This window comes from Podarcis erhardii (assembly GCF_964252035.2).
Source record: "Podarcis erhardii genome assembly, chromosome: 2".
NCBI classification, from domain to species: domain Eukaryota; kingdom Metazoa; phylum Chordata; class Lepidosauria; order Squamata; family Lacertidae; genus Podarcis; species Podarcis erhardii.
The window spans coordinates 15,869,810-15,941,611 of record NC_138498.1 but is presented as its reverse complement, the minus strand read 5'-3'; the positions used below and the strand labels follow the sequence as shown (position 1 = coordinate 15,941,611).

The window sequence follows — 71,802 nt, the reverse complement described above, 5'->3', positions numbered from 1 at the left end:
TGCAAGGCGCCGACCCATTAGTAGTTCAGCGGGGCTCCGGCCAGTCGTTGAGCTGGGGGTGCTGTGCTGTGCTAGAAGGAATGTGGCAAGGCGGTACTCCCAATCCCCTTGCGTCATGCGGCGAAGGGTGTCCTTGGTGGTCCGCACCATGCGTTCTGCTTGGCCATTGGTGGCAGGGTGGAATGGCGCCGAACGGATGTGGCGGATGGCGTTCTGCACTGTGAAGGTTTGAAATTCTCCTGATGTAAATGCAGTCCCGTTGTCTGAGACGAGAGTGTCAGGGAGCCCGTGGGTTGCAAACAGCCTGCGTAGTACCCGGATGGCTGCGGACGTAGAAGTGGACGGTACCAGTGCGACTTCCAGCCATTTGGTGTAGGAGTCCACCACTATGAAGAATGTTTTCCCCTGAAAGGGGCCAGCGAAGTCCACATGCAGGCGTGACCATGGTGCTCGGGCGGACTCCCAGGACTGGACTGGGGCCCTTGGGGGATCTGGGCGGGATTCCTGGCAGGCCTGGCAGTGTTTGACCCAGGCCTCTATCTCTCCGTCGATCCCCGGCCACCACACATAACTCCTGGCAAGGGCCTTCATTCTTACTACCCCTGGGTGTGTCTCGTGTAGGGCTGTGAGGACCCTTTTGCGGAGGGGCTGGGGAACAACGACCCTGCTTCCCCATAACAGGCACCCCTTGTGGGCTGACAGTTCATGTTTGCGGGTTGTGTAGCCGGCGAATTCTGGCCCGGGGCTGCGGCTGGGCCATCCCCTCCACACCCAGTCCAGGACCCGGGAGATGACCCTATCTTTCTTGGAATGGTGTGCAACTTCTTGTGCCTGAATGGGGCGGTCAGGAAGCAGCTCCAGGCTCATAACCTCTTGTGCAGGTGCTGGGTCGGGGCCTGTTTCCGGTAGTGGTAGCCTGCTGAGGGCGTCTGCATGGCCCATCGCCTTTCCAGGGCGGTGAATCAGTGCATACTGGTAGCTGGCAAGGAAAATTGACCACCTGAGGACGCGAGGAGACAGCACTTGGGGGGTCTGCTTTTCGGGGGCAAACAAGCCAAGCAACGGCTTGTGGTCAGTCACCACGGTGAAGGGCCGCCCGTACAAGAAATCATGGAATTTTTTTACTCCCTTCACGATTGCCAGACCCTCCTTGTCGATTTGCGAGTAGTTCCGCTCGGTTTCGTTGAGTGTCTGGGAAAAGTATGCTACCGGTACCTCTCTTCCATCCGGGAGTTGGTGTCCCAGGACAGCGCCGATGCCATAGGGCGAGGCGTCGCATGCTAGCACCACCGGCAGCCTCTCGTCGAAGTGTGCCAAGACCGAGTTTGAGACAAGCAAGTCCTTGACTGCCTGGAATGCGGCCTCCTGGCGCTGGCCCCACACCCAAGGGGCCCGCTTGTCCAGGAGTCTGTGTAGGGGCTCCGCTACCGCCGCCTTGTGGGGAAGGAAGGAATGGTAAAAGTTCAATAATCCCAAGAAGGCCTGAAGTTCAGTCTTGTTCTTGGGCGCTGGGGCATCACAAATGGCCCGTACCTTGTCCCCAGTCGGGTGAACCCCTTCTGCATCCACCATAAATCCCAGAAAGTCCACTTGAGGCACTCCTAGTAGACATTTTTCCCGCTTCACCTTGAGACCCGCCATCTGGAAACGGTGCAGAACAGTGCGGAGGCGGTCCTCAAACTCCTCTGGTGTGGGCCCGGCAATCAACACATCATCAAAGAAGGGGGTGACACCAGGAATCCCTTTAAGGAGAGAGTCCATTAGATTCTGGAATATGCCTGGTGCCACGCTGACCCCGAATTGCAGCCGCTTTACCCTGAACGCTCCTCTGTGCGTCACAATCGTCTGTGCCTCTGCTGTGGCCTCATCTACTGGCAGCTGTTGATATGCTTGGGCCAAGTCCAGCTTGCCAAAAATTTTCGACCCAGCCAGGGTGGCAAGGACATGGCTGACCACTGGCACTGGGTATGCATGGGCCATGAGGGCCTTGTTTATGGTACATTTGTAGTCTGCGCAGATGCGGACCGAACCATTAGGCTTGACGGGTGTGACGATTGGGGTTTCCCAGGGGGCATTAGGCACCGGCTCCAGCACTCCTTGCTCCACGAGTCGGTCCAATTCCTCGTCTATACGGGGTTTCAGGGCGAATGGGACCCGGCGGGCCTTGAGCCTGACTGGTCGTACTGCAGGGTCAAGCTGTAGAGCAATGGGGGGGCCCGTATACTGTCCCAATTTCCCATCGAAAACCCCCGGAAACTCCTTGCATATGGCGTCCACGTCCACTTGTAAGCTCATGTGGTTCACCCCGGTGATGGCTAGTCCCAGTGGTCCAAACCATGCCAACCCCAGTAAGCTAATGTAGGGGCCCTTGACCACAAGCAAGTCCAGTTGCCGCGTCCGCCCTCGGTATTGCACCCTGAAGGTCCCCACCCCCATTGTGGGGACCTTACGTTTCTGGAAGTCCCGGAGGGTGAATGGGGCCGGCCTGAGTTTGGGACCCCCAGTAGGACACAGTTTCCTTAAGGTCCTTGCCGAGATTATGGATAGAGTTGAACCCGTGTCAAGCTCCATGCGGCATGGGGCCCCCTCTATCTGTACCTCTACATAAATTTTCTCTACGTTGGGGTGGGGCAACTGGTATACCTGGAAGTCTGTGAGCTCCGTCGAGTTGCCTTGGTGCGTTGGGCCCCGGGACCTGGGGCTCTTGGATTGGTCATCTGATGCCTGGCTTCGGGTGGGCCGAGCCCGACACACCCAGGCGATGTGTCCCAATTTTCTGCACTGCCTGCACTCTGCGTTGCGGAAACGGCAGGTCCTCCTCTCGTGACTTTCTCCACAGCTTGCGCAGTTCCCTCCTTCTCGTCGAGGCAGCTGTGGTATGTGGGCTGCTTGAGTGCGCTGCTGTACTCGGTGCACCTCCTCCCTGTCGGATCCCGAGTCGTTGGTGAGGTCTTCGTGGTGGACCCTCGGTTGGGACGGCTGGCTCAGCCGTGCCTCTTGCGTCGACCTCTCAGCAGCTTCCGTTGCCAGGGCCTCCTCCAGAGCGACCTGGAACGTTAGGTTCTTCTTAGCGTAGAGGCGTCGTTGCAGCTTCTCATCCTTCAGGCCACCGACGAGGCGGTCACGAAGCATGTTCTCCAGCTCTGAGAAGTTGCAGAACCGGGCAGCTTGGCGGAGAGAGGTCACAAACCCAGTTATGGTTTCCCCAGGGGCTTGCCGCTTTGCGTAGAAGGCATTTCGACGAGCCACCACTGAGGGCTGTGGCGAAAAGTGCCCCTTCAGCTGTTCCATTATTGTTTTGTATGGAACAGTAGCGACGTCTTCAGGCGCAAGGAGAGCCCGGGCGATTTCAAATGTCTCCTCTCCGCAGACGCTGAAGAATATTGCCCTCTTCTTGGCGTCTTCTTCATCGGTGACCCCTTTGGCTTCTAGGAGGAAGGTGAAACGGGAGGCGTACGCTTCCCAGTCTCCAGATGCTGGGTTGAATGGCGAGAAGCTGCTGTCAGTTGCCATTCTGAGTTCCTTGTGTCCCGGAGCTGAAGCCTGGATACACGGTGCGAGGCAGCGGTGCGGCAGGTGGCGGTGCTGCGGTGCTGTGTGTGGCAGTCAGCTCAGCGGGATCCCACCTTCGTCGCCAGTGAAATATACTCAGAGTCGCAAAGTGATTTCATGCTCTTTATTCAGCTCATAGTGGTGAGGAGGAATGAATGAATGTCCCCTCAAAGTATCTGCTTTATATACATTATTTACACAATGGGCTGCACATGATTGGCTAATTCCAGGATTCAACTGTAGGCCAATCAGGTTGTGGATTCACTTCTATCTGGAGCATGATTGGGTGGTTCCTGCTAACCAATCATACTGCTGCATTGTTCTAGGACCAATCAGACTGCTGCCTTTTGGAGCCTATTGTTCTAGGACCAATCAGACTGCTGCAGTTTGGATCCTATTGTGGAGCATAGGAATTCATTCATTTCCCCCCCAAAAATATGGTCCGATCCCCGACAAGGTCTGAGGAACAGTGGAGCGGCCCCCGGCTGAAAAAGTTTGCTGACCCCTGAACTAGATGCTTCTGGGAGAAGCACACAAGCACATACCCTTCCTCATTTCTCCAATGAAAACAGGGGAATCCTATTCAATAACAACAATAACAACAACAATTTTATTATTTATACCCCACCCATCTGACTGGGTTGCCCCAGCCACTCGCTTCCAACATATATAAAAACATAATAAAACATTAAGCATTTAAAATCTTCCCTACACAGGGCTGCCTTCAGATATCCCCTAAAGGTTGTATAATTACTCCCAGTACATAGCTGTCAACCTTCCCTTTCTTTGCAAGAAATTCCCTTATTCCAGCGCCATTTCCCGCTGCTTCCTTCTGCTATCCCAGATTGTTAGATATCCCGTAGACTGTCCCTGGGACAGGTGAGGCTGCTGATCCCTTATTTTCGAGGCTGCTTGTCCCTTATTTTCAAATCTGAAAGTTGACAGCTATGCCAGTACGTTTCCGACCACAAGTGTTGGTGCTGTCCTTTAAAGCCCTAAATGGCCTCGGCCCAGTTTACCTGAAGGAGCGTCTCCACCCCCATCGTTCAGCCCAGACACTGAAGTCCAACTCTGAGGGCCTTCTGGCGGTTCCCTCACTGTGAAAAGTGAGGTTACAGGGAACCAAGCAAAGGGCCTTCTCAGTAGTGGCACCCGCCCCGTGGAACGCCCTCCCATCAGATGTCAAGGAAAGAAACAGCTATCTGACTTTTAGAAGACATCTGAAGGCAGCCCTGTTTAGGGAAGTTTTTAATGTTTGATGTTTTATCGTGTTTTTAATATTCTGTTGGGAGCCGCCCAGAGTAGCTGGGACAAGCCAGCCAGATGGGCAGGGTAGAAATAAATTATTATTATTATTATTATTATTATTATTATTATTATTATTATCATCATCATCATTATCATTATTATTATTACTTATTTCCTTGGCTTGGGGGGGGTTGCATAACTCCATACCCTCCAACATTTATCCGATGAAAATAGGGATGTCCTAAGGAAAAGCAGGACATTCCGGGATCAAATCAGAAACCGGGACAGCTTCTGTAAATCTGGGACCATCCCTGGAAAATAGGGACACTTGGAAGGTCTACAAGCAGGGCCTGAGCATCAGAGGACTCTTCCCTCTTGTGGTTTCCAGCAACCGGCGTTCAGAAGCATTGACTGCCTCTGACAGCATCATCCTTCCCTTTCTGCCAGAGTAACATCACCTTGCCAACAAAGGCCCAGATAGTCAAAGCTATGGTTTTCCCAGTAGTGATGTATGGAAGTGAGAGCTGGACCATAAAGAAGGCTGATCGCCGAAGAATGGATGCTTTTGAATTATGGTGCTGGAGGAGACTCTTGAGAGTCCCATGGACTGCAAGAAGATCAAACCTCTCCATTCTGAAGGAAATCAGCCCTGAGTGCTCACTGGAAGGACAGATCCTAAAGCTGAGGCCCCAATACTTTGGCCACCTCATGAGAAGAGAAGACTCCCTGGAAAAGACCCTGATGTTGGGAAAGATGGAGGGCACAAGGAGAAGGGGACGACAGAGGATGAGATGGTTGGACAGTGTTCTCGAAGCTACCAACATGAGTCTGACCAAACTGCAGGAGGCAGTGGAAGACAGGAGTGCCTGGCGTGCTCTGGTCCATGGGGTCACAAAGAGTCGGACATGACTAAACAACAACAACAACAACAACAACAACAACAATGGGATGCTTAAGTCATCTCCCCTAGCAGAAGACAGTCATGCCCAGACCTGTGGATGTTCTGATACGGAATCGCATCAGGTTCGTTCTTCGGAGCGCCCCATCTTGGTATACCCAACCTGGCTGCATCTTCATCTTCCTCGCCCCGTCCTGCCTTTGGTGCTCCCCCCCCCCACACCTCCCCTCCCTCTGCTTCACAGAGCCCTGTAGAAACTTGCCGGTTGTCGTCCCATGGCTGGTGTATTGGCTATGCAGAACTGCTTCGGGGAACGGGACTAATAAATTCAGCTTCATTTGTGTAAGGCTGAAGAAGAAAGGTTCAATTTTTTATTTTTTTTTGTCCTCGGGCAATTCTGTTAATGAGAGATTATTTATAAGTATGAAAGGGCAGAAGAACCGCAGGGAAGAAGGTCAGTGGGGAGGTTTTGGAAGCAGGTGACCTGTGCATTTCACCCTAGAGCTCTGCCAGAAGGTGAAAATAAATAAATACAAGTATTTTTTTAAAAACGTCTATTAGAATTTATCATATCAGTGCCCTCAGACTGCCAAAGCAGCATAGTACTTCATTTAGCATTTGTGCACAGGCTATCTATCGTTCATCTATCATCTATCTATCTATGTATGAATGAGACAGTCAAAAACCACTAGTGATTTCTTTTGCGGTTTCTCACAAAAATAAAAAAAAATGTTCACATTTTGTTTTAAGGCAGGATGCAATTGCATCTCAATTTTGTGAATATGAAAGCAATTTAAACACTATACATACACACACAAGCACACACATACGTACATGCACACACAACAATTTTTTTTTATTTTCTATTTTTATTATTTTTTTCTATTTTGCATTTTGGAGTATTCATTTAAACAACCTTAAATCAATAACTTCCCTTCTTCTCTTTCCGTGGTTCAGTTTGCATCCATAAATCCCTGCATATTTTACAAAAACTAAACCATTCAGTATTCCATTATTACATCCATCAAAGCTTATCTATACTGTTGAATTTATCTTAATGCTGCCAGCGTTTTTAAATGTACACAATTTTCACCCATACATTCAATAAACATTTTCCAATCTTCTTTAAATGTACGTTCTTCTTGTTCTCTTATTCTACGTATATGTTAAAGCTGCAAGCTGCACATATTCCATCAGCTTGAGTTGCCATTCTTCTTTAGTTGGAACCTCGCTCGTTTTCCTTTTTTGGGCTAACAAAACACAGGCCACAGCAGCGGAATACATAAATAGTCTTTTTTGACACCTGGGAATTTCCATATGAATTATCCGAAACAAAAAGGATTCTGTTTTTTGGGGGAAAGGTACTTTTAAACTCCACCCCCAATTCATTATAAATTATTTACAGGTGGTATCTAACTCCGAGTAGACTTGCTAAAATGTTTAAGTCTGAATCGGATAAGTGCTGGAGATGCAATGAGGCTGAGGGTACGTTCTATCCTATGTGGTGGACTTGTAAAAGAGTCATGGGCAATTTAAACACTTTTAAAGCAAACGTTGCAGAAATGAACTCTAAGCTCACAATTCTCCTGGAAGGAGGATTCTCTTCTTCTTTGGAGATCACTCGTAGCCGAGTAAGATTGTCTTCCATAAATACGGTTTTATTCATGAGTCCGTAAGTGACTGTGGAGGCCAATTCTGGATCCACACGTCCTTCCACAGTGGGGACATAGGTTTCCGGGTGGGAGTTGATCACGGTGTGGATTTGCCAAGTTAGCACGTTTCTCCCATTCGTCCTGAGTTTGAGTGTCTTCAAAGCCCATGACACCTTTGGTAAAGGCTGTTCTCCAATTGGAGCACTCGCAAGCAAGTGTTTCCCAATTGGTGTTTATACTACTTTTTTAGATTTGCCTTGAGACAGTCTTTAAACCTCTTTTGTTGACCATCAGCATTATGCTTTCCATTTTTAAGTTCAGAATAGAGTAGTTGCTTTGGAAGATGATAATCAGGCATCTGCACAACATGACCAGTCCAACGAAGTTGATGTTGAAGAATCATTACTTCGACACTAGTGATCTTTGCTTCTTCCAGTACACTGGCATTAGTTCACCTGTCTTCCCAAGTGATGTGTAAAAAATTTCGGATACACATTTGATGGAATCTTTCGAGGAGTTGGAGATGGCGTTTATAAGTGGTCCACGTTTCACAAGCATACAGTTAGGTTGGTAGTACAATAGCTTTGTAAACAAGCCTTTTGGTTTCCCTGCAAATGTCCTGGTCCTCAAACACTCTGCACTTCAACTGGGAGAAAGCTGCACTTCCAGAGCTCAGGCGATGCTGGATTTCGGCATCAATGTCGGCGCTTGTGGAAAGATAACTGCCCAGGTAGGAGTAGTGATGGACATTTTTCAGTGATTTGTGGTGCTGCAGAGAAGTTATTTTGTACTTGTTGGTGCAGCACTTTGGTTTTGCTTTGGGGTTTTTTGGATGTTGAGCGATACGCCGTAATGTGAAGCCTTCCATTTTGTGTTGCTGCTCATGGGGGGAAATGGTAGCACCATCATTCAGCTTTTTGAAAATACATAGAGCTTACTGGATAGTGATGTATGGAAGTGAGAGCTGGGCCATAAAGAAGGCTGATAGCCAAAGAATTGATGCTTTTGAATTCTGGTGCTGGAGGAGACTCTTGAGAGTCCCATGGACTGCAAGAAGATCAAACCTATCCATTCTGAAGGAAATCAGCCCTGAGTGCTCACTGGAAGGACAGATCCTGAAGCTGAGGCTCCAATACTTTGGCCACCTCATGAGAAGGAAGAGAAGAATCCCTGGAAAAGACCCTGATGTTGGGAAAGATGGAGGGCACAAGGAGAAGGGGACAACAGAGGATGAGATGGTTGGACAGTGTTCTCGAAGCTACAAACATGAGTCTGACCAAACTCCGGGAGGCAGTGGAAGACAGGAGTGCCTGGCATGCTCTGGTCCAGGGGGTCACGAAGAGTCGGACACAACTAAACGACTAAACGACAACAACAACAAGAGCTTACTGGATATCTTAACCTTCCCCCAATGATAGGACATGAAGTTTGGTACAGCACACCTGTTTCCTCAGAGAAACGGGTGAGAATGTATTTATCTTATTTTTTATCCCATTTGCCCTACGAGGAGCTCAGGGCAGCAAACATAGCTCTCCTCCCTCCCTCCATTTTATCCTCACAGCCCTGTGAGGTAGGCTAGAGGCTGAGATACAATGAGAGCACTTCACTGGAAAGTATGAATTTGATTATGTGGTGAGGTCCTCCCTTGGTCTGGTAGCTGTTTTATCATCATCAGTGCTTTTTTTCTTTAAAAAATGTTTAGGGGTACTCTCATTTTGACTCAAGAAAACCACCATTTTATAGTTCAAAAGTAAATACAGTAAATGGACAAAAGTACAAAGATTCACAAAATGTTTAGGGGTATGTGTGCCTTTTTTTCTTTAAAAAATGTTTAGGGGTACTCTCATTTTGACTCAAGAAAATCACCATTTTATAGTTCAAAAGTAAATACATTAAATGGACAAAAGTACAAAGATTCACAAAATGTTTAGGGGTATGTGTACCTCTACATACCCCCAGAAAAAAGCACTGGTGATGATGATGATGATGATGATGATATAATTAGGGTTTCCATATATCTGTAATTTCCCGGACATTGCCAGAATACTGTAGTCAGAAGGAGCAGTGTGCAAGAAAAACAACTTTGTCCAAAAAGCTCAAAAACTTTTGCGTCCGCATTTTCACTTTTTGAAATATGGCAACCCTATAGGACGTGCCTATTTTCGTCGGATAAATGTTGGAAGGGATGAAATCATCGTGACTCACGCCTGGGTTAGGCATGACACCATCTCTCCCCAAACTTTGTCTCTGGCATGACGAATATGCACAAATGCAGTTACGCATACATTTTTAAAATATTACATGCAATGCACTTTTTTTTTTAAAAAAAAAAAAGGCACATACAACAGACACCCTTATAAATAGCTTATTGAACGACATAAAGGATATTTGAACTTCAGTAGAAATTTGAAGAGGAAGAAATAAGACCTGTGGAATGGGAAGATGGAGCACACAGAGATCTGCTTCAAAAAAATTTTAAAAAATAGAGTGGGGCGAACCCAAAGTACAACCCACTTTATTGGAAACACATGGAATATTTCAAGGTGACATCAAAGCTGAGGAGGAGGTTTACACAGGCCAGATTAAGAGAAAGGCATCTGTTTTGTTGTGCTGCTCTCTCCCTCATTAGGTGAAAAGGATCCCAGCCACACTGCGCCCTCCCCCCCACCCCACTTTCATTACCCCTTTTCAAGAGAGAGAGGGAGAGCAAACAAAATATAACCACATGGCTGAGCCGTGCAAAATATGGCAGGAATGAGAGGGTCAAGTTACATGCTCCATCTCTCTGCAGGACTTTGATTTTAGACAGCCCTCTGTACCCCCCCCCCCACCCAGCCCCTTGTCACTCAGGCCCATCTAGAGGTGATCCATGGTGTGTGCTAAACATAAAAAAACCTACAGGTGATTGAAAGCATTATGTGTAGCCCTATTTTTAGCCCGTTCGCTTTACATACAGACCCTCCAAGTGTCCTTGTTTTCCAAGGACAGTCCCGGATTTACAGAAGCCGTCCCGGTTTCAGATTTGATCCCGGAATGTCCCGCTTTTCCTTAGGACGTCCCTACTTTCACTGGTAAAATGTTGGAGGGTATGGAGTTATGTGACCTCTGAGCCAAGGAGATAAGGAACTGTACAACCTTTAGAAGCCATCTGAAGCCACAGTGGAAGCTCGGGTTGCAAACATGATCCATGCGGGAGGCACGTTCGCAACCCGCAGCAACGCATCTGCGCACGTGCGGGTTGCGATCCGAGGCCTATGCGCATGCGCAAAGCGCAATTTAGTGCTGCGCATGCGTGAGCACTGAAACCCAGAAGTAACCCGTTCTGGTACTTCCGGGTTTGGCGCGGTGCGCAACCTGAAAACACGCAACCTGTAACCCAAGGTATGACTGTATAGGGAAGTTTTTTTAAGTTCAATATTTTATTATGTTTTGATATATGTTGGAAGCTGCCCAGAATTGCAAGGGCAACCCCGTCAGATGAGTGGGGTATAAATAATAAAATTGTTGCTGTTGCTGATGTCAGGTGTGGAGCAGGGAACAATCAGGAGCCTTAAAGGACACTCCTGATCATTTGCCAGCAAGTAGGGCTTGTACTCCTGGGACACGGGTGGCGCTGTGGGTTAAACCACAGAACCTAGGACTTGCTGATCAGAAGGTCGCCAATTTGAATCCCTGCGACGGGGTGAGCTCCCATTGTTCGGTCCCTGTTCCTGCCAACCTAGCAGTTCGAAAGCACGTCAAAGTGCAAATAGATCAATAGGTACCGCTCTGGCGGGAAGGTAAATGGCATTTCTGTGCGCTGCTCTGGTTCGCCAGAAGCGGCTTAGTCATGCTGGCCACATGATCCGGAAGCTGTACGCCGGCTCCCTCGGCCAATAAAGCGAGATGAGCGCCGCAACCCCAGAGTCGGTCATGACTGGACCTAATGGTCAGGCATCCCTTTACCTTTACCTAGGGCTTGTACTCAGCACATTTTAAATTTTGTGCCAAAAGCAGGCTCCACTGGGATTGCTTGAAATCAAACATTGAGGGCAAAGAAATATTTTCCCTCTGCAGACCAGCTTGAATTCAGTGGTTCACCACCTGAAGTCATGGGCATGTCAAGTGATTGATGGGCGGAAAAACCCGCCCACCTTAGCAAAGTGGCCCACAGGGATTGAGGAAGCTTCAGGATCCGACCCAGCCATGGCTGCTGAGTGTTATGAGTGCTTTCAGTGTATGATATGGGTGCTGTTCAACCCTGCCTTTTTGTGGCCCTGTTACCTGATACATTTCGGGCACGCTGCATTTCATTCCTTCGGCGGAACACTCCGGAAGAATTATTTATGCTGTGCATTTCAGTACCTAAACATGGGCGCAAGTTCCCGTTCCTCCTTCTATCTCTCATTCCCATCTGGGAAAAAGAAACGTCACAAATTCATGCTACCAGGGCAGCAGAGTTGTTTAAAAGAAAAGAGGTTGATGGGGAGAGAGCCGGACTGCTGGCCAACAAGACGTGGTGCCTATATTCAATATCTGCATCCCATCGCCATAAAATATTAAGCAACGCTGTATATGCGCGGTTACGGAGCGCAGATGTGATGCCTTCCCAGCCCAGCGTCCTTACAGTGTGTGCCTTGAGACAGGCTGGAGAAAGCTGAAAGGAGGATGACAGGGTTTGATGAAGGAGCAGCGCAAATGGGGAGGGGGGGGAGAAGGAGGGGGTTAATTGGTAGCCAGCAATGCAGAAAGGGGAGGGGGCGGCCGTGAGCATCCAGGAAAGGCATTACATAAGAGATGGGGATGAAGGAGAGATGAGGAGGAGGAGGAGGAAGAGGAGGAGGAGGAGGATAGAGAATTGGACAGACAAAGGGCAGGAGGCATCAGGAGCAAAACAACAAACAGAAGGCATGGAGAATTGGGAAGAAGCGACAAAGAGCGGGAGGCTGGTGCCAACCAGAAGATGCTCTAAATAAATAAATAAATAAATAAATAAATAGTACAGTGGTACCTCAGGGTGCAGACGCTTCAGGTTACAGACTCCACTGACCCAGAAATAGTACCTCAGGTTAAGAACTTTACCTCAGGAGGTCCCATTAGCTAAAGTGGTACCTCAGGTTAAGAACAGTTTCAGGTTAAGAACGGACCTCCAGAACGAATTAAGTTCTTACCCCAAGGTACCACTGTAATAGTAATAGTAATAGTAATAGTAATAGTAATAGTAATAGTAATAGTAATAGTAATATATTATTATTATTTATACCTGTCACTCTGTGTGGCTCCCAACAGAATATTAAAAACACGATAAATACATCAAACATTAAAATCTTCCCTAAACAGGGCTGCTTTCAAATGTCTTCTAAAAGTCAGATAATTCTTTATTTCCTTGACATCTGACGGGAGGGTGTTCCACAGGGCGGCTGCCACTACCGAGAAGGCCCTCTGCCTGGTTCCCTGTAACCTCAGTTCTCACAGTGAGGCAACTGCCAGGAAGCCCCTGGAGCTGGCCTTCTTTATGGTCCAGCTCTCACTTCCATACATCACTACTGGGAAAACCGTAGCTTTAACTATACAGACAGACCTTTGTCGGCAAGGTGATGTCTCTGCTTTTTCAGATGCCGTCTAGGTTTGTCATTGCTTTTCTCCCAAGAAGCAGGCGTCTTTTAATTTCATGACTGCTGTCAGCATCTGCAGTGATCATGGAGCCCAAGAAAGTAAAATCTCTCATTGCCTCCATTTCTCCCCCTTCTATTTGCCAGGAGGTGATGGGACCAGTGGCCATGATCTTTGTTTTTTTCATGTTGAGCTTCAGACCATATTTTGTGCTCTAATGCATACTGATTATATGGAATAAATAATAATTGGGTTCAGATTGTAAGTGCACTAAAAGTGTTATAACCAGAAGGAACTGCAGAAAGAGGGGGAAAGAAATCGAAACACGATATATATAGAATAATTTGTTCTATTTTTGTTTTTATTTGTTTTTCCAAAATGATATATCTATATCTATATCTATATCTATATCTATATCTATATCTATATCTATATCTATATCTATATCTATATCTATATCTATATCTATATCTATATCTATATCTATATCTATATCTATATCTATATCTATATCTGATCTCCATATGCACTCTCAGTCTCCCCCCTATACACTTGCATTGTTTTGAAGCCAGCAAAGTAATACACATTACCATTTAAATAGCTCCCCCCCCCCGCCCCGTAAGAACACGAAACCCAGAGTCTAAAATTCCCTCACAGCGCCGCTGTGCAAAATAAGTTGCAAAATATATCTCTTTCTAGCTGCATTACATCAACTAGCCAAAACTGCCTGTCGGCCCATTCCTGTGTAAAATATTTTCCTAGCTCCCATGTAAATAGTCCATTATTAGATTTGGCAAAATATCATGCCTTTGTTTGGAAGGTTAATTAACACAAGGCATTACAGCCTGGGAACCTGACACCACAAATTCATTAGCCACAGACCATGCACAGACTCTTGCCCAGCTAAAACAAAATCTTCAGTGGCATGATACAAGGATGACCTCCCGACCTGCAAAGGCCACCCTCTTCAAGGGTGAGTGGTAATTAATTTTTTAGTCTCCCAACGAGCTCTGGTCCCCAATTGGAAAACCCCCAAAGAGGTTGACCCAATATGCTTTATTGTTTTAGGTGCTGAACACGAATGAGGACTAGAGAATGGAATATGAGGGAGAGGGGACAAAAGGGGGAGATTTCACGAGGGACCATCTGATAATCGATCCAGGCCACAGAAACATCACATTAAACCCCACGGAAAACCCTGAACCTTAAATTAATGGAAAAGGAGTCTGCAGTTTCATGGAAAGGCCATGGAATGTATGAGAAACAGAAAATGAGGGGCAGGAACCAGCTCTGAAGATGAAATAACCCTAATCCTCGAATTAGGGCTACTGTGCTCAAGTAGGGTTGCCATATTTCAAAAAGTGAAAATCTGGACACGAAGGCCTTTTTTTGCAAAATCTCCAAATAAAGGAAGAAAGTGGGGGGGGTTAATGCTATTTTTAAAGGAAATTCGTAACACTTCTGATATGGGCTGTCATACGCTCAGGTTTTCCCAGACGTTTTTAGCAATTTTCGAAAATTCCACCTGGATGCCATTTTCGATGGATGAATCCCGGCTATGTCCAGGAATTGCAGACATATGGCAGCCCTACCTCAAGTGCTTAAGACACACTTTACACATAGATAAAAAGGTAAAGGACCCCTAGATGGTTAAGTCCAGTCAAAGGTGACTATGGGGTTGTAGCGCTCATCTCTCTTTCAGACTGAGGGAGCCGACATTTGTCCACAGACAGCTTTCCGAGTCATGTGACCAGCATGACTAAACCACTTCTGGCACAACGGGACACCATGACGGAAACCAGAGTGCACGGAAATGCCATTTACCTTCCTGCCTATTTATCTACTTGCACTGCCGTGTTTTCGAACTACTAGGTTGGCAGGCGCTGGGACAGAGCAACGGGAGCTCACCCTGTCGCAGGGATTCGAACCGCCGACCTTCTGATCGGCAAGCCCAAGAGGCTCAGTGGTTTAGACCACAGCACCACCCATGTGTGGCAGCCCTAATTCAATTGCCTCACACACACTTTACATATACAGCAGGAATGAGCTGGAAAAGTCGTGTGAGTTGGTACAGGAATGGACTTCACCCCTTTCTGTTGCAGGTGTACAATCACCTCCATGAATTCTTCCTTAATTTTATTTTTTAATGTTCTTGCATGCAACCAGAAGGCTAAACTAGGGGGCTTCCCCCCCCCCCCACACACACACCCTGCCATCCCTTGACGTGCTAGATTATTTTACTTGCAGGAAGGTCTGACAGGAAGGAACATTAAAACTTTTTAATGTAGACATTTCAAATTCACACTTCCTGAGCCAATATGCAAACCAAAACACAGCTCTCTTCTTCAAAATCTACACTTGACTGAATTAGTGATTACAACATATGAAATGCATTGTATTGCGGAGGGCGGGGATTACATATACTGGGAGATTGAAAGGCATATACCGTATTTTTCGCTCTATAACACGCACCCGACCATAACACGCACGTAGTTTTTAGAGGAGGAAAATCCGTAGGCATGCCACCCGTAGGCATTTCCTCCATAACATGCACAGACATTTCCCCTTACTTTCTAGGAGGAAAAAAGTGAGTGTTATGGTGCAAAAAAATACGGTAAATTGTCAAGCAAATGTCTTGGGGTTTTTTCGGGGGTTTTTTAATTGCAAACATCTGCAGAAACAGGTTGAACCGGACTTCAGATTGGGGGGAAATAAGAAAGTGAGAGAAACACAAATTGACAAATCTCTCCATCGCTATCTATATCCATTTCACCCACGTTTTACCAATTTGATAAAAGCCAGGAGACAGATGACACTTCTGAAGTGCCGCCACTGATTTCTTGTTTTCATTACCTAACGACAAGGCACACTGAACAGAGAATAGCTCGTATCTACGGCCAGTTGTTTTGATTTGGTCCTGTTCCCCAAAAAGCAGGGAGGGAACCCGGCAGTGACAGAATCTCACAAAGAATGGTGTACCTTAAACCAGTGGTTTTCCACCAGTGTGCTGCGGCGCCCTGGGGGGCCTTGAAGGATAGCCAGCCCTGTATTGGGAAGTTTTTAAACGTATGACCTTTTATTGTGTTTTTATATTTTGCTGGAAGCCACCCAGAGTGGCTGGGGAAACTCAACCAGATGGGCAGGGTATAAATAATAAAATTATAATTATTATTGGATAGATAGATGATGATAGATGATAGATGATAGATAGATAGATAGATAGATAGATAGATAGATAGATAGATAGATGATAGATAGATAGATGATAGATAGATAGATAGATAGATAGATAGATAGATAGATGATAGATATAGATAGATAGATGATAGATAGATGATAGATAGATAGATAAATATACATATAGATAGATGATAGATAGATAGATAGATAGATAGATAGATAGATAGATAGATAGAGATAGATAGAGATAGATAGAGAGATAGAGAGATAGAGAGATAGAGAGATAGAGAGAGAGATAGAGAGATAGAGAGATAGAGAGATAGAGAGAGAGAGAGAGAGATAGATAGATAGATAGATAGATAGATAGATAGATAGATAGATAGATAGATAGATAGATAGATAGATGATTGATAGATAGATGATAGAAAGATGATAGATCAGATGCATGTAAGTTTTGGAAAGATATAGCCAACACAAGAGATGAATTCTAAAGGGAACACACCCGAACGTTTTTACTTGACAAATCATCTCCAATTCATATCCTGTTACCTTATAAAGATCCTGATGAACACAGGTCATAATAAAAGCAGGGGAGCACAGACCCCACCGCCACCACTCCCAACCCACCCGATTGCTGGCAAGCCACTGATCTGTGATTGCCTCTCTCCGAGAAAGGCGATCCATCTTCTTTATAGGGACTATCCGCAGCTGGCCCCATCTGCGACATCAAAAATACAATTATTGTAGCCAGAGTCCCCTTTCCCTTGCTAAATTTCGCCACGGCTTTTATGCCGCTCTGCTAAATTGCTTGCCCTCCCCCCTCCTCCAACACCACACACACAGAGAGACACACACACAGAGGGCCTGCGAAGCTATCCGGCCCCTCCTAGTATAATCACAGCTTTGGAATTAGCAAGTGTAATTCGGCACCCACCACCCCTCTCGCCCACCCCAGAAGGGAGAGAAATTGAAATTGATCATTCGCCTTTGTTGACTAGGCAGTTGGAATTTAATCAGGAAAACATATGAAATTCCATGCATAAGGGGGGAGGAGGAGGGGGGAGGGAGGAATGCAGGGCTATTATTTTATTATAGGCATTATATTCCAGGCATCTTTGTGCTGCCATTCAATCATATTCCCCATATGGGGGGGGGGGGGAGCAGAAACGCTGCCTTTCTGATGGAAGGCTGCTTCAGGAACCAAAAGCAATAATACCACCCATTTGCCACGTTGCAGTGCAGCAAATCACCCCATTGCAAATAGCCAAGCAGCTTTACCAGTCTTAGCCCCAAGATACGTTTTGCCATAACCTTCAGTACAGGTGTGATGCCGGACACCAGGTGAACACCCCTAAAACAGGCCTGCCTGTTTCTACGGCCCCAATTTATTAATACCTGAAAAATCAGTATACTGTATTCATTTTGCCTTTTATAGAATAATAATAATATTTTATTCTTTTTTCTATATAGAAAGTTACATTTGTTACTCAACAATCATATTCCAATTCAACAAAACAAGTGACAGCAATTTGAGGGTTTTAAAAAATTGAGGGTTTTTAAAAATTCATAAGCATTTTAATGTGAATTTCTCCCAATAAACACATGCTTATATGCAAAAAACACACACACACACACACACACAAAAAAGTGACTTCCCACTCACCCCCCATATTGCTAGACTCTAGCTCCCATCAACCGCAGCTCACATAACTGATGACCAGGAATGATGGGAATTGTAATTCAACAATAATCCAACCTCATATTTCCTATGGGAGTCTCTATACATCCTTTTTGTTGTGCTTTAATTTGTGCCCATGGTGGGATCGGGGTGGTTATATGTAATTCTGCTTTCAGTGCTGTTTGTTCCTGCAGAAATTACTCCTGCAATTCCAACTGGTGTATGTCCTGTAACTTCCTGTTAAAAAAAATATCCCATCACTTTTCCTCCCACAAATGCTCTGAGTTTGGGGTTTTCTTGTCCCACACTCATTGCCTTGCGGTGCAGGTGTGCCCCTCCCAAAGGCAATAAAGTGGTAACATTGAGGAAGACCCTAGAATGCCAACTAAAGTGGAATAATATGTGGATAGGTAAAGGTAAAGGGACCCCTGACCATTAGGTCCAGTCATGGCCGACTCTGGGGTTGCAGTGCTCATATCGTTTTATTGGCCGAGGGAGCGGTGTACAGCTTCCGGGTCATGTGGCCAGCATGACTAAACCGCTTCTGGTGAACCAGAGCAGCACACAGAAACACCGTTTACCTTCCCGCCAGAGTGGTACCTATTTATCTCCTTGCACTTTGAGGTGCTTTTGAACTGCTAGGTTGGCAGGAGCAGGGACCGAGCAACGGGAGCTCACCCCGTCGTGGGGATTCGAACCACCGACCTTCTGATCGGCAATTCCTAGGCTCTGTGGTTTAACCCACAGCGCCACCTGTGTCCCTTAATAGTTCTGTACTAATACACCACTAATGTCCCATCATTGCATCAGTGACATGTTGCAGAACACAGCCAGTTTGGAGGGGTCCTCTATCGCCACACAGCAAATACCCTCTGTAGCCTAGGAAGGACACAACAGATGAACTGAGCTCTCGTTCTCCCTTGGGAGACAGAGTAGAGATCCATTTTATATTACAGGCGTTTATAGCCTTTAGAGTACATGAGTGGGAAAGGCAGGAGTAAGTGCATATAAATTGGAATTTCCAAAGAGGGTTTTACAAGGCAGTGCCTCAGAAAAATAAATAAATCCCTGTTCATGTTTGTTTTCTGGGGGATTGTTTCAGAAAGTCCTAATTAAAGGCTGGGCAGGAGGAATGCCTTGGCAAGTCAGTGATGGAATTGTATATGAGGAAGAGAAGAAGACAGATGAGGCTGTATTAAACGAGGGTAGGGAAGGGGTTTTTTCCCCCCACACAGTCATTTACTACCTCAGTTTGTCACAGACTGTCTTTGTTAATCCACGACAATTCCTATAAAATAAATAGAGATTGTTATGTACTGAAGTTCTCACCCTGGGCCAGCAGGGGGATACTGTAGATAGTTATGCAAATAAGGGATCGAAAGTGACGTTCAGTGATTGGATAGTTTTAGAAAGTTGTTACAATTATGTGTACTGGAGCTCTATATAAGCAGGCTGACTGAACCCTTCAGTTCAGTTCTGTTCTGGCCTCTGAATAAACAAGAGCTGTTTGAAGAATCGCTGTGTCGTCTGATATGTTCACCCACAACTTAACAGAGATGGCACGTACAGATGGAGGCAGCACGCATTGCAAGGCCTCCACCATCTATCCCATTCCCTATCTCTCCCAGGAATACTTCCTGTTCACTGGTAAGGCGTGCAAAAGTAATGGCAGCCGTTTGAGGAGTCCTGTGTGAGGCATAGAAGAAGAACAGACCTCCCCAGTTATGTCTGCACTTGTTTCTAGAGGGAAGATTACCCACGGCTGCATTTGTCACCTGTAGAGGACTGAAGGAGCATCTGCCCCCGTGTTGAGGAACCAAGAGGGAAACCCAGTCAGATGGGCAGGGTAATAATAATGATAATGATAATGATAATAATTCTATTGAGGGAAGTCTTCCAGAGCTGCATACCATTAGTGCGGAAACCAGAATCAAAAATGTGCAGAACAATGGATGTCCTCTTACTTTTGTACACTTCAAGGACATATTTCATTTTCTATTATTATTATAAAAAAGCAATGACAAACCTAGACAGCATCTTAAAAAGCAGAGACATCACTTTGCCAACAAAGGTCCGTATGGTAAAAGCTATGGTTTTCCCAGTAGTGATGTATGGAAGTGAGAGCTGGACCATAAAGAAGGCTGATCGTGGAAGAATTGATGCTTTTGAGTTATGGTGCCGGAGGAGACTCTTGAGAGTCCCATGGACTGCAAGAAGATCAAACCGATCCATTCTGAAGGAAATCAGCCTGGGTGCTCACTGGAAGGACAGATCCTGAAGCTGAGGTTCCAATACTTTGGCCACCTCATGAGAAGAGAAGACTCCCTGGAAAAGACCCTGATGTTGGGAAAGATGGAGGGCACAAGGAGAAGGGGACGACAGAGGACGAGATGGTTTGACAGTGTTCTCAAAGCTACAAACTTGAGTCTGACCAAACTGTGGTAGGCAGTGGAAGACAGCAGTGAGGAGTGCCTGGCGTGCTCTGGTCCATGGGGTCACGAAGAATCGGACACAACTAAACGACTAAACAACAACAAAATTATTATTATTATTATTATTATTATTATTATTATTATTATTATTATTTGCATTTAGGATATGTATTGACACAATAAAAGACGAAACAAAAAAAACTCTGAAAGTAATAGGAAAAGGAAGATTACATATTACAAAGGAAGGAAGGAAGGAAGGAAGGAAGGAAGGAAGGAAGGAAGGAAGGAAGGAAGGAAGTCATTGACAGACTTCCCTTCCACTCCTTCCATGGTTCCTTTTATCTTCCACTTCCTGTCACGTCTTCTCAGTTTCCCCAGTCTTTCTCTGCTCCTTCCGTTAACTCAAGTTCTAGCTTACGCAGCTGAAAATAGTACCACTTCAGTCAGCCAAAAGCACTCAAGTTGGATCTGGGGCAGAGTCAGGGAGGGCCTGGAGCCTGGGGAGGGGTATATGGCTTCAGAAGGGAGCAGGGCTACATTTCCCAGAGTTCCCTGGGACGAGAGCTTGACTGTAAAATTGCCCTGAGATGTGTAACCCTATGAGGGGAATGGAGGGGTACCAACAACTCCCACAGCGCCAGATTTAGGCCACTTCCCCCACATAGGGCATCAAGCCAAGGGGGTGCCTCCCATTATTCCTCTACATCCATCCGGTCCATGAAACATTCCACCTGACCATCCCTAAGGGACATCAACCACCCCTGTTTTGAATTGGATGGTTCCAACGCAATCTTATGCATGCCTATCCCCACAGAGGTCAATGGGACTTAATCCCAGTTAAGTGTATAAAGGATTGTAGAGGCTGAGCAAATATTTATAGGATTGTGATGTTCGTTCATTTAAATCGGGGCTGAGAATCACCTCCAGATGTTGCTAAACTCCAACTCCCATCAGCCCCATGGCCAACAGCTTGGCCATCTCTCTCTCTCTCTCTCTCTCTCTCTCTCTCTCTCACACACACACACACACACACACACACACACAACAACAACAACAACAACAACAACAACAACAATACTTGTTGTTCTTTCTGAGCTGAACTGGCCCACTAGTTCAGAAATCGCTTTCAACATATTCCAAAGTTTATTTCCTATATTTAAAGAGTTGCAAAAACTGAACCATTTTAGTGATCTAATTTAGAACCTAGAGTTGGCAATCTAATAACTTTCCAGGGACTTGGAAGCTGTCCGATGTTTACTTCTTTGTCGCAGCCCTCACAGGTAACTCTTTGATAAAGCACAGCAAAATGCCAAGATAGGCTGTCGAGGATGGTAAATGACATATCTTCTCACTGCTGTGTTTTACTGACTGACAGGTGGCTATGAGATGCATTGTAGCATCGAGATAGCTCACATCTGTACTGAAGGTTATGGCGAAATGTATCTCGGGGTGAAATTGTCAGTCACCATTTATAAAGGGAGTGGGGTGCTGGTCGAGGGAGCTAAGTCAGCATGACGCTACCATGTGGGATGGGACAAAAGGGATTATTGTTCCTTCCTCCCCAAATCCTCCAGCAAGGCAGACTCTCTGCTCCCCGGTCCCATTGTCGCTGGAAGGTGGTCATCCGAGTGTGACAGACATTTGGGCTCCATTGTGGGACTCTCCCCCTCCTGACAGGCAGAGTTGCCTGCCTCTGTCTTAGGGAACTTTTCGCCATCAACCACTCAGCTCTGCAGGGTTTTGTGGGGGAAAAGACCATCCCTCAGCCACTTGGGTCTGGGAATGTTCAGGTGGCGCTGTGGGTTAAACCACAGAGCCTAGGACTTGCCGATCAGAAGGTCGGCGGTTCGAACCCCGCGACGGGGTGAGCTCCCGTTGCTCGGTCCCTGCTCCTGCCAACCTAGCAGTTCGAAAGCACGTCAAAGTGCAAGTAGATAAATAGGTACCGCTCCGGTGGGAAGGTAAACAGCGTTTTCGTGCATTGCTCTGGTTCGCCAGAAGCGGCTTAGTCATGCTGGCCACATGACCCGGAAGCTGTACGCCGGCTCCCTCAGCCAATAAAGCAAGATGAGTGCCGCAACCCCAGAGTCAGTCATGACTGGACCTAATGGTCAGGGGTCCCTTTACCTTTACTAACTTGCACTAGCAAATTTCTTTATGCAGCAGAGTTACATTCCCCCCTTTTTATATGCACAGCAGATAGCTGGTTGCAGGCTCGTGTGAGCCTCTCACAACAGTAGAACCTCAGCTCTACAACAACAACAAATGATTATATACAACAGGGATGGGAAACTGGTGATCTTGCAGATGTTGCCAGTCTACCTCCCATCATCTCTGGTCATTGGCTATGTTGACTGTCTGGAGTTCAACAACATCTAGAGAGCAACACATTCCCCACTCCAGTATACAGGTAATACAAATTCTAGGGAGCACACACACTGTATTTTTTATGTGCAGGTTCAAATTTGTATGCACACCCATGCTATCATAGAAGAATCTTCGAACTGGGAGGGACCACAAGGGTCATCTATGCAACGCAGAAATCTTTCGCCCAGTGTGGGGCTCAAACCCACAACCCTGAGATTAAGAGTTTTGTGCTGTGCTCTCAGTTTTCATTAAAGCTTTTTAAAAAAATTCATACAAGCAGCAGGCTCGAGGTCCTGGACCAGTTCGGGCTCTGAATTCAGCTCCTCAGCTGGAGACTCTGCAGCCTCAGGTTCCAAGTCTTGAGTGCTGCTGGACTCTGAGGTCACAACTGGAGGGGGCACCGGTTTGGCTCTGCCAGGGCACCTGCCCTGCCTTGACCTCACCATTCCACCTCTCCCCTGTGCTGTACCAAGTGCATGGCGGTGATGCCACGGCCAGGGAGCCAGGTCTGTGGCAGTGAGCCACTCCTGGCACTTGTCCAGAGCTGCTACGGCTACAGCTGCCAAATGGAACCTCCACCTTCACAGGCAGTGTATCTGCAAAGACAGGGACGCGGCTGGCGCTGTGGGTTAAACCACAGAGCCTAGGACTTGCTGTTCAGAAGGTCAGCGGTTCGAATCCCCGCAACGGGGTGAGCTCCTGTTGCTCAGTCCCTGCTCCTGCCAACCTAGTAGTTCGAAAGCACGTCAAAGTGCAAGTAGATAAATAGGTACCGCTCTGGCAGGAAGGTAAAGTGTGTTTCCCTGCACTGCTCTGGTTCGCCAGAAGCGGCTTAGTCATGCTGGCCACATGACCCGGAAGCTGTACACCGGCTCCCTCAGCTAATAAAGCGAGATGAGTGCCGCAACCCCAGAGTCGGCCATGACTGGACCTAGTGGTCAGGGGTCCCTTTACCTTTTTATCTGCAAAGACCAGTTGCTGAGGGAGCAAACCATGGAGGACGTCCGTTGCCGTCGCTCCCAGCTTGTAGGCTTCCCTGAAGCGTCGGGCGGGCTGGCTACCACTGGAAATAGGACACCGGAGGGAGTGGACTCCCATGCCAGATTTGGCGGGGTTGTCCTGAGGTTGTTGCCTCTTATGTCTGTGCATGCATGTGTGCGAGGATATAAAACACTTCCAGATTTGATTAGCCCTGTGATCCACCGAGCCTTGCCTTTTGTCTCCAACAAGCGCCAGCCCCATAACCTTTAATCTCCCTCTGCCCTTGGACTGCCCCGCTCTGTCCTGTCCCTTGGGCCCGTGGCCTTTCCCTCTTCACCATGATCTCTGACCAGGAAATGCCCCTTCAACAACAGTGTCGTCCTTCTTCCCCAGAGGCTGCTCCGTCAGAGGCCACAAATCAGGCGCAGCAACACCTGTAAGCGTGTGGCTCCATCCAGGAAGACCTGACAGAGCATCCCACACAACTTCCCCAAGGAAAATGGGGGGATATTGATGGGGGGCAAGGCCTTGATCTCGCCCTCCTGGCAGCCCAACCGAGGGTGCTCTCGGGTGGACAATGTAGGCTCAGAGATTGGCGTAGCAATCTTTCAGAAGCGCCCCCAACCCACCCCCTTCATCCCTCAAAAATTTATGTCTGCTACATTGTCCGCTACAAAGAGGCTACTGTATGGGCTGGAGAGCTCATTAAAAAGGCAATGCGATGCGGCCACTGGGCTCCCTCCCCCTCGTAAATCTGTTAGTCACACTAAATGCCTGCAGCCCCTGGGTCGCTCGCGGCGTCACACCCCTTCCCTCCTCTCGAAGCAACTCTGGGCCGTGGGGCTTTGATTCATCGTAACAGAGGGAGGCCAGAGTCGGCCACTTTTGTTTGCTTATTCATGAGGCTCAGAGATCCCACCAGAGCATTTATGCATGTGCATGTGTGTTTGGGGATGAGAGAGACAGAGAGAGAGAGGCGGCCCTTCCAGCCTTCGCTCTCCTGGCTTTGAGGGGCATGAGGGGTGATTCAGAGAGAGAGGCTCGGCCCTGAAGTTGGGATTTATTTGGTACCTACAAACAGACACATCGAACAGCGGCTGACGGGGAAAAGGGAAGTCTTCCATAGCCTGTGGGATAGCTCAGTTGGTAGAGCATGAGATTCATGGGTTCGAGCTCCATGTTGGGCCAAAGATTGCTGCATTGGAGGAGGTTGGATGAGACAACCCTCGTGGTCCATTCCCAGCGGCGTAGCGTGGGTTGTCAGCACCCGGGGCAAGGCAAGTAATTTGCGCCCCTAACCCGGGACAAGGCAAGTAATTTGCGCCCCTAACCCCTAACCTGCCGCCGCTGCAAGCTTCTTGCTGCTGCCTGGGCTGCTGCCATGGGGCTCTGCTACAGCCTGCGCCCGAGGCTCTTTGGCGACTCCGGAGGCGGCGAGCACCCCCCCCCCAGATGTTGCGGCCGCCCCCCCCCGCACCCCCACGCTACGCCACTGTCCATTCCATCTCTATGATTCTATGATTTTTAGCCCAGATATGTTTTTTGCAGCATCCACATCATCAAAATGCCAACCCGTATTTGCCCCCTTCCAGGTTTACCCTTTCTGAGGGATATCCAATGAGTTTGTTAAAAAAATGTTGCCAATGACCTGCTTGCAATGGATCAATATTTGCAAAATTAAACCCTCTGCCTGGAAACACCCTGTGGGGGCACACAATAGAGATTCATAATGTTACAATACCGTTTGGGCGTGGCTTGATGAACAAACATTTTAATAGAACACCTATAATAAACTATATGCTGCCATGCTGTTCCTAAATATTTAGAAGTTTCTACATATTTCTAATAAATAAACAAGTGTTATATTCACTGGCTTCTTGGCTCTTCAGAAGCTGACATCTCCTCTATCTCATAAGGACATTGGGGACTCCCTTACACAGACTCAGGCCACTGGTGCATTTAGTTCAGTGATGCCTACCAGTATCTCCTAAACTTGGGTCTCCAGTTGTTTTGGGACTACAACTTCCATCATCCCTAGCTAGCAGGACCAGTGGTCAGGGATGATGGGAACTGTAGTCTAAGAACAGCTGGATGCCCAAGTTTGGGAAACACCATGGGTAGCTAACCTGGTGTACTCAAGAGGACTTCAATTACAATTCCCAATGGCCCTAGCCAGCAAGGCCAATGGCCAGGGATGATGGGAGTTGTAGTTCAACAACATCTCAAATGCACTAGGTTGGCTACACCTGTCTACAGTGACTGGCAGTTGCTGCCTGGGATTTCAGGCAGCGGTGTCTTGCCTGGACATGTCTGAGTTTGAACAGGTCTAGCTTCCATTTTAATTTTCCATTGTAGAAAATTGAAATGATGTCTAGGACCAATTCCCTGGCACTGTTGGGAATTCTGATGCCAGAGTGTCCCTTGCGCCCTTGGCAATGGTAATGGCACCCTCCTTAAAAATAAATAAATCATTTTATCATAATAGCCACATTAGAAATTACTCCATTTTACATTCTTCCTGTTCGACACATCCTTCTGTAATCCATTTGTACTTAAGAGATGCTCCCCCTGGATAAATTTATGGAACTCTCTCATTCTCTGATCAATGAGTTTTCTGCGCCACTCAGCCAATCTCAGTCCAAAAGTATTGTTAGACCCATCCGCACCTAGGCAGAAAAACTCTACAATGCTACGATTCAGTGAACAGATGGAGACCACATAATTTCCCTCTTACTGCAGAAGCAGCTTTGTCAGCAGGGAGCGTGTCTGAACCAAACTTCTCAGTTGCGTTAGGTCCTAAGTGTTTGTAAAATTGCAGTGCTTAAGTACCTTTACAAGGGAAGAGGATGGGGAGAAAACCGGAGCCCCTGTGACCTCATTGGCAATTGCCCCTTGACCTCCTAGAAATCCCTCTGGCTCCAGAGGGCACTAGCCCCCACTGATTTTGGACCTTGAAAGCTGGAAGTGGACTCTCCAGGACCCTGAGAAAGCCTGGTTTGGACTGAAAATAATGGACGTCCTCCTCTTTTCTTTGGCAAATATGCTGAAAATTTCTGGATCAAAATCCAAGTGTGAAACCACTTCTGATTGCTTGTGGTCTACTATGGCTTGTCAGCAGAGACATGGAATGTTTGATTACTGATTTACTTGCGATGTCCTCAAGAAAACATACATCCATTTCTCTGGAATAGTAACCAGCCTGAAGAAGATTCCTTCAAAACCGTGCCCTGCTTCTACCAAATGTCTTTTCGGAATTTCATGACTCACCATCAGCTGTTTCAGGGTTTTATTTCTGAAGTCATCTGGGACATGATTCTACTAGGTCTTCAATTTGGAAGCGCATTCCCAACCAATAAACAGCTTCTCCAGCTTGTGCCCGACTTGTTTGTGTAGCTGCATTTGTGCATATTCACACCAAGTTGGGTGTCATGCTGTGACAAGTTTCCCTCCTTCCCGGTCTTCCAGGACCAGAAATAGGATGGAGAGGGAGTGGCAAAGATAGGCACATCAATGGAGTCTCAGATTTCTTGAGAAGGACCCAGGGGACCTCATTGGGTCAAGAGCTACTGAGAAGAGTTGCTGTGCTCATTAGGCATGACTCCCCTGAGCAGGCCTTGTTTCTGCTCATATAGAGTTAACTTCACATACACGGTGTGATTTACTGCTGGCTGGTCCCCTAACACAAGGGTGCTTTTGTCAAGGTACTTCCAGATGAGTATTTTATGCGGAATCATTTATTTTGCAACTCCAACACAATGTTGTTGGCATCAAAAGGCCGGCCCTCTCCCAACCCCTGCTGTTATGTACTGAAGTTCTCACCCTGGGCCAGCAGGGGGATACTGTAGATAGTTTTTACTCAGGTCCACATATGCAAATAAGGAATTGAAAGTGACGTTCAGTGATTGGATAGTTACAGAAAGTGGTTACTGTTGCTTTGTAGTTGAGCTCTATATAAGCAGGTTGGCTGAACCCTTCAGCCCAGTTCTGTTCTGGGCCTGTGAATAAACAAGAGCTGTTTGAAGAATCGCTGTGTCGTCTGATATGTTCACCCACAACTTAACACTCGCCACCCCCTATTTACTTTGGATTTTCCCTTTCTGGGGAAAATCTGACACCTAAATAAAAAAACCTGCTCCCAACATTTGCGATATCTCAATGACCCATTTGTAATATTGAGCCCCTGTCGGGAAACACCCTAAGTAGCTCCTTTAACTGCTAGAATGCAGCTTCATAGATTTTTATTTACATTTGCATTACGCCACAAAAACATTTAGGACGTCCATACAAGGAGTACACATTCTACAAATTATTCCTTCTAGCGAAGGACCACTAGAGGAAAAAAGCAATAAAATAAGGGATCCAATTTAGTAAATTAAAGGGGAGCTCATAAAAATTAACTCAAAAATCTATATTCTGTTTGGCATGTTCAATAATACTTCTATATCACATTTAACACTTCTTGCCTCGCATTTTCCAATAGATTTGCTATGCTACAATATCTAAGAAAAGGCCGCCAATTGCCAAAAGGTTCTTTTATTGTTTCTTAACCAACCCACAATGTTTTATAATATGTCAATTTGCTTATACATCAGTGCTGCCTGTCACAATTTTCTTGGGCATTTCTTAGTTTGAAGGAAGACCTCGTTGTTCCCAGTGGCTTGTAGCAACCCAAATCATTGCACTAATCACCTTGCATCAATACTATTTATTCCCATTTATTCCCACCTCTTTAAGTTCATCAAGCATTTGATTGTTTTTATTTCAAAAAAAAAAAAAACCCCACTTCCAAATATGCTTAAAGTGCTTTTATTACATCTCCACTTCTAAGCTTCCTCTTGACTGGGGTGTAGAACCGATGGAATAACATCTGATAAAATGAATTTTCCAGAGCAACACGACTCTCCAGCACAAATCAAGCCCCTCCGCTGTTTACCTGAACCACATTTTTATTTCTTGTTGCATTACACTTACCCCGGTACTCAAATATCTTTTCAGTTCAAGCTCCTAATGCAAGCTGCCTTTGGGTACCAAAAGGCAAAGGGCAGAGGTAATAAATATATGAGTATTCAAAAGGAGGGTGGGAATGATACCAAGGGGGACTATTCCCTGCTAATCCCTTCCTAACTTGTTCCAATGGCCACTGAGTAGGTCAAATAATTCTGTTCGGAGGAGGCTTGGTTACTTGTCCATAGAGAATCACAGGAGCTATGGTGTTCATACACCAGCTGCAGGAAGGTGGATATCAGACCCCCTTCCAGCTTGCTGCACTTTGCCCATAACCCAGCCCTGACCTGGTTCTGAGAGGGGTGAGGTTAGAGGAGACACCTCCAGGGATCTAAATCAATCGGCCAACTTCCCTTCCTGGCTAAATTATAGTGCCCTTTTTGTGATGGTGATGACCAAGCACTGAAGGGCAGCTGACCTCAAATCAGACCACCAGATTCGCTGTTTCCACCACACCCTGATCAGAAAGGTGAAAGATCAGGTCTTTAATTCCTACAGAAGGTTGGCTATGATTTAGTGCCCAAGTCCCATGCTCCCATGTCCAAAGAATGGCTTCATCTCGCAAGTGGGGGGTAGGGTGGAATTTGGTACCTAGAAAGGTCCCAAATACACACACCCACACACACACACACACACACACCATCCATGGTCATTCACACAACCCTCTGGTGACTTTTGTTCCTTCTGCGCTAAAGATCCGTCCCTTTCTTAGTGTAGCACGCACAACTTTGCTCTACAGTGCAAAGAAACCCAAGCGTGAAACACCAACAGTGATTAGAAATGTGATCGTAAATGCACGTTGATGGAAACAACATACAAGAATGCATTACAGAAAGGAAAGTGGCTTTGCGAAAATGTGTACATTAGGGGAAATTGCAGACAAAGAGATGTGTTTTAGAAGTAATTCGCACAACAGTGCTGATGAACTTTCACAGGGACTTTTTTTAAAAAAAAGAAGAAGAAGCAAACTGAGTGTGAAAAAGTGAACTTAAGACAGAAAAAAATAGAAACTGAAATTGACGTATTTTGCCTCTCCGTAATAAAAGTGCAATGACAAAGAAACATATGCAATTTAGGGCCACCACAGAGCCTAGGACTTGCCGATCAGAAGGTCGACGGTTCGAATCCCTGCGACGGGGTGAGCTCCCATTGCTCGGTCCCTGCTCCTGCCAACCTAGCAGCTTGAAAGCACACCAAAGTGCAAGTAGATAGGTAGGTACCGCTCCGGCGGGAAGGTAAACAGCGTTTCCGTGCCCTGCTCTGGTTCGCCAGAGGCAGCTTAGTCATGCTGGCCACATGACCCGGAAGCTGTACACCGGCTCCCTCGGCCAATAAAGTGAGATGACCTAATGGTCAGGGGTCCCTTTACCTTTGCCTTTATATGGGATCTGTGATCAGGACTCCTGTTGTTTAACACTGATGGAGAGAGAGAGAGAGAGAGAAGCAGTCAACAAACCAAACAAAATCGAAGAAACAACGATAAAGGGTTAGAAATGTGGATAATGGCAGCGCCAGCCTTAGCATGGCATTTAGCTTGAAGAATGGAATGTGAACAAAGGAGGGAGAAAGTGAAGAGGGAGCAGCCAGATTCCTGGCAGGGGAGTGGCTTCAAGTGACCCTGCCTATGATCTTCATAATAATAATAATAATAATAATAATAATAATAATAATAATAATAATAATTTATTTATACCCCACCCTCCCCAGCCAAGACTATTATTGGCTAACAACCAATAATAAAAACAAGTTGATTAAAATACAATTTAAAAAGATTAAAATACAACATTAAAACATTAGGATGCAGCCTCTTCATAGGAGGAGAAAGGAAAAAGGAAAAAGAAAGAGGGGGAGGGAATCAAATTGACTCCAAGCCAAAGGCCAGGTGGAACAACTCTGTCTTACAGGCCCTGTGGAAAGAAATCAGATCCCGCAGGGCCCTGGTCTCATGAGACAGAACGTTCCACCAGGCCGGAGTCAGTGTTGAGAAGGCCCTGGCTCTGGTTGAAGCTAATCTAACTTCCTTAGGGCCCGGGACCTCTAGGGTGTTGCTATTTATGGACCTTAAGGTCCTCCATGGGGCATACCAGGAGATGCGGTCCTGTAGGTACGAGAATGGCCTTATACACATCATATCTTTTCCATCAGCCACACAGTCCTGGGGTGAATCTAGACACAGGAAAACCCCCACTATAAATAAGCCAGAATTTAGATCGTTATAACAAAAGAAAAAAAAATCTATATGGAAAATCGTGTTTTAAAATTTCCTGCTCTCTGGCGCCATCTGGTGTTGCATTCAAATCACTGTTTCTTCACTGATGTAGCAGAGTCCCCTGCTTGTATTAAACTCCCAGATTCCATCTTTTCCATTCCCCATAACAATTTCCTACTGTGTGTGCTTTGCAACAAGGGTAGCCAATGGGACACCCTCCGGGCGATATTGGACTACAACCCCCATCATCCCTGATCATTGGCCTCCTTCGCTGGGGCTGATGGGAGTTGTAGTCCAACAACATCTGAAGGGCACCATGCTGGCTCTCCCTGCTGTTAGAACCCAGCCACCCACTGAACATACCTCACCACAAAGTTATTCCTGGTGGTCCTGTGAGAATTGCGTGCCAGGTATCACAGCTCAGTCAATATGAGTATCACCCGTGGGTGTTTGACCAAGGTAAACACAGCTCCTGATCATCCAGGCAGATGTTGTTATGTACTGAAGTTCTCACCCTGGGCCAGCAGGGGGATACTGTAGATAGTTATGCAAATAAGGGATTGAAAGTGACGTTCAGTGATTGGATAGTTACAGAAAGTGGTTACTGTTGCGTTGTAGTGGAGCACTATATAAGCAGGCTGGCTGGACCCTTCAGTTCAGTTCTGTTCTGGCCTGTGAATAAACAAGAGCTGTTTGAAGAATTGCTGTGTTGTCTGATATGCTCACCCACAACTTAACAGATGGGATCCTTTGGAGTCTATACAATCCTCAGCAGCCCACCTAGCAAAAGCTTCAGTAATCTCTGAGCAGGAGCTGTGAGCTCAGGTTATGAGGTTTCACTGACCTCATAGGGGCCCAGAGAGGCTGCAGGAACAAGGGTGTGCAAGGCACAGAGACACTGGACAACATGATAAGTCCAGCAGCCACACACACCCAATGCTAAATGTAGGAGATCAGAGCTGATCTTGACCCTAGGCTATAACTCCCATCTCCTCTACCATGTTGGCATTAACTGGAATCCCTCTCTTCTTGCTGGCAACACACATGACCTATGTGAAGATGGCAGCTAATGACCTCGAGGCCACAGTGCTAGGATGCGTCTCGGAGCTCCTGAACCCGGAAGAATGCCACGAGCTCTACATCCGGCTTGCCACCCCTCAGAAGGATGCCCAGTGGCCGTCAGAAGAGGGGGACCTCTACCCTGCCGGCCAACGGGAAGGCATATCCGACATGGACCAGTGCAAAGAAGGCCTAAAGCAGTGGCTGCAGTTGCAGAGAGGCGCCATCGATTGGGACCGCCTGGCGCGAGCCCTGCGGCAGATCGGGCGCCCCGATGTCTCCAGGGAGCTGAAGAAGAGCCTCAATAAGAACAGGAGCTTGGAGCCCAAGTGGGACGCAGAGGGAAATCGGACGGTGGTGATGGGCGCTCAGCCGTCGGCCCTCCTCGTTGAAAACAAGGCGCCCACCCGCAGGAGCCGTTACGGGCCCATCCACAAACACCACAAGACCTTTGTGAAGGAGGGCAGCTGGGATCTCAAGGCTTTCCTCCTCCAGTTGTTCCCGGATGCTTTGCAGAATCTGACCCTACAGCAGTGCGTCTTACTGGCGGCCCGGCTGCTTGTTGTGAGCTTCCTGGCGGGGCTGGTCCTCTGGCTGATTTCCGTGTATTACGTCATTTGCTGGAATCTGGGGCAATGCCTCTTTGCCAGTGGCCTTCGCTACGGTGCGACCCCGGCTCGGCAGAACATGAACTTGACGGTGATTTGGAACAACCAAGCCGTTGAAGACTCTATAGATGACGAGGAGGACCTGGACAGTTCCTTAGAAGAAGATGCTACAGAGGATGAAGAGTGACCCCAGCAGCTCCCGGTGAATTCTGCAGGGAAGTTGATCTCATTAAATAAATTCACTTGCGGATCTTTTGTTTTGAGCCCGTTACCTAGCTCAGGCTTGTCTCAGTTGAACACTTCGCCCACTCAGGCTGCACGGTACAATCTCCTGTTGTGCGGTGACAGTAGGTGAAGGAATGTCACGGGGCAAAAAGTGGGAGGACGTATGCCCTGGGCCCATTGAGAATGATCTAATGGAATGAAGGTTATTAAAATGTTTAATTACGCTGCTATGTTTTCTTTTCAGTCTGTGGAATAGAGAAACGTGCTCATTTAAGATGGTAGATGGCAAGCTTCTGAGAAATTTAGGGCTAGATAGAGTGGTACTGAAGCCCAGCTCCTGCCAGCCTAGCAGTTCGAAAGCACACCAGTGCAAGTAGACAAATAGGTACCACTGCGGCGGGAAGGTAAACAGCGTTTCTGTGCACTCTGGTATCCGTCACGGTGTCCCTTTGCGCCAGAAGCGTTTTAGTCATGCAGGCCACATGACCCGGAAAGCTGTCTGTGGACAAACGCTAGCTCCCTTGGCCTGAAAGCAAGATGAGCACCACAACCCCATAGTAGCCTTTGACTGGACTTAACCGTCTAGGGGTCCTTTACCTTTACCTTGCCCTATTCTTGTTGACCCTGTGACTGCAGCCTAACACAGTAAAGCGCATCCAAACATTAAGCACACGTGGCAGAGATGAGAGAGATGTGATATTGGATGAAGACTGTCAGCTGGTACACAGAGAGAGAGGGAGGAGAGAGAGAGAGAGAGAGAAAGAGAAAGAGAGAGAGAGAGAGAGAGAGAGAGAGAGAGTTCTAAGAAGGGGCAGACCGTCAGAGTAATCAGAATTTTGAAGTTCGGCAATAGTGCCTTTAAAGGTCCACAACGATTTTTAACTCACCCCAGCGCCAATTCCTGTCGCTGCTCAGATGCAATGAGAGGCCTGAGTAGCAATAGCTAGAGCCAGGGCTAGGCTACTCCAAGGTTAACTAAACCATTCATTACCAGGGTGGACTGGCAGATTAAACTACAGTGGTATCTCAGGTTACATATGCTTCAGGTTAAAGACTCCGCTAACCCAGAAATAGTGCTTCAGGTTAAGAACTTTGCTTCAGGATGAGAACAGAAATCGTGCTGTGGCGGCAGCAGGAGGCCCCATTAGCTGAAGTAGTGCTTCAGGTTAAGTACGGACCTCCAGAACTAATTAAGTACTTAACCCAAGGTACCACTGTATTGGATTATGCAGAGATGGCAAGAATGACCAGGAAAATAAAAAACCAGGAGGATCAAAACTTCAGAATGAGAGAAACTTATATTTGACGGACCACTGTAAACACTTGAACTCTTTGGCAGGTTTTAAAAAACTCTTGTAATGTTACATAGATTTATAGATTTTGGAGACAATGAAGGATTGAATGCAGCTGAAAATGTTAGTTAAAGAACCAACAGAGGGAAGTCTTGAGATTCAGAAGAATCCTGTGTAATTTTTTATTATTTGTGATTCGGGGTGTGAATGAATTTGTAAAATCAATACAAATCATTTGATAATATAGTAATAACGAACCCTTCACACTGGTAGAAGAACATACCCTCCAACATTTCTCCAATGAAAATAGGGATGTCCTATTCTATAATAGGGATGCGGGTGGCACTGTGGGTTAAACCACAGAGCCTAGGGCTTGCTGATCAGAAGGTCAGCGGTTCGAATCCCCGCAACGGGGTGAGCTCCCGTTGTTCAGTCCCAGCTCCTGCCAAGCTAGCAGTTCGAAAGCACGTCAAAGTGCAAGTAGATAAATAGGTACCTCTCCAGCGGGAAGGTAAATGGCATTTCTGTGTGCTGCTCTGGTTCGCCAGAAGCGGCTTAGTCATGCTGGCCACATGACCTGGAAGCTGTACGCCGGCTCCCTCGGCCAGTAAAGCGAAATGAGCGCCGCAACCCCAGAGTCGTCCACAACTGGACCTAATGGTCAGGGGTCCCTTTACCTTTCTGTTCAATAATAATACATTAAACAGTTTTTTTAAAAACTTCCCTGTACAGGGCGGCCTTCAGGTGTCTCCTTGGCTTGGGAGGGGTCGCATAACTGCCTCATATATTTATGATTTTGCATTGAGTTGCTGGCTGGAAAATGGAAGGAAAAGGGTAGCAGTAGCAACCAATCACAGTGTTTCTGTTGTCACTTCTTCAGCCATACTTCTCCTGCTAGTGGACTTTATGTATATCCTAAATGCTGTTTTGTACTCTCCAGGGCATAGGGCTGCCTTCAGATTTGCAGTCAACCATCTCCACCTTGTGGTGCCTTTGGACTTTTGCTGCAGCTGCTGCCAGAAGTGAGGGAATGGTAGGCCGTGACAGACAAAACCATCCCACTGAATAGGCAGGAGCTGCCAAGATGTAGTTTTGAGTTCATCTGCCCAGATGCAAGATCCACTTTGTCTTTGCCGGGCACAGAAAGTGGTTCACATTAAGCATTTTCCTGGAAGCTGTGCATAACCTGCTAGAGAGCTGCACTGACGTTTCAAATTCTGGGTACTGCTAGTATGAAGATGTTTATATATTGATGATTCTCATTGCTCTGCCATGCTCTAAAATGTGGAATTTTAACTGTACTGCTTGCACCTATCTGTGATATTTTGTTCCGTGCTGCTTTAAAATTCAGAATGCTTTTTTTATTTTTTGCTACTTATTTGTGGCAATTTGTGGTAAACCGCTGAGAGACTTTTTTGAAGGATTGAAGCCATGTATAAATCACCCAAATACATATTAAATAAACAGATGTATTAAACACATCTGAAGAGGGGTTGTGGATTCAAGGGTCAGTCCCTGGCATCTCCAGGGACGGCTGAGAATCCCTCCTGTCTGAAACCCTGCCAGTCGTTCTAATTGTTTTATTCTTTCTTGTAAAACCCTACGAGAATATGACCGACGGTAGCATAAAAAAGAATCAAACTATCAACCCAACAGAATGGAGGGGGAGATCTAACCCATAGCTAGTCTTGTCACTAATCACTTTTTTGCAGACCCAGAACCCTCCCCCCCTCAGGTCCACATATGCAAATGAGGAATTGAAAGTGATGTTCAGTGATTGGATAGTTAGAGAAAGTTGTTACTGTTGCATTGTAGTGGAGCACTATATAAGCAGGCTGGCTGGACCCTTCAGTACAGTTCTGGCTTGTGAATAAACAAGAGCTGTTTGAAGAATCGCTGTGTCGTCTGATATGTTCACCCACAACTTAACAGTTTAGACTGCATCCCATTGGCCAGCTTGCTCCCAGCTATGAGGGACCTACCAATTGGGTGTTGTGCCTGACCAATGTACCCATCCACAACACAGGGTGTTGGTTTTCCAGGTCTCACCACAATATGTGCCCTCTTTAAGGGAGGACCTGATTTGCCAGTTTCTTGATGGTCTTTATGCAGGTCAGGCCAGTTTTGTATTAGGCTCCTTGATCTCTAGTAACTCTGATGTGTATTTGGACATCAGTATGCAGGCTAACGGGACACGGGTGGTGCTGTGGATTAAACCACAGAGCCTAGGACTTGCCGATCAGAAGGTCGGCGGTTCGAATCCCCGTGTCAAAGTGCAAGTAGATAAATAGGCACCGCTACGGCGGGAAGGTAAATGGCAATTCTGTGCACTGCTCTGGTTCGCCAGAAGCGGCTTAGTCATGCTGGCCACATGACCCGGAAGCTGTACACCGGCTCCCTCGGCCAGTAAAGCGAGATGAGCGCCGCAACCCCAGAGTCGTCCACGACGACATAATGGTCAGGGGTCCCTTTACCTTTACCTTTATGCAGGCTAACCTCAGCGTATGATGCCACCAGTAATTGCAGACCCTCCAAGTGTCCATATTTTCCAATGACAGTCCTGGACTTACAGAAGCCGTGCTGATCCTGAAATGTCATGCTTTTTATTAGAATGGCCCTATTTTCATCAGAGAAATGTTGGAGGGGAATGGAGTTTTGTGACGCCTCTGAGCCAAGGAGATAAGTAACTATGCAACCTTTAGAAAACATCTGAAGGTAGCCCTGTATAGGGAAGTTTTTTTAAAAAAAATGTTTAATGTTTTGTTATGTTGTTATATATGTTGGAAGCCTCCCAGAGTGGCTGGGGCAACCCAATCAGATAGGCCAGGTCTAAATAATAACTTTACAATTATTATTATGGAATAGGACACCCCTATTTTCATCAAAGAAACGTTGGAGGGTATGTAATTACCCTAATATCCCCTGGTTCCTCTCCTCTGAGGGACGGTGTTGTTGTTGTTGAAGGAGGGACCAGAAGGGGGCGCCGTTGGAGAAGCAGAAAGCAGATCAGAACAGACTGGGAAAATGAGCTAAATAAAAAATGTACACGAAAGCTTACACTCAGAACAAACTTTGTTGGTCTCTAAGGTGCTACTGGACAATTTTTAAAATTTATTTATTTATTTCAATTGCGTCGGACCAATACAGCTACCTACCAGAATCTGAAACTGAGCTGTTTAAGAGGTGTTTTTCAGATTTAGGGTGATGCTTGGCTGCCATAGTCTGATAATTGTTCAGTAGTACCTTGGTTTGCATACGTTTTGGATTACAAACATGTCAAACACAGAAGTGCATGTCCCGGTTTGCAACCTTTTTTTGGATTACAACCTTCTTCTTTTTTTACGAATAATTTTTTTGGGGAGGCCCCATTGGCGAAAGCGCGCCTTGGATTACAACCTGTTTTGGTTTACAAAACGGACCTCCAGAACGGATTGTGGTTATAAACCAAGGTACCACTGTATTTAAATATCACGATGCAAATGTTCTCCCAAGATGTTAACCAACATCCTGTATACCAAGAGCAAACTTATTTTCAGCAGCCTGGAGGGGAACTCTTGCGGTTTGCAAAATTATATACACACACACACACAACCTTTCGAAAATAAACCCCAAGGGGAAATGACCCTAAAACAGCTCAATGTGCATTGGGCGTATTCCCTAAGGAATGCTGAGCAGGAACACTCCACGCTGCAACACTTTATTGCAGATCTCAATGCTAAATATACATGGTGCAGAGATGTTGCAGGAAGCACACTTGCAAGCGCAGGAAGAGAAAAAGAGCAAACAGTACGCCTAACCTCCAGCCTGCTAAGGTTTCAGAAGTGACATAACCCGCTCAGAACTTGCTGAGCTCATAGGGAGGGGATTATAATGCACGGCTCCCTAAGATAACCTCCGTGAGCCCTTAAGCCGCTCCAGGTCCTTTCCTTGCATTAAGGCAGGAGGAGAAGGTTAGCTAATTGTCTATCTCAGAAGCACGTGGACTGCATGTCAGAGTCACAAGGGCGGATATCACCTCCGCGTTTTGCTTTCATCCACAGCTCCCAGAAAGGGATTGGCTTGGTGAGCGAGGGATAGCAACTGACTTTATTTTTATTTTCAAGTCTATACATCTCACTGATTTTACAATTGTTTCGACATTTCAACACTTGACTTCCTACCTGCTCTTTCTGCGCTTCCTTAAACTTGTTTCCAATATCTTCTCCATCTCCAAATTAACTTCATTTGCTCATTTATTCATCTTTAAATATATATCTTACAAAACTGCGGGTTGCCACAATAATCCTGCCAATGTTTTCATCTGTTTGCAATTTATCTGTAAATATTCAATAAACCATTTCCACTCTGTTATAAAAAAGTTTGTTATCTGGATTTCTTATTCTTCCGGTAAGTTTCACCATTTCTGCAGATCCCATGAACTTTTGTATCCATTCTTCCTTTGCTGGGACTTCTGCTTCTTTCCATTTGGGGGCGAGTAACATTCTTGCTGCTATGGTAGCTTACATGAATAAGTTTCTATACATTTTAGGTAGTTCTGTCCCTATAATTCCCAAAAGAAAAGCTTCTGGTTTTGTTTTGTTTTGTTTTGTTTTGTTTTTACTTTTTTAAAAAATAATATTTATTAGCAGTTTAAAGATTACAAAAGAAAAGAAAAAGAATTATACAAGACAATACAATGCAATACAAAACCAAAACCAAAAACACCACACAACCCAAACCCTAAAACATTGAATCAACCAAACAAAACAAAAACAATTTAAAAACACATCCAATAATTTCGACATCATAACTTTCGTTCACTTGTTTCAGCGACCTCCTCACACCTCCCTTTTTGTATTCCACTTCTGTTAATTGTTTCAGCAATTCCTTTCCATCTTCCTCTGTTTTCTGTCCTATAATTTATCGTAACATATTCTAACCTTGTTTTTTTCCCTTTAATACATTTACAGTCTGTCTATACCTAATTCCTTATAACATTTCTGCTAAAGCCATATAACTTCATTCCATCATTTTTCTAACATTCATTAATTTTACAATATTTCTGTAAATAATCTTTAAACTTTTTCCAGTCTTCTTCCACCGACTCTTCACCCTGGTCTCGGATTCTGCCAGTCATTTCTGCCACTTCCATATAGTCCATGTTTTGTTTTGTTTTTACAAAGGTTATTTTTTAAACATCCTTTTCATTTCATTATATATCATTTCCCTTACTACAAGACCACCACATATGATAAAAAGAAGAAGGGATGGCAATTGACAGTGCAGGTTCCTCTTTACCTGGACGTTATGCAAAGTTTGTTAAAAGATCTTGCTTGCTCTCCCACCAAGAAATATGTGGCTTGGTGGTTGTGATGGGGAGCATCAAGCCAAACAAGAGCCAAAACCCTTTCAAAATTGTTGGAGCCTTTCCACCACTACAGGATTTTTTTCCCTTTCCTTTTGACTGCTCTGACATACCTTCACTGGTTTGTGTGTATATAAGACCCAGCCAGCTAAGAAAACCAGAACTCACCAGGGTGGAATCTACACACACATATAAAACATTGTGAAAATGTTTCTTTAAAATACGTTTTGAAAAAATATATCGAACTTGCCATAGCTCACCGTCGCCATCTTGTGTCACATTTCTATAATGTACTTTACAACAGACTTAAAATGTTTTATTTGCAGCTGAGTCCTAGAACTCAGTTCCGGCACCTCTCAGGTGGGCACCATTGCCATTATAACAGAACAAGAGAGCAGCAAAAGCGTTTGTGGTGAAATAAAGCTTTTCTGCTGGTAACAAGCCTATTGACTGGACCAAACCTTCATATTTTTCAACAACAGAAAAGCAAAATCCCGCTTAATTCCAATTGTAACATACAGAAGAGTTGACTGGGTAATACATATCCTGTTATTTCCTATATTATTATATTATCATATCCTGTTATTTGCTGTATTATGTTCGCTATTGCAGGCCAACAAATGTTAATTTAACTCCAAAAAAAGTCTACCTCCTCTTATACCTCCAACAATAAGAAGAAGAAGAAGAACGAAAATATGGTCCTAAAATGCACCCCTCAAAAGGGTTAAAAGCCCAGTCTTTTAAAAAGATGGACGAGAAGCACTAAAGGCATCCATGCCTGCTGAGACTACGCATCCCTTTCCCTGAAAAAAGTAGGACTTTTTGTAACCTGAGAAAAGACAGAAGAGATGCAAAGAAAAAACAAGATGGCAAGCGGTACCAACATCTGTCTGAAAGGCAAAATAGAGACACTGCTTTAGCCAGAACACGGACCCAGAAAGTAGGCAAAGCAGGAACATATATGTGACATGAGAACCTCATTGGACCTTGCTAAACCCCAACCCATCCTGTCACGGCCGGATTTAGGTTTGATGAGGCCCTAAACTACTGAAGGTAATGGGGCCCTTTATATGTCCACACCTGTCCTTTGTCAACAACAAATTGCTGCTGTTTTTTGTGTTGAATATATGCTCTATGGTAACTTACGGACCTAACAGGCATCTAAAGCCATTTGCACATAACAAAATACAGTGGTTCCTCGGATTAAGTACTTAATTCGTTCCGGAGGTCCGTTCTTAACCTGAAACACCACTTTAGCTAATGGGGCCTCCCGCTGCCACTGCACCGCCGGAGCACGATTTCTGTTCTCATCCTGAAGCAAAGTTCTTAACCTGAAGCACTATTTCTGGGTTAGCGGAGTCTGTAACCTGAACCGTATGTAACCCGAGGTGCCACTGTATGTATTTTATCAAAGTAATTGTTGAAAAGTCCATGAGCAATGCAAAGTCCATGCAGAATGTAGGGACCCTACATATAGAAATGAGCAAACCAGTGGTATTTTAGGGAGCAGGCTAGCAGGTGGGGCCCATTACTTACATCATAGGAGCCTACACAACACAAAACTCTGTTTCTGTATGTAGGCTTTATTTTATTTGTTTTTTATCTTACATTTTGAAAATGTACAGCCAGGGTTTTTTCCCTGTAAATTTTTGGGGGGCCTAAGCTATAGCTTGTTTAGCTGATACGTAAATCCAAGACTGAATACGGAGGCCTGGAGCCAGAATTTCCAGCAACTTGCTGCTTTTATCTACCTGTAGGTCAGTTCCGACAACTGACTTACCAACCAGCAGCCTATTATGCGCTGCTGATACGCCCTTATCAACTTATCAATGCCAGCTGAGCGTTGCTTTCCCGGCTGCCAGAATACACACCACATGTGCAAAGTCAACGCCAACTGTAGGAGATCAGAGAGCATGAAGTGCTCTCCATCTCTTGGATCCAATGGCTTCCTTCTTCCAAGCCGCTTCATTCCTGCTGCTTAGGTCCAGGAACCCCATGTATAAATAAGCAAATGAGAGTCGGGAGGCTAAATTTAACCCTTGACTTAAATACTTTCCAAATCCTGCTCAGAGCCGTTTTAAGCAACATTGCAAATTAAGATGTCTTCCCTAGCTAAGCTTACGGCAACGTGCAAGCTGTCACAACTCCGGAGTCTAAATCCCCATCTTGGGCCCAAGGCCGAAGCTCCTTTCATCCCTGGGGGCGGTAGGAGGCTGTGTCCGAAAACTTCCACATGTCTTCGCATCTCAGGAGGATGCTCCACCCAGTGAATGCGGTAATGAAAACCAAAGGGAGGAACAAGGGCTGAAGATTGGAGTACTTCAGGGTAAGTCTTGGCAAGGAGATAGGGAGCGGCGGTGCAAAGACCACCTTCTGAAGGACTAAGTCTCAAAGCAGGAACTGGATCAGTGTATATTCCCCAGAGATCGCTGTTAATGAATCAAACTGAGCTTTCTGGCAAACTCTGAGGACAGATTCCAGTTTTCTCTAAAGACCACAAGCAATGGAGAATCCACAACGACCTCAGGTATGGTTTTTCAATGGTTCATTCCTTTTGCTGCCATTATTATTATGTTTCTTTCTGAAAGTGTGTAGATTTAGCCAGTGATTTTTTTTTTCTGGGGAGGGGGAATGGGATGCAGGGGTACTCATACCCCTAAACATTTTGTGAATCTTTGTACTTTTGTTCATTTAGTGTACAGTGGTACCTCGGGTTAAGAACTTAATTTGTTCCGGAGGTCCGTTCTAAACCTGAAACTGTTCTTAACCTGAGGTACCACTTTAGCCAATGGGGCCTCCCGCTGCTGCCGCGCGATTTCTGTTCTCATCCTGAAGCAAAGTTCTTAACCCAAAGTACTATTTCTGGGTTAGCGGAGTCTGTAACCTGAAGTGTCTGTAACCCGAGGTACCACTGTGTTTGTTTTTCCCGATTTGAACTATAAAATGGTGGTTTTCTTGAGTCAAAATGAGTACCCCTAAAAAAAAATTAGAAAAAAAAGCACTGGATTTAGCTACGGTAAAACTATGCAAGGAAGAGCCGACAATCAGGAAATAGGGTTTTAAATCCTAAATGCATTTTGAGACCAATGAAAGGGTTTCATTGACTGAAATTTGCAGAGATTGCTTTGTTGGTTCAATAAGGTCCATGCTATTAGTAGGCAGTCCTTTCTCCCAGGAGTGTTAAGTAAGCCTTTCAACTTTGCGTTTTCAACCAAGAGCTCAGGGGCGTTTTCAGGGCCCCTACCACATCCCGCGCGAATTGTTGAATCGTTTGCAGCCTACCAATGTTAAAGAACTGACAATCTGCCAGAAGACCAGGAAACAAATTCATGCCTTGAAAAGTGTGAAGGAATGGATGTCTTGACCCGTGCATTTAAATCTGCCTTATGCCAAGTCAAATCCTTGATCCACTTAGCGTAGAACATAATACAGTACAGTACTATGCTCTCCAAGGTCTCACATGTAATTCTTCCATGAAAAGCTATGGGGAAGTGCTGAGCTGAGTTTCTCCAACATCATTTCCAGTATTTTTTGCTCTATAAAACGCACCAGACCACAAGACGCACCTAGTTTTTGGAGGAGAAAAACAAGAAAAAAATATATTCTGAATCTCAGAAGCCAGAACAGCAAGAGGGATCGCTGCGCAGTGAAAGCAGCAATCCCTCTTGCTGTTCTGGCTTCTGGGATAGCTGTGCAGCCTGCATTCGCTCCATAAGACGCACACACATTTCCCCTTACTTTTTAGGAGGGAAAAAGTGAGTCTTATAGAGCAAAAAATACGGTATTTCTCACAGTTATCGACTGGAGGAAAATCAAGGAATGCGATTCGTCCTGATTTTCATGTTAATTTTCTTCACCTTCCATTAACAATTTATACTGGGTGATATTCAACTAAGTTTCACACAGAGTAAAGCTGTTGAAATTAATGAACATGACTAGAATTGTAGAATCATAGTTGGAAGCGACACTGCAGGAATGTGCAGTTGTCCCATTCAGGGATTCAGCCTGCTACCTTGGCATGATCAACACCACGCTTTAACCAACTGAGCTAGGCAGACAAAGTTAGTTCCATTAATTTCAACAGTTCTACTCTTAGTAATGATTAGTTGGCATCTGTCTGTCTTGGAAGACAATCAAAGGGTGTGCCTTCGAGGGGTAAAGTCAAACCTTTGGAGAGTTCCTGCGCCCGTTGTGGCTCTAGAAACCGATCCTGTGTCTGGAGGCGGTTGGAGGATGGATGGCAGCTAACAGTTTGAGGTTGAATCCTGACAAGACAGAAGCAGTGGCGTAGCGTGGGTTGTCAGCACCCGGGGCAAGGCAAGTAATTTGCACCTCCTAACCCGTGGATTTGCGCCCCCTAACCCGTGGATTTGCGCCCCTTAACCCTAACCCCCAGATGTTGCGCCCGGTGCGGCCAGCCCCCCCCCTGCACCCCCCACGCTACGCCACTGGACAGAAGTACTGTTCTTGGGAGACAGCGGGCAGGCAGGTGTGGTCCTGAATGAGGTCTTTATCCAGGGGTGGAAGGGGTGTGAGGCACCTGGGTGATGAATTCTGGGGGGCGCCTGGCGCCCGCTGGTGAAGCCGCCTAAACTCTTAACTATCTACCCATTATGAAATAATACATAATTTTGATCAAGCTAGAAAAACAAAATACATATATATCTAGGTATTGCCAAAATATATACCTACTGTTTCACTAAAGGACTTTCGACTGTGCGCTCATTTACCAAAGACGTGCTGTGCTTGTCATTCAAAACGACGGCACTTGTCAGACTCAATGATGGCGCTTGTCATTCACAACAAGAGATAAGGCGTAAACGTGGTGTCTGACATAAGCATGAATTATGTTAATTTGGGGGCTAACCTAAATTTGGGGGTGCTGGGTGGATCTTTGCACCCTGGCAGCACATACAGGTATGCTAAAGACAGGGCTGGGGGTAACTGTGCCCCTGAAGGACCAGGTGCGCAGCCTGGGAGTCATTTTGGACTCACAGCTGTCCATGGAGGCACAGATCAATTCTGTGTCCAGGGCAGTTGTATACCAGCTCCATCTGGTACGTAGGCTGAGACCCTATCTGCCTGTGGACTGCCTCGCCAGAGTGGTGCATGCTCTGGTTATCTCCCGCTTGGACTACTGCAATGCTCTCTACGTGGGGCTACCTTTGAAGGTGACCCGGAAACTACAACTAATCCAGAATGCAGCAGCTAGACTAGTGACTGGAAGTGGCCGCTGAGACCATATAACACCAGTCCTGAAAATCCTATATTGGCTCCCAGTACGTTTCCGACCACAATTCAAATTGTTGGTGCTGACCTTTAAACCCCTAAACGGCCTCGGCCCAGTATATATGAAGGAGCGTTTCTACCCCCAATTGCTCAGCCTGGACACTGAGGTCCAGCGCCGAGGGCCTTCTGGCGGTTCCCTCACCACAGGGCACCAGGCAGAGGGCCTTTTTGGTAGTGGCGCCTACCCTGTGGAAAGCCCTCCTGTTAGATGTCAAGGAAATAAACAGCTATCTGACTTTTAGAAGACATCTGAAGGCAGTCCTGCATCAGGAAATTTTTAATGTCTGATGTTTTGCCATTTTTTATGTGCTGTAAGAAGTACAGAGTCGCTGGGGAAACCCAGCCAGATGGGAAGAGTATAAATAATAAAATTATCATTGTCATCATGATCATTATACAGGAGAGACATGTTTTGTTGCAGCTGGGGCAGACGAAGGTGTCTGTTTGTGCTATTGCAGATGCACCAGGGCGATTCTTCCCTCTGTTCTCCTCCCAGCAATCATCCCTCCTCTGATTACCGCTATGGATACATGATCTGATCATTACCAGTGTAAAACTTAGTTGAATTCCAACCATAGTTGGCAATTACTAGTTAATTAAGAAGGAGAGAAGCTTTATTTTTCTTCTAGAGCAGGCATATTCAATGCTAAAGGATCACATCAGAAGTACATTTTGACAACGTCCAACTACATACCGTATTTTTCCGTGCATAAGACTAGGTTTTTTTTCCTGAAAAATAATATCAAAAATTAGGGGGCGTCTTATACACGGATACATCTCCCCCTGTTTTCTTAATTCTGAGTCCCCCTAAAAATAGGACTCTTATACATGGGGGGTGGAAAAATACAGTATGTTATGGAAGCTCCATGATTTTAACTCTCTGTGCCTGATTCTATTAGGGAAAGTATCCATAGGGAGATTTGGAGAGGATCCATGGTGTGTGGGAAAGCGTCTAACAGTTTGCCCCAGCACCACGCTACTAATTCAGATCGCTGCAAAGCTGCTATTAACCACAAAAAAAATAAATTTAGCAGATTTAACCATTTCCCCCAATTTCCATATAAATGTATGGATATTGTAGATGCCAAACTTATTGTAGATGCTGGGTGCATCTTTGATTCCAATAATTCTTTGCCCTCAATGCAAAAACTTTGGTATAGTCTCTGAAAAATCTTGACACTTTGTTGGAAAGAATGAGTCTTGAGAACATAACAAATAGGAAACGTAAGAAGAGAAAGCTGGAATTCTCAAGAGTGGAAAAGGAGCTCACAGACCAGACAGAAAGGTTTCGCAAGACTTGTATTGTAATGCTTTGCCTATTCTATATAATCATAGAATTGTAGAGTTTGGAAGGGACCCGAGGGTCATCTAGTCCAACCCCCAGCAATGCAGGAATCTCAGCTAGATCATACATGATGGGCGGCCTTGCAATCTCTGCTTAAAAGCCTTCAAGAAAGCAAAATCAAGCAAAAGAAGATTGTGGTTGCTGTTAATTCTACAGAAATATCTGATCACAGGCATTGGTCGGGGGGGGGGGAGGGAGTCTGGAAAGACTTAATGTAACTTGTTTTCCAGGGGAATGGAGGAGGGAATTTACACTTTTTAAAAAACAAACCATATTTTATCAATTTGCAAATAATTAAAATGACAACAATGTTAAACAGGTGAGGCTCAATGAACCACAAAAGAGTGCATATACAGTGGTACCTCAGGTTGCAGATGCTTCAGGTTACAGACGCTTCAGGTTACAGACACTTTAGGTTACAGACTCCGCTAACCCAGAAATAGTACCTCAGGTTAAGAACTTTGCTTCAGGGTGAGAACAGAAATCTTGCTCTGGCAGCGTAGCGGCAGCTGGAGGCCCCATTAGCTTAAGTGGTGCTTCAGGTTAAGAACAGTTTCAGGTTAAGAACGGACCTCCGGAATGAATTAAGTTCTTAACCCGAAGTACCACTGTAATCATATATAGATTCACCCAAAGCAAAAGACATTTTGTGTCGGAGGATTTGGTGGCAGTGCTGAGATTAGGTGGGGCTGGACCCTATTCAGAAGTCAAACAAGACGCAGCAGGAGCCAAATGAGCAGCGAAATTCTACGGTAAGGCAGTATTTGTTTTGATTTAAAAGAAGCCGCACATTCAAGTCAGGATCCTGATGTGATGCAGCCATATGCTGTTTGACTGCTTTGAGCCATTAGTGCAATGCTTTGGATCAGACCACATCTACAACAGCAAAAAAAGGCCCTGGGCTAGCTGCAGCACTGGCGGGCAACTGACCTGTGCAATTCATAAAGCACGTTTCCAAGCACAATTCAAAGTGTTGATGCTGACCTTTAAAGCCCTCGGCCCAGTATACCTGAAGGAGCGTCTCCATCCCCATTGTTCAGCCCAGACACTGAGGTCCAGCGCTGAAGACCTTCTGGCAGTTCCCTCCCTGCGAGAATTGAAGCTGCAGGGAACCAGGCAGAGGGCCTTCTCAGTGTTGGCACCCGCCCTGTGGAACGCCCTCCCATCAGATGTCAAGGAAATAAACAACTACAGTGGTACCTTGGTTTAAGAATAGCTTGGTTTTTGAACAAGTTGGATTGAGAACGCTGCAAACCCGAAAGAGGTGTTTTGGTTTGTGAACTTTGCCTTGGAAGCAGAACATGTTCTGCTTCCTGTTGAGTTTGTTCCAATTAGAAACTGAGTCCCCCACTGCTATGGGAAAGCATGCCTGGTTTAAGAATGCTTTGGTTTAAGAAAGGACTTCCGGAACGGGTTAAGTTCGTAAACCAAGGTACCACTGTATCTGACTTTTCAAAGACATCTGAAGGCAGCCCTGTTAAGGGAAGTTTTTCATGTCTGATGTTTTACCGTGTTTTTAATACTCTGTTGGGAGCTGCCCAAAGTGGCTGGGGAAACCCAGCCAGATGGGCGGGATATAAATATTATTATTATTATTATTATTATTATTATTATTATTATTATTAAGTGTAGTAGGCCAGCTCCATCCTGATACACAGTGACCTGCGGGACCCAAGCAACAAACTGGAACAATGGCTCATGCAGTCATACCAGCTGCTGATTACGGGTCTTTTGGAGGCACATCAGTGCTGGGTCATTTCTTTCTACAGGGACCCACCAAGTGTGGACTGGACCCGGACCGTGGCATGAACTCTTCCCTGACACTTTGGACATTTATTTGTCTGGGACTTTTGTGGGTTAGGAGAAGGAAATAGCTTAACTTGCAGTCGTGACAGCTGTGTGGGTTAGGTCTACCTCTTGATTGTGACATTGAAATTCTACTCAGTAGTATTGATCCAGAGTACAGAGGACGCTTGGGTTGCGAACGTTTTCCAGGGGAATGGAGGAGAGAATTTACTCTTTTTTTTCTAAACAAACCTTATTTTATCGATTTGCAAATAATTAAAATGACAACAGTGTTAAACAGGTAAGGCTCAATGAACCAAAAAGGAGTGCATATAATCATATATGAACGTTCTGGTACTGTACTTCCAGGTTTCGGCAGTCCGTAACCCAAAAAAACGCAACTTGAAGCGTCTGTAACTCAAGGTATGACTGTAGATTCCAATGTACAGTTAGCAGAGTAACAATTTAAACACGTTGCAGGATTCCTAAAAAAATTGACCGGAGGCAATTGTGTTTCATGCAGCAGAGCTTTACAGTGGTAGCTCGGTTTACAAACACTTTGGGTTACTGACTCCGCTAACCCGAAAGTAGTACCTCAGGTTAAGAACTTTACCTCAGGATGAGAACAGAAATGGCGCCGCCATGGCGGGAGGCCCCATTAGCTAAAGTGGTACCTCAGTTTAAGAACGGTTTCAGGTTAAGAACAGACCTCCGGAACGAATTAAATTCGTAACTAGAGGTACCACTGTACTGCTAGTGAAGGCAAATGAGCATAATGGTCACAATATACTCAGGATTGGCACTGTGCATAAGAAATCCAGTTGCAGCAGACTTAACTTAAACTTACAGCAACTTAACACGACATACGGAACACCACACCGGAAAGAAAGAGAGACTGAAACCCAGGCTCCTTCTGGCCTCACTATTATAGTCAGCATAACCTTGACAGAAAGAGATAACAGAACCAGAACCAGTTTAAACCAGCTGTACGCAGCTTCTCTCAAGGAATAACCCAAATATCAGGAATCTTCTTTCACACAGAGAAGCTTCCAGAACCCTCTTGAATTAAGTAGAACAGGAAAGATCTCTACACATCAGATCAATACTTTCTGCACTAAGAAATGCAAACTGACAGACTGATGGTGCTGGAGGACCCAGGTTTCAGCAGGTGCTTTCAGTGCCCGTTTGAAAACACTGGGAAAGCTGTCAATGGCAGCAAAACAGCCTATGCTCTGCTGAACACTTGGGGAAGTTGAAAATGCCTTACCCATCGTTCATGGAGATTTTTGTGCTGCTCTAATGCTTGCCCAAAGGCACGGTTCCTGCAGCAATGTTCTTGCCTTCTTGGTGCAGTCTCAGACCTGACTGAAACACCACAGCGATGGCTAGCGCTAGCACTAGGCCTGTCACAGAAAGCCAAGACAGACCCTCCAAGTGTCCCTATTTTCCAGAGATTTACAGAAGCAATCCCAGTTTCTGATTTGATCTTGGAATGTCCCACTTTTTCTTGGGATGTCCCTGAAACTGAATTTCCAGTGCATTTTCCTGCCACTTTCCAAGCCACAAACGCCTGTTTTCGTTTTCCTATTTTAAAGTGGATCCAAAAAGTGTTCACTGGATTTTGAATAAATGTGCAATTAATTGTTACCATTTTGAACTTTATCATGTTGTTATCTTCCTTCCTTAGTGGCTGGGGTCACCCAGAGTGGCTGGGTCAACTCAGTCAGATGGGGGGGCATATAAATGATAAAATTGTTGTTGTTATTGTTGCTGTTGTTGTTGTTGGAGCCCCTTAACCCACTTTAATTGTGCAAAAACCTAAAGATCTGGTATGTGTTGAAATCCCTCTCACCAAATACTGAGAGTTTAGAGGCATCCTTGAGAAAACCTGCCGCCATTCCTGATCATCTCGCTGATTATCCCCCAATTATAATCTCCTATGGAACCTTGGAGTTTGAAAACGGCTATTTCAGTAGCTTCTGAACAGATGGCTTGTGCTCAGTACAATTAAGGGATTATCAAATGATCTCTCAAACCCATGAAATGTTCAGGGAGTTGTATTTGTTCATTGAGAGTGGCTAATCTTTGTCTCTGCATCATCTTTGCTTCACAGATCCCCAGCGTGTAACTGAGGAGGGCAGTCAAGCACAAGAGAAAAGGTCATCGAGACTGAAACAAGCATGGGCAACCAAAACGACAACAAACACTGCTTGCGTTGAGTGGGCTGGATGACCGATGCCAGCAGGAAAGGAGAGCCAGACACATCGCCCGCCCTAGATGAGTCAGACCCCAATCTAGACTATGAAGAAGATGAGGAGGACGAAGGGAGGGAGGGTGAGAGGGGAGAATCGGACACCTGCAGCATCCTTTCTGATGACTCTGTGTACCCCGTCTATGAATCTGCTCCGTCTGCCAATGGTGATGGCACGACGCTCACGTTCTACCAGATCTGTCTCAAGAATGATGCAAAGCTATTGCAGGAGAAACTTGACAGAGGGGTGACCAGGGAAGAAGTCATGGAGCTGGACATCAACGGACGGGTAACTGGACTTCTCACAGCAGCACCTAAAAGCTAGCAATAAAATGGCCTAGGGGTGAATAGAAGGCCATGACTCTTAGCCATTCTTTAGAACAGAGCCATAGCCCAATCATGGCCGTTTTCTAGTCCAAGAAACCATCCCTAGCATCACTGTCCTTAACAGGAAGCCATGGTAAGCCATCCCAGCCATGCAGTGAATTCGACATGCCTTGTGGGGTGGCGACTACACAGCAAAGTGGTCACTGTACCGCTCCACTGTGTGTTGGTGGCTAGCTCCATCAATTTTCACTGACTACGTGTTTGGCTGGGTGGCACCAAGTGGGGTGTGCGAAACAAAAAGCAGTCAAAGGCATGAATGAATTAGAGAGTTACCTGAGGAAGGCCATTTGTCCACACTACAACCGATCTGGTAATGTCCGGGAGCCAACAGGCAGAGCAGGTCATTCACAGGTGTGTGAGAGAGAGAGAAAGACGCTTGGCAGTTAGTTAGTTAGTTAGTTAGTTAAAACAAAATAAAAAAATTCCTTCCAGTAGCACCTTAAAGACCAACTGAGTTAGTTCTAGGTATGAGCTTTCGTGTGCATGCACACTTCTTCAGATACCTGAAGAAGGTATCTGAAGAAGTGTGCATGCACACGAAAGCTCATACCTAGAACTAACTCAGTTGGTCTTTAAGGTGCTACTGGAAGGAATTTTTTTATTTTGTTTTGACCATGGCAGACCAACACGGCTACCTATCTGTAGTTAGTTAGTTAGTTAGTTAGTTAGTTAGTTAGTTAGTTGCAGTTAGTTTCTTTATTAAGGAAAGCAAAACACACAGAGAGATATCTATAGGGAAAGCCAGTTGTTCGAACCAGCTTGTAGCCCCTTCTTCACTCCCGTCCCCTCTCTGTCAAGCCCCTTCCTCTGCGATCTTCTGCTACGGCAAGCTCCAAGGGACTCCCTCTGTGTGTGTCTGCCTGGCTCGCTTCTTGGCAACACACAACAATCGTTCTAGGCATGGGCTGGGGACTGGAAATCTATCATCAGAGAAGCTGTCAGAGTAGCTCTGAGGAAGAACTGCACGGTCTACCTCTCCTGTGTCCTTGCTGTCTGTCGGCGCCTGTATCCAAACTGGAAAACACCTCATTCTGTTCTGTCTCTTTGCTATCCCTCAAGAGCCCTGATTCTAACAGTTCCCAGCCCATCCCCACCTCTGAGGTGTGGTCAGTGTCCCACCACCAGTCCCCAGGCTCGAAACCCTCTTCCTCTGTGCCTTTCCTGGGGGGAGGGAGGGCTTAGTTATGCAGATTCCACATGTAAGTTCTAGAATCCCATGCTTATGCACGGCTTCTCCCCAGCCCTTTATCCCGTGATTGAAATTAGGACCGAGTTAGACCATCAGTTCATCTAACTCATTACTGTCCACACTGACTCGCAGTGGCTCTTTTAAGGTTTCAAACCAAGAGTCTTTCCCAATCCCATAAATGCCAGGGATTGCTCCTGGGAACGGTTCCATGCAAATCATGCTTAGTGAGCCACAGCCCCTCCCCTGCATTGGCAGCACTGATGCCCTGCTATCGATAACACAAACAAAGGACTTTGTTCCTGAGTGGTTTATAAATATTGCAAAAGAATGAAAAGAAATGAAATGTGTTATCATGGCGTTCTAGCCATCCTCATGTGTTCAAGTTGTACTTTCTTTCCACGCCCGGGAGATAGAGGAACAGTATCAGCCGCATTTTGTATTTACAGTGGTACCTCGGTTTTCGAACGTCTCCGTTGACAAACTTTTCAGTTTTCGAACGCCGTAAACCCGGAGGTAAACGCTTCCGTTTTCAAACATGCCTCGGAAGTCGAATGGCTTCCGCTGAGTGTATATGTCATTTTTCTCAATTTTCTCTATTAAATCTGCAGGCCGCCCTTTACGCCTCGGTTTTCAAATGTTTCGGAACTCCAACGGTCTTCTGGAATGGATTATGTTCAAAAACTGAGGTGCCGCTGTATTTCATAACAATTTATATACTGCTTGATTGTAATAAAACCCCAGAGCAGTTTGCAAAAGGAATGAACAATAAAATTAACAATTAAGAACAAGTATTTAAAGCATTAAAAAAAAGTAATTTAGGGTGTGTGCGTTTTTTTAAAAAAACCACAACCACAACATTTGTGCTATGTCCTGACTGATAGGTAGCAGTGGCAGGAATGCAATAGGAGTGGCTGTTATTGCTGAGGTGCTGGAAACAATCAGTGAGTGGAGCTCAGGCTTTGTGTAGCTGCTGGGAGAGCATCGGAGTCACCCCTGGGGCAGGAAGTGCCATCTTGTTGGGACCAAAGGACTGTGTTTCTGGAATGGGCAAGATAGGCAGGAAAGATATACAAGAGGTAGCATCTCTTGCTCAAGTGGCTGAACCTTAACACCTGTTCCCTTTTCCTCCACAGAACGGCCTATTGGTGTCATGTTTCAAAGGCTTCGTAGACATTGTCACCATTCTCAGCAAATGTCCCTACATAGATATCAATCATCAGGATAATGATGGAAACACAGCACTCATGATAGCAGCTCAGGCAGGTAGGAAGTGTCCTGCTTTTATACAGTTGAGCAGGGGTGGCAGACAGAGACAAGGAAGGTTGGGCATCTGGCTAGGATTGCTCTACTTCCAATAATGACTTCAGGGGCTACTTCCTTCGTTCTTCCTCTGCTTCTGGGTACCGGTTGCTGGAAACTGCAGGGTGGGAAAGCATTCTTGCACAAAGATCCTGCTTTTGGGCTTCCATAGGCATCATTTTGGCCACATGGATGCTAGACTAGATGGGCTGCTGGCCTGATCTTCTTATATGCTTAATTACGAGTGAGCAGATGATAGATAGATAGATGATAGATAGATAGATAGATAGATAGATAGATAGATAGATAGATAGATAGATAGATGATAGATAGAAGATAGATAGATAGATAGATAGATAGATAGATAGATAGATAGATGATAGATAGATAGATAGATAGATAGATAGATAGATAGATAGATAGATGATAGATACCTTGTGATTTTTCAAAATTAGCGTTCTGGCAATGAGAAGTAAAAGGGGTTTACTGAAAGGTGACGATGAGCTCAGGTTGCAGATGGCCATTCCTCTGTGAAAATTGGAGCCAAATTGTATCATCTCAATAAAGATCAAATTTTATGAATATTCTGAAGGCAAGATGTGCACATTTGAATTCAGGCCTCTATTGGCATTCCAGATTTGCAGAGGAGTTACCATTTCACACTTCCTTCCCTTCCTAATTTATTTGTCTGTTTAGCGCCCTGTGATTTGTTTGTGCAGACTGTAGCCCAGACTGCATGTAACGGAAAGCCAAACTATGGCTAAGTGCGAACAGGCAAGGGTGCAGTTGCCCAGAGCAAGAAAGGTTGCCGGTTCTTTCTTCCCCCAGTCCTGCTGCCGACATGCTACCTGGAGCTAAGCTATAGCTTGGCTCTATGGAAATCCAGGCTAATGTTTTTTCTCGCTCCCAATAAACCACAAGCTGTTACTGCAGTTTGTTCTTGGCTTATTGGCCATGCTTTGTTTGGAAGAGGCAGACCTCTTCCAAACTCTCAGGTTTGGACATAATGCTAAGCTAAACCATGACTTAACTCTGCAAAGCAACCACTCTTAGTCTTGCACCCTCATCCTGCCATGGTTTGGCTGAGTATTATGTGTGAACAATGCCTGTGATTGATAGATGGCTGAACCACAAAAACAGACCCAATTAAAAAACAACTCAAGATGGTTAATGTTGTGTATTGAGTCAAAGGATTTTATATCTGTATTATTATTGTCTGTAATTGCATTAGGGTAAAGTAACTGCATTTTGGTTCCAGAGGGTACAGCTACTATTGGTTCATTTAAGCTGCTGTATTTGGATCCTCTGTCTTATTGGTTTCCTCCAAAAGGCAGGACTGTGATTGCCTGATATTGTTCCCTCCAAAATGTATCCTTTCTAGCTAGTTCCCTGTCCCTATAAATGTAGCTCTCCCCTCCTCAGGTTTTAGTCTTGTTGCTTTTAATAAAGAAGTGTTACTAGAGAACTGTCTCCAGCATATTATGTCAAGAGAGCTGAAATCACAAACCCCATGTCACAACAGTTAAATTCACCAAAAGTGAAATGGGGGTGGGGGGTGGGATATGAAACAATGGAGTAGATAGATATAATATACCAATAATAATAGTCAAGAATCAAAGCATCATAGAGTTAGAAGGAATCCTGAGGTTCATCTACTCCAACTTGCTGCAATGCAGGAATATTCAGCAATCCCTTATGGGGATAGAACTTGTAACCCTGGCATTATCAGCACGAAACTCTAATCAACTGAGCTATCCAGCTGATATGTATTTAAACTAGAAGAGTGTGTTTGGAAGTGTATCCACTGTGTTCAATCCGAATGCATTTTTCTTTCTCCAGGATTGAACTCTGCAAGAAAGAAGCAGAATATGGCAGTGCTTTTTGCAGAAGCAGTTAGCTGTGCATAGCACTGATTGGCTGGTGCCTGTGACTTTACTATGAAATATCCTCTAGCGTTCTTCTCCCAAACACACCTTTTAAAATAATGTTTCCTTTTCCCTTATTTTATTTTAATGGAAAGCACTTTTAAAAATAGGGGGTGGGAAATAAACTGTCTTTCTGCAGCATGGAGAGAAGGCCAAGACTGACAGCTAAACTAGTGTTTGATTGGTTGGTGTTTACATCTATCATTCAAATTCTGAAGCTCAGTGGAGCTTTACTGGCAATCATTGTAGGGCTTTGAGGATCTGGGTAATGTGATCCCCCGCAATGCACTAGATAACAGTCAGGCGTTGCCATTCTGCATCAGCTGCAGCTTCTATAACATCTTTAAGTGCAGCCCCACCCCCATTGTAGTAATCTGTTTTGGAAGTTATTAACACTGGTTAACTGAGGCCAAGCTGTCCTAATCCAGAAATGGCCACAGCTGATGGATGGATCAGTCACACCTGGGCATTACTCACCACCGAAGACACTTGAGCCACTGGCAGTAATTTAGAATCAAGGAGCAACCCCCAAGCCATGAACCTAGTCTTTCAGAGGGCTTCACATGGACACAATGGTAACTTGGGCTTGTGTTGGGCTGGTAGACATCAGCCACTCACAGGGCTGTCTTACCCATAGCCACTAGGGGTGCTGGACACCCAGGCGCCAGGCTCTCAGGGGCGCCAGGCCAAGAGTCTGGGCCCCGAAAGTTGAGTCCGGGGAAGAGCCCACCCATCGGTCAGAGCACCACGGTGGGCTCTTCTGTTGCGGGCGGTTCTGTGCCGTGAGTTCAGGGGTGACCGAGCCAGCAAGATGCTGAGGTGGCCGGCCGGGTCTGCCATCCTGTGCACCTGGGACCGGGCAACTGGGGGGGGGGTGCACTGGGCAGATCTTTGCACCCTGGCGCCCCATATGCTTAAGACAGCCCTGGCCACTCAATTCCCAGAGGAAAGGAAAGTCTACATGGACGGGGAAATAATTCATTGTGTGTTAACTCTTGTGGTCTTCAGTGCATGCTAAACCTCTGAGAAACATTTCAATGCCTAACGCCAATCTCTCTCTCTCCATGAAGGACACATCACTATTCTCAACTATCTTCTGAACTACTATCCAACACTGGAGCTGGAGATGCGAGACTTGCGGGGTCTGACTGCACTCATGAAGGCTGCAGTACAGGGGAGAAACGACTGTGTTGCAGCTTTGCTCATGGCAGGTATGTCACTCCTCATTAGCCAGTTCAGGAGGAAAGGATTTTTAAATCCTTTTTTTTAACACCTGCTGCTCATCCTTCGAGTGTTCAGCAGTGGCTGCTGCATCTAGCTGCCATTGCAGTTTCCTACAATGCCCCAATAATGACGCTGTGTCAGTAGCATTGTGGGAAATTAAGATGGCAGCTAGATCCAGCCACTTGGTGCTGCTTAGAGAGCCAAGCACCAGCAGTCTGGCCCTATTTTCCAGGAGCACTCCTGGATTTACAGAAGCCATCCCAGTTTCTGACTGGATCCCGGAATGTCCCGCTTTTCGTTAGGACCTCCCTGTTTTCATCAGAGAAATGCTGGAGGGTATGGAGCTATCTGGCCCCTGAGCCAAGGAGATAAGTAACTGTACAACCTTTAGAAGACATCTGAAGGCAGTCCTGTATAGGGAGGTTTTTTAATCTTTAATGTTTTAATATATGTTGGAAGCCACCCAGAGTGGCTGGGGCAACCCGGTCAGATGGGCAGGGTATAAATGTTGTTGTCGTTGTTGTTGTTGTTGAGTAGGACATCCCTATTTTCATCAGAGAAATGTTGGAGGGTATAAACAACACATCAGCAATGGGCCCTGCCAGCTGTCTGAGAATGCCCTGAGTGTGAGGAGGGACAGATGGCTCAAACACCCTGGCATGCCTGACCTATGGAAACAAATCCAAGGGAAGGATGTTTTTCCCTTACTATTCAGCTTCCAAAGCAAATACAGTTCTCCTGTTTGATCTACAGTCGTACCTTGGTTTTTGAACATCTTGCAACTTCAATGTTTTGGCTCCCAAACACCGCAAACCTGGAAGTTAGTGTTTCGGTTTGCGAACTTTTTTTGGAAGCCGAACATCCAACTTCAATGGCTTTAATGGAGTGCAAGAAGCTCCTGCAGCCATTTGGAAGTCGTGCCTTGGTTTTCAAACGTTTTCGGAAGCCGGACGGACTTCCGGAATGGATTCCACTTGAGAACCAATGTACGACTGTGTTTGAAAAAGGCTGAATTTTTCAAAAACACAAAGCAGAGGTTTCATTCAAGACTGAGTTCCCAAAGAGTCTCTCGATAGCTAGTGACTCTTCACTCACCTCTTGTCAACACTGAATAACTCACATTAGGCGTAACTTCTGATAAGCCCCCTTAGTATTTGCAATCCTAGTACTGTACTCCAGTATTTCCACTCCTGTGCCAGTGATGGAAACCAGAAGCTCTGTCTGCTCACGTTCCTTTTCACTTTGTACCTACTGCCATCTGCAGGCCCTTGCAAAGGACAACATGTGACCGGTTCATGAGTGCCCCAGTGCCATCTAATGGCAACCTGTGGGCCAAATTAAACACGCTTGCAGGTTTTGTGCCTTTTTTTCTATTTAGTCCAAATAGGAAAGAGGTAGGTGTGTGTGTGTGTGTGTGTGTGTGTGTGTGTGTGTGTGTGTGCTGATTCAGGATCAAGACTACAAGTTAGGGGTTTTTAACCACTTCCTTACTCACCATGAACCAGATGAAAGTCACCCCCCTCCCAAAAAAATAGCTGCTCTCACCCCACAGAAGGACTCTTCCCATTGGTTCCAGCACAGGAGAACTAGGGAGATCTTTTCCTGCCCAAAGGACTTGTGCAATTAAGGCATGCAAAAGTTATATGGCCAGTACCATGTGCAATGAGCCCCATGGAGGTGTCATGGCAGGAATGGTCAAATACTGAGGAGGAGCTCAGGTGTTTCCTGCTTGGCAGGGGGTTGGACTCGATGGCCCTTGTGGTTTCTTCCAACTCTATGATTCTATGATTCTATGATTCTAGGTATGCCCTTCCCCCCTAGCCGCTCATCTTGGATCCCTCCCTGGCAGACGAAGGCTGCTTCAAGGGAATGGCCTCCTACTCAGGGCCAGTCCGATGCATTGCTCAGCAACATGCAGAATCCTCCACAAGCAGGGAGTCACAAGGGGTGGAAAGTCAGCAGGACTGGGACTGTCTGCACACCCACTGGCTCTCAGCTTTTAATCCTGACCTGGAGGGCCCTCCTTCTCCTGATGCCCCTTGATTGCTCAAGTGCCCTGTTTTTATCAGCTTCCAAATCATCATTTCCATTGATTGCTCCTCAGTTTCCCACCACCAGGCTCCGGGCTCTAAGGTGTCATCCCTGGGGGGCTCTTGGGAGGCACTCTTGTTCATCTAGCTAGTCCAAGCTCCCCCTGGGGGGTACGGAGTCTCAGTACTGAACTACCCCCATCCCCTGCCCCATTCATTCTGCACTATATACTGAAAGGGAATGGACCACAGCAGGCTCCCTAAAACCTTGCGATTTCTCCTAGGAGCCGACCTCGCAGCTGTGGACCCGGTGAAAGGAAAGACAGCGCGGGAATGGGCAGCCCTGACGGGGCGCTTTGAAACAATTGTCCGGATCCGTACCCTTCTGCAGCGCCCATGCGCCGAGCAGTTTTGCAGCAAGTACATGCCGCAGTGGCCCGCTCTGCCCGAGCTGGTGGCGCAAGCAATGGCCACAAAATCCAGAGCCAAGCGGCTGTCGGAGACGATATGCTCCACCTTCACCATAAATTTCCCGCACGACCCTGAGCCGGATGGTGTGATGGACCACATGGTGCGCATGACCACTTGCTTGGCCAGTCCGTTTGTGGGCACTGCTTGCCAAACCATCTGCCCAGACAGCCCGCCGGAAGTGGGGAAGCAGAGACTCTCGGTGCCCGAGATCCTGAAGGAGTACACGCCGGATCCTGATGCCAAATCCATGGTTAGTGCGTCGGCCTGCAATGGTCAGCTCATGACACCCACCCGGGTTCTGGTGCCCTACCGGCCCCCCAGCACCATCGTCAAGCTGCTGTCATTCCCCTTGCGCATGCGCCATAACAGCATCTACCCGGTCCCGAAAATTGAACTCACCAAGTCGCCTGCTCAGTCGCCACCCAAGGAGAACGTGCCGCCACGTTCTCAGGACAAGCACATGCTGGAGCTGCCAAAGTGGCGCTATAAGGAGCTGAAAGAAGCGAAGAAGAAGAAAGAGGAGGAGGAAGGGAAACCCAAGAAGAAAGGGAAGGGAAAGGGCAAAGGCAAAGGCAAAGGCAAAAAGTCATAACAGCTTGAGGGAGGGGAGCTGGACAGATTGGGAAAAGAAACTGCAGTCAGCTCACATTCCAAGTGTAAATTTCAACTCGCAGATAGATCACTTCCGTCATAATTCATCAGTCTCAAAAGTAATTTTTAAAAGGGATGTTTTGTTTACCTTATTCCCTGATGACTGACCCTAAGGACTATTATGTAGTGTTTGAGCACAATCGAGGTTCCTTGCTTTAAGTCACTCACCCCTATCCAGATCCCCCAAAACATCTCGATCTCCCAGTGTGGAAAGCAGCTTTTTCAGAGCATCAGAACTTAATCCCTGTTCTCCCTGTTTCCCAAGAGAGAATGTGATAATAACCAAGATTTATGGCTTGGCTGTCATTAACCACCACATAATTATCTCTGTCAATGGAGTGTAGACAGTAGATGACTAGTCCTCCATCTTCCTCTCCCCAGAAGTCTCTACTCCAGTGGTTTTAGATAACATTATTCCCCACTCATCATTCTTGACCAGCTTTTGCCAGGCTAAGGGACTAACAAATGGGATGCGTGGAACAGGACTTGGGTGCTTCTTGCAGAAGGGAACGCAGAGTAGAACAGTGGAAGTGAAAAGTGTTTAATCCCCATCCTGCCTGCCATTTCTCAGCTCCAAATTACCCATTCTCATCAACCCCCATTTCCCATTCTCCCAGGTTTCAGATGTGTGTTTGCCCTTATGTACAGAGCTCTAGGGCAGAGAGGAATTTGGAGAGGATTTGGAACACACACCCCCAATGCACACAAACACACACTTCTCCGCTCTAATTTCCCTTCTCTCAAAGCAGTTCTGTTTAAAAAGGAATCAGGGAACGGCCACATACATTCACATCAGCGCTGGATTTAGGATGGTGTGGGGAGTTCCCCCACTCAGGGCACCAAGCTGAAGGAGTGCAAAATAACAACAACCTGTATTTATACAGGTACCTACTGAGATGTTCCATAAAAAAGCAACCGTACCAAAAGGAATTATTGTGAAAGGAGGCAAAAGGAATTATTAGAAAGGGGGCAAAAAAAAAATAATATCCTTGCTCAGGGCACCATATTACCAAAATCCACCCCTTTTCACACTGATGGTGTGACATATAGTTCACCCCTAAGACTTCAATCTCACCAAGCCCTTGTTGCTTCCAAGGAAACTCTTTCTACGTTAAGGTGAAGATGGAAGTTACATTGGTAGATAAGCAGGGCTGGGTTGGAAATGCCCTTTCCACCTTTAGTGCAAATTACCGGTATATACCATTCTCTTGGGACACGGGTGGCGCTGTGGGTTAAACCACAGAGCCTAGGACTTGCCGATCAGAAGGTTGGTGGTTCGAATCCCTGCGACGGGGTGAGCTCCTGTTGCTCGGTCCCTGCTCCTACCAACCTAGCAGTTCGAAAGCACGTCAAAGTGCAAGTAGATCAATAGGTACCACTCTGGCGGGAAGGTAAACGGCGTTTCCGTGTGCTGCTCTGGTTCGCCAGAAGTGGCTTAGTCATGCTGGCCACATGACCCGGAAGCTGTACGCCGGCTCCCTCGGCCAATAAAGCAAGATGAGCGCCGCAACCCCAGAGTCAGTCATGACTGGACCTAATGGTCAGGGGTCCCTTTACCTTTACCTTTACCATTCTCTTGGACCAGATTTCAAGCTCTGGGATGGTGGGCAGCAGAGATAGACTGTGGCTAGCACTTGTGATGTCATCCAGATAGCACAATAGCACATGTGATGTCACCTCCCATATCTCCAAAGCGGTTTTGTCCTCGTTTTTAACACCTGTCCTGAAAACTGTGCAGCTGGGAGGAAGATGAGCGCAGTCTCTATAAGTATAGAATCCCCAGCGACTTCTCTTTAAATATTACTACCGTCTTCACCCTTAGCAAGGCCCCAATGTGCTCTTCTCAAAATATTCACAGTTCTCATACAGATGCAAAGAGACTCAGATTTTGCCATAGCCCTGTCAACTATACCCCTGTCTCACAACCGTTTTGCATTTTGCTGACTTGGCAAAAAGTTCCTGACAAATCCCATCTGTACCGTAAGCCTTACAGTAAAGTTGGGATTTGTCAAAATTTCTCCGCAATGCTTTTTTCCTAGCCTTATTGTTTGCAGGGAGAGGAAAGGGGGACACACACACACAAAGAGAGAGAGAGAGAGAGAGAGAGAGAGAGAGAGAGAGAGAGAGAGAGCGCCAGCCTGAGAGGGCAGGTTCATTATTTAACCGCGGAAATTTTGGATCCCCTCCAAACCAGTGTGTGAGAGAGAAAGAGACAGAGAAGGAATGACTAATGGATGACTAAAGTATGTTTGTTTTGCTTGTGTGTGTGTATGGCGTGTGCTGTACATGTGTATGCATGGATACATGGGATGTGTATGCACATGTGTTGGGGCACTAGAGAGAGGGTGAGGTGGCCCTACCCACTGCCAGCTTTAGCCACTCCCACTGTGTCCACACCCACTTTTGGTTTGATCCCACCCACCACTACCATGTGGCCCCCAAAAGGTTGGCCTTGAGGAAATTCAGCCCTCTGGCCGAAAAAGCACAAAGGATCACAAATTTCAGAAATAAACAGCTCCGGGGAACAGGAGCTACACAACCAGCAGCAAATTTAATGCTGAGAGGAGTTTGGGTTCCTTCTTCCACCCCAGGGATACATCTGCAAGTGGACTTCTTCTCCTGCTTGCGGTATGGTGCTTTTAGGACCAAGTAGGAACCACCTAAAGTTCACTTCAGAAAATGGTGCCGCAAAACCCCACGATGGTGACATATCTTGGATAATTTGGACAGGGCAGGCCATCCTAGCTCTGCTTTTATGTACACAGGTTGTCCGGGCTGACCTGAGGGGATCTTCCAAGAGGGAGCCAGGAGGCCTTTATAGACCTTCTCAGTAAGGACAGCCTGGTGAGCAGAGTCACCCCAGTCCCAGAAACGTACTTCACTTGGGGCCGCTGCACACAGCGCAACAGGAGCCCAGTTCTTGCCCTTCGTGATGCCTTGTCCAGAGAGAGCTTATTTTGCTGCTAGAGTGGCTCTGTCTCCTACTTTACAAAAGTGCTCTATTCCAAGAATACAGGAGGCCCTCCAGATGTTGTGAGCTACAACTCCCATGGCCTATGATTAGGCACTATGTTGGCTGTCCCTGCTCCATTCAAAGAGCTCTCTGGTGCCAGTCCAGTTTAAGAGGTAAATAGCACACAGGTGCACGTCAACAGTTAGCACCTGGGCAGCAGGCTGAGATGTCACCTGGTTCCAGTCCTCCCTGCTATGATGAGGTGTACTGTATTTCTATGTGAACTATAGTAATTACCATATTTTTCGCTCTATAAGACGCATCAGACCACAAGACGCACCTAGTTTTTGGAGGAGGAAAACAATAAAAAAAATTCTGAATCTCAGAAGCCAGAACAGCAAGAGGGATCACTGTGCAGTGAAAGCAGCGATCCCTCTTGCTGTTCTGGCTTCTGGGATAGCTGCGAAGCCTGCATTCGCTCCATAAGACGCACACACATTTCCCCTTACTTTTTAGGAGGGGAAAAGTGAGTCTTATAGAGCAAAAAATACGGTATTTCTAACTTTGCATCTGTATAGATCAGGCATAGGCAAACTCGACCCTCCAGATGTTTTGGGACTACAACTCCCATCATCCCTAGCTAACAGAACCAGTGGTCAGGGATGATGGGAGTTGTAGTCCCAAAACATCTGGAGGGCCCAGTTTGCCTTTGCCTGGTATATATGATACGCACATTCCATGCAAATCTGCTCTTGTTTATCCTCTTTTGTTGGTGATGCATGTCCTCCTCCTCCTCTTCTTCTTTTTGCAATGATTAAGCGCCCGCCCTATATTACTGGGAGTGTAGGGTGGGCCAGGGCAAAAGGAGAAGGGGCCCTTTATGTCTTCTTGATTTTAGGAAACCCTTAATAAAACTGAAAGTGATTGCTGTATGTGTGTTTATTAATAAACAAAACCTCAGAGCTGTGTCCGCTTGGTTGTTGCTGTTCCCATCACTGCCAACAGGACCGGATTAGATTAGAGGAAGCTTACAAAATAGTTCTGTGCTGATACCTTTGTGTTAAACAAAATAAAAATCCATGAGGCCACTAAAGTCACTTACCTTGGACAGAGAAGAGATGAGCAAGTTGATCATATTCATAGGAGGGCAGGGACTCCTTAGAACTGCAGTCACCACCAAGGAAGCCAAAGGTAGCTTCCCAGTACAGTGGTGCCCCGCAAGACGAACGCCTCGCAAGACGGAAAACCCGCTAGACGAAAGGGTTTTCCGTTTTGGAGGCGCTTCGCAAGACGAATTTCCCTATGGGCTTGCTTCGCAAGACGACAGCCCATAGGGAAATCTCTGGGACAGTGGGGAAGCGTAGCTCGTCTTCCCCGCTGTCCTCGGACCTCCTCCGAAGCCTGGCGGCGGGGCGGGGACACCTCCTCCCGCCGCCGGGCTTCGGAAGGATGCCCCGATGCCGGGCGGCGAGGCGGGAACGCCTCCCCCCGCCGCCCGGCATCGGAACGATGTCCCGAAGCCGAGCAGCGGGGCGGGAAAGTCTCCCCCCGCCGCCCGGCATCGGAACGATGTCCCGAAGCCGAGCGGCGGGGCGGGAACGCCTCCCCCCGCCGCCCGGCTTCGGGGCGGGAAAGCCTCCCCCCGCCGCCCGGCTTCGGGGCATCGTCCCGATGCCGGGCGGCGGGGCAAGAACGCCTCCCCCCGCCGCCCGGCTTCAGAGCGGGAACGCCTCCCCCCGCCGCCCGGCTTCGGGGCGGGAAAGCCTCCCCCCGCCGCCCGGCTTCGGGGCGGGAACGCCTCCCCCCGCCGCCCGGCTTCGGGGCGGGAAATCCTCCCCCCGCCGCCCGGCTTCGGGGCGGGAAAGCCTCCCCCGCCGCCCGGCTTCGGGGCATCGTCCCGATGCCGGGCGGCGGGGCAGGAACGCCTCCCCCCGCCGCCCGGCTTCGGGGCATCGTCCCGATGCCGGGCGGCGGGGCGAGAAAGCCTCCCCCCGCCGCCTGGCATCGGAACGATGTCCCGAAGCCGGGCGGCGGGGCCGCGAAGCCTGGGCGCGCTGGAAACTCTCCGCAAGGAGCACTCCCGCTGCTTGCGGAGAGGTCCGCGAAGCCTGTCCTGGACCTCTTCTGAAGGCAGGCGGGGGGCAAAAGTCTTTGTCCCCCCTGCTTGCCTTCCCAGGGGCTTTTAAATCGCCCGGACAGCGGAGAAGTCCTCCGCTGTCCCGGGCGATTTTAAAATGCCGCCCGCCAGAAGAGGTCGGGGGAAGGCGGTTTCCATAGGAACACATTAATTGATTTTCAATGCATTCCTATGGAAAACCGTGCATCGCAAGACGAAAAACTCGCAAGACGAAGAGACTTGCGGAACGAATTAATTTCGTCTTGCGAGGCACCACTGTATGCCCCACGGAGGACCTTAAGGTCCATAAATAGCAACACCCTAGTGGTCCCGGGCCCTAAGGAAGTCAGATTATCCTCAACCAGAGCCAGGGCCTTCTCAACACTGGCTCCGGCCTGGTGGAACGATCTGTCTCATGAGACCAGAGTACTGCAGGATCTGATTTCTTTCTGCAGGGCCTGTAAGACAGAGTTGTTCCGCCTGGCCTTCAGCTTGGAATCAATTTGATTCCCTCCCCCTCTTCTTTTTTCCTTTCTCCTCCTGTGATGGAACTCCTATTTGGGGACTTCCCTGGCTTTTTTCTGGCCCACGTAGGACCAGTCTGGAAAGTTAGCCTTGGTGAAGACTTGACGTTTTCATTCCCCAAAAAGTTTTTGATTTGAGTTTCCATTGAAATGAGGCTGTATGTTTTAATGTTGTATTTTAATCTTGTTTTTAAGTTGTATTTCAATCAATTTGTTTTTATACCAGGTGTTAGCTACCCTGAGCCCGGTCTTGGCTGGGGAGGGCAGGGTATATATAAAATTTTTTATTATTATTATTATTATTATTATTATTATTATTATTATTATTCCCAGGCCTGAGGCAAATAGCTGCTGGGGGGACGGTCTCTACTGGACTGCAGCACAGGTAGAAAACAAAACACTACATCATGTACCATGATGCTGATCAAGACCTCTCTCGCCACAGATGCTGTTATAAACCACTTTAAGGTTATTTTTTTAGAGGCAACCAAACAATAACCAAAAAAAATTATGTTTTCTGCTCCTCCCAATCCCAGAAACATGGCTCAGTGGGAATGTTCTGTAGCGGCATTACACAATATGCTGAAATAGCAAATGAATACAAATTCCCAAACCTGTTATATGTGCCAAGCTTCTGTATTTTCATTTTTTCTAACCTAGCATTTCCAAAATATCTCCAAGCAACTGTTAACATTGCTATGAAAACAGTCAGGAAAGCTCTCAAAGGGACAAATGAAGCAATTGTCAGTCTCCTGAGATGTTTTTGAACCTGTACAGAATTCTGCAGCATTAGTGCTGTATATCATAAATAGTTAAAACCGCAAAAGACACCCACAAGTATTTCAGAATCATGCAGAATTTTTTTTTTTAAATAATATTTATTGAACATTTTCAAATATAACAGAACAGAATCATGCAGAATTCTTTGTTGCCTTAGAGGCAAATGTGATAGTAAAATAGCTGCGTGTAACCCAGCTGCTGAAACATTTGTACAATAGGTACAGAGCATTTAAAAGAAAAGGTAAAGACCCCTGGCAGTTAAGTCCAGACTCTGGGGTTGCGGCGCTCATTCGCTTTACTGGCCAAGGGAGTTTACGTTAGTCCGCAGACAGCTTTCCGGGTCATGTGGCCAGCATGACTAAGCCGCTTCTGGCGAACCAGAGCAGCGCACGGAAACACCGTTTACCTTCCTGCCAGAGCAGTACCTATTTATTACAGTGGTACCTCAAGTTACATACACTTCAGGTTACATACGCTTCAGGTTACAGACTCCGCTAACCCAGAAATAGTACTTCAGCTTAAGAACTTTGCTTCAGGATGAGAACTGAAATCGTGCTCCGGCGGTGCGGCGGCAGCAAGAGGCCCCATTAGCTAAAGCGGTGCTTCAGGTTAAGAACAGTTTCAGGTTAAGAACGGACCTCCGGAATGAATTAAGTACTTAGCCCGAGGTACCACTGTACTTGCACTCTGATGTGCTTTCGAACTGCTAGGTTAGCAGGAGCAGGGACTGAGCAATGGGAGCTCACCCTGTCGCAGGGATTCGAACCACCGACCTTCCAATTGGCAAGCCCTAGGCTCTGTGGTTTAGACCACAGCGCCACCTGCAGCCCCTACATAGCATATAAAGGTAAGGGTAAAGGACCCCTGACAGTTAAGTCCAGTCGCAGACGACTCTGGGGTTGCAGCGCTCATCTCGCTTTACTGGCCAAGGGAGCCAGCGTTTGTCCACAGACAGTTTTTCTAGGTCATGTGACCAGCATGACTAAGCCGCTTCTGGAAACCAGAGCAGCGCAGTGAAACGCCATTTACCTTCCTGCCACAGCGGTACCTATTTATCTACTAGCACTTGCGTGCTTTCGAACTGCTAGGTTGGCAGGAGCTGGGATCGAGCAACGGGAGCTCACCCCATCGCGGGGATTCAAACCGCCGACCTCCTGATCGGCAAGCCCAAGAGGCTCAGTGATTTAAACCACAGCGCCACCCGCAGAGCATATACGACCACCCAATTATATCCATTTTGTACCAGATGAATGATTATGACGACTTCCCTCTAAGGATACTGGGAATTATAAATTGCAAACAGGTTCAAATGTCAATGGAATTAATTTTGCATGCTTAAAACATTGCATGAGTAGAAAATGACATCCCTAGCTCCAATACAACTTTGCTCAGGTGTGTATGTAAAAGACGAGGGTTAGAATTCAGTGATGTCCACTTCCAAGCATTCCGTCTGCACAAGCAGTCCAGCTTGCCAGACAGAACAACACCCCCTCTTCCTGCTGGGGGCACACAGGGAGGGTTGCCATATTTTGAAGAGCAAAAGACAGGACATATTTGCCGACTTTTGCTTTTAACTATGGATCGCTAGGGCGACTGTCCCCATGAAAAAGAGGATGTGTCCTGGAAAAAGAGGACATGTGACAACCAGTGGAGAAGCCCGGCTGCACATATTCTGTGTCCTTGCACAGAGATTCCACTGATGGGGCTGGTGAAGTGAATCTCACCCCATATGCACCACTGCATAGGTGTAATATTTTGTGTGTTCAGACCCAGAAACCTCCCCCCTAAATAAATTCACACTTGACTCAAATTTTTGGTTTGGTTTTTGGCAGAATTTAGGCCACAACTTTACTGATTACAGAAAGTGACTGGTTGCATAGACTCTGGTTTGACTAGCTCCCTGCCATGCAGGGAGTGCTGACCCAGGGTTCCAGCATAGGTCAGCCAAGGGTGAACACCTGGATAAGCGGAAAGCCAGGAACAAGCTATCTCCGCCACCCAAATGTCCCCCTGGACTCAGGCACGGGCACAACCCCCTCTCAGGGGTTGACCAAACCATCGAGTCCCTGGATTCCTTTAACAGAATAACCTTCACATAGGGATGGCGAGAGCGTTCTCCCATCCCTATCACCTGAACCAGAGCCTATCCACAACCTTACAAGTTGTGACGATTTGCTATGCGGCAGGCGAAACTCAAATGGCAACAGCCAATCAGCCAAAGGGGGGAAATTCCTGCTGTACCCCTGTGCAATCGACAGACAACACACGACGGCATAGCAAGGTCAAGCGCAAAGCCCTAAAAGTAGGGAGAGGTGGGCAGGTGTGTTCCGAATGCATGCGCTGAAAGGGGAAGCTCTGGGTCACATGCATGGGCATAAATAGGTCCCTCAAACCGTTTATGTCATGTACTGAAGTTCTCACCCTGGGCCAGCAGGGAGATACTGTAGATAGTTTTCACTCAGGTCCACATATGCAAATGAGGAATTGAAAGTGACGTTCAGTGATTGGATAGTTAGAGAAAGTTGTTACTGTTGCGTTGTAGTGGAGCACTATATAAGCAGGCTGGCTGAACCCTTCAGTTCAGTTCTGGCTTGTGAATAAACAAGAGCTGTTTGAAGAATCGCTGTGTCGTCTGATATGTTCACCCACAACTTAACAGTTTAGACTGCATCCCATTGGCTGGATTGCTCCCAGCTATGAGGGACCTACCAATCGGGTGTTGTGGCTGACCAATCGTACCTACCCACAACACAGGGTGTCGGTTGTCCAGGTCTCACCGCAATACGTGCCCTCTTTAAGGGAGGACCCAATATATCACATAATCCTACAACAAAGGAAAGAAGTGTGTCATTAAAGACAAAATTAAATGAGGAAATCTCTGCATGCAGAGGCTACACCAAGACCAGCAGTGGTACCTCTAGTTGCGAACTTAATTCGTTCCAGAGGTCCATTCTTAACCTGAAGAAGTGTGCATGCACACGAAAGCTCATACCAAGAACTAACTTAGTTGGTCTTTAAGGTGCTACTGGAAGGAATTTTTTTATTTTGTTATCACTGCAACATATCACTAAAAATGCATAACATCACTGCAACATATCACTAAATTAACCAAAGCAGCAGCACTTTATGTCCGGAGAGTATTTTTGCATCAAAAACTCAGGAGAAAATGACAGGCACCTGCCCACTGTAAAATTCCCTTCCCTTCTCCCAGTTTCTCTGATTTACTAGTCCTACTGCAATGGAAGAGGCTTACTTCAGGTTTCTTTGTTGTGTTGGGCTGGACAGAGCAATATTGCTACGGAGAATGCAGTGTTTTAATTCTGCTTGCAACTGATTGAAGTGTTGCCTCAGGCGGCAGCATTAATGAGGTCTAGCAGTGTGGGGGAGGCCAAGCATGCCCATCCGACATGCCCTAGAGACCCATCAAGATTAAGAAGCTGACTGGTCCAATCTCCCCTTAAACTACGGACCCCGAAGGGGTAAGGATGAAGTTAGAGCGCTGACGAACGGAATGAGAAAAAACAGTATGGGTGTGTCCAAAAAAAGGTTTAGGGTGGGGCTGCAGTAGACACAGGCATTGGGCACACTTTAAAGCACACCCAAAGAAAATTTCTCACCTCAAAGAATTCTGGGAACTGTAGTGTTCCCCTTTGCAGAGTTAAAATTCCCAGCAACCCTTAACAAACTACAGTGCTTGGAATTCTTTGAGAAGGGAAAATGTGCTTTAAAGGTATTGCTGCATAGCCCAATTCTTCATTCAAATGTCACTCTGGCCTGGTTCACAGGACTCTCTCTCTCTCTCTCTCTCTCTCTCTCTCTCTCTCTCTCTCTCTCTCCCAAATGTCGTCATCAGAGCAGGATGGGGTTAGCTGTCCCCACAACCTGCCACCTGGGACACCTGCCCTCCTCTCAATTTGAGAATTATTCAAAAGGATCTTCATGGTCTTTTCCAACTCTATGATTCAGCTTTCTGTATTTGACAATATTTTTATTAGCAAGTAACAGTTCTGGTGGCTTTTTCTTAAGACTGTCCCCCCCCCCTTTTTTATTATTATTACAGAAATTCAATTCTTGGCGACACAGAAGAAGTTCCCTTTCTTCCCAACCATTCCCCCAACCCTGAGTACCTGAAGAACCATCCAGTGTTAAAAAAAAAAAAAGTGCTTTCAGGGGGAAGATTTATAATTCCATCTCCATGCTCTGTGCCTGTTTTCTTCTTTATCTAACTTCTCCAGCACAGCACGCATATGGGATGGGGGCGGGCGGCACACGGATGTGGGAAATAGCTGCTCTGCACACACTGTCCTAGTTTGTCTTCAGCGTCTGGTGGGGAAGGAGAAAGGGGGGAGCTAAGGATAAGAAGCGCCCAGCCAAATCGGGCCAGAGACCCATCTAGTCTCATAGAGGCCAACCGGATGCCTACACAGTGGCGTAGCGTGGGTTGTCAGCACCCGGGGCAAGGCAAGTAATTTGCGCCCCCTAACCCATGGATTTTAGTAGGGGCAGAGAGCTGCGAGTGCGAGCGCCCCCCCCCCCGATGTTGCGCCCGGTGCGGCCAAGCCCCCCTGCCCCCTCCCATGCTATGCCACTGTGCCTACAGGAAACTTGCAAGCAGGTTGTGAGCACAGCAGGCTGGTGTCTGTCTCTTTCTCGTATACTGTATATTGTTTCTTAAAGAGTAAAAAGAGTGTCCTGAGTTGAATAGGATCCAAAAGGCAGCAGTCTGATTGGTCCTAGAACAATAGGATTCAGAATGCAGCAGTCTGATTGGTCCTAGAACAATAGGATTCAGAATGCAGCAGTCTGATTGGTCCTAGAACAATAGGATCCAGAATGCAGCACTCTGATTGGTCCACAGGAGCCACCCAATCCAGCTCCAGGTGGAAGGGAATCTGCAACCTGATTGGCCTACAGGAGAATCCCGGAATTAGCCAATCACGTGGGGCCCATTGTGTAAATAATGTATATAAGGCAGACATTCTGGGGGAACTCCGATTCCTCTTCACCACTATGAGCTGAAGAAAGAGCATGAAATCCACTCTCGACTCAGAGTATATTTCAAAGAGCACAGGTCTCCTTGGATGGCTGCTCCCGGTGGGTGCTGTGGGGGCAGTGCGCCCGGGGTGTCATTACTGAGGGGGGTGACATTTGGCACGCCGCGCACCCGTGTTTCCCACCTACCACGATCCAGTGGGGAAGGAGTGGAGCTGCGCCGCTTTGCTGGCGGCCTTTCCCCTTCGTTTTGACAGCCCCACGCTTCTGGGCTGCTGCAGGAGGCATGCAAGCAGGCAGGGAGAGGGCAGGAAGAAGGCAGGCGAGCAAACAAGCAGAGGGTGGAGGGAAGGAGAGAATAATAATAATAATAATAACCCTGCCAAAGCTAGATGGCTTTCAGGCAAAATTTCTACAATCTCTGCTGCAGATACCCAACTGTGTCCCCAACTCCATACTTCTGTTAGAAGCTGGTGAATGCCCAATTTCAACTAAAGTGTGGTAAGGTAAAGGTAAAGGGACCCCTGACCATTAGGTCCAGTTGTGGCCGACTCTGGGGTTGCGGCGCTCATCTCGCTTTATTGGCCAAGGGAGCCGGCATACAGCTTCCAGGTCATGTGGCCAGCATGACTAAGCCGCTTCTGGCGAACCAGAGCAGCGCACGTATACGCCATTTACCTTCCCACCAGAACGGTACCTATTTATCTACTTGCACTTTGACGTGCTTTCGAACTGCTAGGTTGGCAGGAGCAGGGACCGAGCAACGGGAGCTCACCCTGTCGCGGGGATTCGAACCGCCGACCTTCTGATCAACAAGTCCTAGGCTCTGTGGTTTAACCCACAACGCCACCCGCGTCCTTGGGTGGTGGGCTGCCCTAAAACATTGGCTCAGGATTTCAGTGTTTGATCTAGGGAAGGGTTTGTACCAACACTTGACCAATGAGGAATTTGTCAGCAAATGGCAGAAAACCATGGCTAAAAAAACCACCTGTATTGGTCTATCACTCCCCCCCCCCAACTGTATTACCTGGGTAACGCCCTAAAGACGTTAAAGCAAAGATTATGGGATAATGCTCACAGTGACTTGCGATCTCGATCAGACGCAGTCTGCAGTCCGCTGGCAGTAGGAGTACAATATGGACATGTCTTTAAGTTAACATCTTACATTAAAAACCTGACAGTACCAAACTATCGAAGGCTTTTCACCAAAGCCAGACTAAACGTCTTTCCTTCTGCAGTGTTGGATGGCAGGTTGAAAGGAGTTCCCTAC

The 71,802-nt window shown here is 46.6% G+C and overlaps 2 protein-coding genes across 3 annotated transcripts; both read left to right on the top strand.

Moving 5' to 3' along the window:
* Window positions 1-31,655: 31,655 nt before the first annotated feature.
* On the top strand, window positions 31,656-32,915 carry LOC309334842 (transmembrane and death domain protein 1-like). Its single transcript, XM_081849436.1, has one exon. It carries the CDS (start codon window positions 31,793-31,795, stop codon window positions 32,645-32,647), a length of 855 nt encoding a protein of 284 aa, XP_081705562.1. The 5' UTR covers window positions 31,656-31,792; the 3' UTR covers window positions 32,648-32,915.
* Window positions 32,916-41,789: 8,874 nt separating this feature from the next.
* Window positions 41,790-61,732, top strand: ANKRD33 (ankyrin repeat domain 33). Of its 2 annotated transcripts, XM_081849803.1 has the most exons (5): window positions 41,790-41,848; window positions 49,854-50,280; window positions 52,701-52,830; window positions 55,862-56,002; window positions 58,330-61,732. In XM_081849803.1, the coding sequence occupies exons 2-5, from the start codon at window positions 49,969-49,971 to the stop codon at window positions 59,106-59,108; spliced, it is 1,362 nt and encodes a 453-aa protein (XP_081705929.1). In that variant the 5' UTR covers window positions 41,790-41,848; window positions 49,854-49,968; the 3' UTR covers window positions 59,109-61,732. The 2 variants fall into 2 exon arrangements, with proteins under 2 accessions (XP_081705929.1, XP_081705930.1); XM_081849804.1 differs by lacking the exon at window positions 41,790-41,848 and having other exon boundaries at window positions 49,831-50,280.
* Window positions 61,733-71,802: the final 10,070 nt, after the last annotated feature.

What these genes read in the sequence shown, in the direction of transcription:
- ANKRD33 (XM_081849803.1), top strand. Translation starts at nt 49,969, where the DNA reads ATGACCGATGCCAGCAGGAAAGGAGAGCCAGACACATCGCCCGCCCTA. An exon ending in AGCTGGACATCAACGGACGG is followed by an intron (nt 50,281 to 52,700) that starts GTAACTGGACTT and finishes TTTCCTCCACAG; the next exon opens with AACGGCCTATTGGTGTCATG. An exon ending in CATGATAGCAGCTCAGGCAG is followed by an intron (nt 52,831 to 55,861) that starts GTAGGAAGTGTC and finishes CTCTCCATGAAG; the next exon opens with GACACATCACTATTCTCAAC.
- LOC309334842 (XM_081849436.1), top strand. Translation starts at nt 31,793, where the DNA reads ATGTTGGCATTAACTGGAATCCCTCTCTTCTTGCTGGCAACACACATG.